Genomic DNA, 57,651 nt, shown 5'->3' with positions numbered 1-57,651 from the left:
ATCTTTTTTTAAAAAAAGGCCTTCAGAAAGTGTTTAGAGTGTTTCAGTTTTCATCTGTAATTAGCTAAATTAATTTAACATTTCATCAGTTGGCCTCAAAGGTTTGTTTTTTTAATAGCAATTAGAACTTCTGTGGGCTGTCAGTTATGGTTCTTATCTGGCTAAGGCTCTACCCTACCAGTTTGGCAATAGCAAAAGACACTCATTTATCATATGCTTTTCTACTTTGAAATTATGGAAGGATGGTTAATTCCATCTTGAGCAGGATATCTTTCCTAGGAATAAATTTATCTTTAATAATAAAGATCTCAAAATTATGTCACCCAATTTTAGTGGAGAGTCTATTGTTTGATTTTGACTAACACAACTCCCATGAATTCATGGTGACTATCAAACCCAATGACTTGAAGACTCCCAGATCAACCAAGTCAAGGTTCTCTCATCTTCACATCATTAAGAAAGTTCTTGAAACTGTGACGTATGTTCATCAGACTTTCAAAATACTTTGCTTCCATGTTCCTACTAGACACAAAAGTGAGGTGTGCCAGCTTGTCCCTCAAAGCAAACTGTTGCTGCTGCAGATCACTGACCTGGCTCTGACCTTGACATTTACTCTGAAGAGCAAATGCATTCAGTTGCTATAGCAGTGATTTCACTTAGTACAATTTTTTTTTAATTTCTAAACTGGTACTTAAAATACACATTTTGAACTAGGGACTACTCTATTTAAACCTGCCATTTTATGGACTGGACATTAGTACTGTATATTCTTTTTAAAGAATAATAATGTTATCAACTGCTATTTTTATGTATTTTCTGACTTTGTAACAAATGCTAATGTAATTGGTATCATCTTGTGGACATTATCCAAAGACATCATAAAATGATAGTAATATGGTATTTTTGTATAGAAGATGCAGCTCACCTTGTTGAAAAATGTTAAAATCTGAAGAGTTATTTATGTTGATGGTAATGTTATATATATTTGTACAGTTCTAATTAATGTCTCAAAGCTAAAAAACTATTTTGTGTTACTGGGAAGCTTTTATACTTCTCAATAGATATTAAAATAAATATGGTTAACTGGTATGTTTTCTTTATACTTTTAAACTTTATACTTAGTCTGAGGGCTATTTGTCATTTTCATTATAGACTTTTGTTTTTCTAGCAGTTTTAGGTTTATGGAAAAATTCTCTGCAAAGTACAGAGTTTCCATATACTCCCCTTCAGGCCCCTCCCCCAATTTTCTCTATTATTAACATCTTGCACTAGTGTGGGACATTTGCTGTAACTGATGAGCCAGTATCAGTACAACTTTAGTACACAGTTGACATTAAGGTTCATGCTTTGTGTTGTATATTCTGTGGGTTTTGACAAAATACATGGCATGTATCCACCATTATAGTATCCTAGAGATTAGTTTCATTGTCCTAAAAATCCCATGTTCCACCTATTCATCCTTCTCTCCCACCCCCCCAAACCTCTAGCAATCCACCAATCTTTTCATCTCCACTGTGCTCCTGTTCCAGAATGTCACATACCTGGAATCACACACCGGCTTCTTTCACTTAGCAAGATGCATTTAAGTTTCTTCCATGTCTTTTCTTAGCTCAACAGCTCATATCTGTTTATTTCTAACTAATAATTCATGGTATATATGCACCACAGTTTGTTTATCCATTCACCTACTGAAGAACATCTTGTTTTCAAGTCTGGGCAATTATGAATAAAGCTGCTCACCCCAGTAGCAATCTAGCATCCAGATCTCGAATTCTAATACCCCCTGTCCAGTAAAAGGAACCAGGGCTTTCTGGAGATGGCCAGTTCGAGTACTGAGCATGAAATACACAAACTGATATTGGACATCTTATAGTGCTAGAAAGTAACAGTTACAAAAAACAAAAATAAAAAATAAAAACAAAAAGCCAACAAGCAGAAGCTGCCCACACTGATGGGCTAGGTGAAAGAGCTCCTAACGAAAGAGCTCCTAATGGCCCAAACTGCAACAACTTGAGAAAGAAAATGAAGAAGTAACTGTATTATAACCCAAAGTGGGAAATACATATCCTGGAGTCCATACTGATATAAGTAAGTAAATAACTGAGTAGGGAAAAGAGACACATCTCCTATGCAGAATCCCAAATAATTTATGTAGACACTCTGCCCTCGAGGAAGAGTACAACTCCCCAGTCCTTAAGTACAGAATGTGCACAGTGACTTCCTTTCAAAGAGTACAGTATGGGAAGGGGGGAAAAGGAATAACTTCACAGTGGGGAAGCCTGACGATACCACCTGAAGCCAGATGATCAAGGTCAACAACAATAATACCACGTTCAAATACGTCACCTTAATATTATGTGATGAAAACAGCATTTTACCTATGTGGTCTTCCTCCTAAATTTCCTAACTCCAGACTAACTATAAGGGAAACACTAGACAAATTCTAACAGAAAAGCATTCTACAAAAGGCTTGGTCTGTACTCCTCAAAACTATCAGAGTCATCAAAAACAAGGTAAATCTGAGAAACAGTCATAGCCAAGAGGACCTTAAGGAGACATGACAACTAACTGTAACACGGGATCCTAGGTGAGATCCCAGAGAAGGAAAATAATATCAGTTTTTAAGAACTTAGAAAATCTGAATAAAATATGGACTTCAATTAATTTACCAATATTGATTCATAAGTTCTAACAATTATTTCATGCTAACCTAAGGTATTAATGATAGGGAAAACTAGGTGTGGGGTATGTGGGAACTCTGTACTGTCTTCTCAAAATGATCCTACAAAGTGTATTTTTAAAAAGAAGATTTGATCAATTTATAAATCCAGCAATATTTACTAAATGCCTACTAAGTACTAAGTATAGTATATATAATAGTGAAAAAATGGTCATTTTCTCTAACCTCATAGAACATATATTCTGGAGATAGACATTAAATAAACACATATGAAATTGTATACTGGCAAACTATGATGGGGTTAAGAAAAAAAAGGACATTAGGGAGACTAAAGAAGACATCTAAATGTTGAGAGACAACTGAATGGTTTTAAGTGTAGGAGTCAAAATATACTTGAAATATGCCCCACCTGCTGGGTAGAGAAAGAACTGTTGAGCCAAACCATGAAAACAAGGAGTCCTACTAGAAAAGTAAAAAATGGTGAGGCTTAGACTGAGGTATTGGCAACAGTATGGAGCAGAGTAAGTACGACTGTTAATAGAAAGCTACTGGGTTTTAGTGTTACTCTTTCTTGCTGCTTTATAGAACTTTCTCATTAGTTCAGTATGCTTTCAACTGCTTGTCTTGGGTTTTCTAGAGAGATAAATATATTAACTGTTTAAAATGTTTAATTTCTTGGTTTTTCCAGCATTTACACTTATTTATTTCTCATGTTTTATTGTTTTGTCTGGTGTCTCTAGAACAATGTTGATCTTGTCAGTAGCAGCAAATATATTATTATTTTTAACTTCAACATAAAGCCACAAGACTAAATAAACGGTAGCTAATAAGAACCTAAGGCACATAATATGCTCAAGTGAGTCCAAAAGTACTTATATTAGTGTCAAATTAATTTTGTTCAGACTGTTATCTAATTTAAAAATACATATGAAAAAGGTTCCATTCATCATAATAACAAAAGCTAAAATATCCTACAATCTTAACAGAAATACAAAAAACTAGATGAATGTAACTCTAAAATAGGAAGACATTAGAAACAAAACTAAATGAACAACCAGAAAACAATGTACAAAATGGTAACAAGTATGTATCAATAATTACTTTAAGTTACTTTAATTGGCCTTAATGCTCCAATCAAAACACACAGGGTGAAAAGACTAGAAAACAAAACAAAACAAAACAAAACAAAAAAACAAAAAAAACACAGGGTGGCTGAATGGATAAAAAAACAAGACCCATCATGCTGTCTACAAGAGACTCACTTCAGATCTAAAGACACATGCAGACTTAAAGTGAAGAGATGGAAAAGATATTCCACACAAATGAAAGAAAAAGCTAGAGTAGCAGTACCTACCAGACAAAACTTTTAAAGCAAAGACTGCACCAAGTGTTATTACATAATGATAAAAGGGTTGATCCAAGAAGAGGATAGAACATTTGTAAATATTTACCTACATAACACAGGAGTACCTAAATATGTAAAGCAAATATTTTAACAGACATAAAAAGGGAAACTAACAATAATACAGTAATAATGGAAGACTTTAATACCCCACTTACATTAATAGATTATCAAAACAAAAAAGTCAAAAGTCAATAAGGAAAAACTGTCCTTAAGTGACAGATCAAACCAAGTACTTATGAGATATACATAGAACATTTAATCTTCAAGCTGCAGAATATGCATTCTTTTCAAATGCACATTAAACATTCTCCAGGATCACAGTAGGATCTCATAAGGCCACAAAATAAGTCTCAATAAATTTAAGACTTAAATCATATCAAACATCTTTTCTAAGCACAATGAAGATAGGCATCAATTATGAAAGTAAAACTGAAAAGAGGGGCGCCTGGGTGGCTCAGTGGGTTAAGCCTCTGCCTTCAGCTCAGGTCATGATCTCAGGGTCCTGGGATGGAGGCCCACACTGGGCTCTCTGCTCCGCAGGGAGACTGCTTCCTCCTCTCTCTCTGCCTGCCTCTCTGCCTACTTGGGATCTCTGTCTGTCAAATAAATAAATAAAATCTTTAAAAAAAAAATAAATAAGGGCGCCTGGGTGGCTCAGTGGGTTAAGCCGCTGCCTTCGGCTCAGGTCATGATCTCAGGGTCCTGGGATCGAGTCCCGCATCGGGCTCTCTGGTCAGCGGGGAGCCTGCTTCCCTCTCGCTCTCTGCCTGCCTCTCTACCTATTTGTGATCTCTCTCTGTCAAATAAATAAATAAAATCTTTAAAAATAAATAAATAAATAAATAAATAATAAAATTGAAAACAAAAAACCCACAACACATGGAGACTAAACAGTATGCTACTAATCAACCAATGGTTCAACAGAAAAAGAGAAAATCAAAAAATACCTTAAGACAATTGAAAATGGAAACAAGACTTTCCAAAATCTACAGGACACAGAAAAAGCAATTTTAGAAGTTTATAAAAATAAGCAAGAAATAAAAATCTCAAATAAATAAATTTACACCCAAAGGAACTAGAAAAAGAACAACAACAAAAAAGCCCAAAGTTAGCAGAAGGAGGGAAATAATAAAGATCAGAATGGAAATAAATGATCTAGGGACAGAGGAAGGAACGAAAGGAGAGAGAGAGAGAGAGAAGAAGGGAAGGGAAGAAGGGAGGGAGGGAGGGAGGCAAAGAGGGAAGGAAGGAGAAAAGAAAAAAAAAAAGAATTATGAAACTAAAAGCTGGTTCTTTGAAAAGATAAACAAAATTGATAAGCCTCTACCCAGGCTCATCAAGAAAAGATGAAATAGAGACCAAATAAATAAAATCAGAAATGGAAAAGAAGTTAAACTGACATTACAGAAATACAAAGGATCATAAGAGACTTCTAAAATTATACACCAACAAACTGGAAAGCCTAGAAGAAAGGAATAAATTCCCAGAAACACACAACCTTCCAAGACTGATAATGAAGAAATAGAAAATATGAATAGACCAATTATAAATAATGGAATCAAAACAATTTGAAAACCACCCAAAACAAAAGTCCAGGACCAGACAGCTTTACAGATGAATCCTACCAAACGTTTAAAGAACAGTTAGTAACTATCCTTCTCAAATTATTCCAAAACATTGAAGAGGAAGGAACACTTCCAAACTCATTTTATGAGGCCAGCATATTACTTAAACCAGACAAAGACATTACAAAAGGAGAAAATTGTAGGCTAAGAGCCCTGATGTACAAGGATGAAAAAATCCTCAAAAATTATCAGGAAACTGAATTCAACAATACAAAGGACCATACACCATGATCAAGTAGCATTTATGCCAGGGATACAAGAATGGTTTCAACATCCTCAAATCAATCAACATGATACATGTTAACAGCAACAAAAAAAAAAGGATAAAAATCGTATGATCATCTCATTAGATGCAGAAAAACCATTTGACAAATTCGACATCCATTCATGATTAAAACTCTCAACAAAGTGAGTATAGAGGGAACAAACCTCAACTAATAAAGTCCATATATGACAACCCACAGCTATCACCACGTTCAACAGCAAAAAACTAAAGGCTTCTCCTCTAAGACAAGGAATGAAACAAGAATGCCCACTCTTACCACTTTTATTCAACATAGTACTGGAAGTCCTAGCCACAGCCATTAGGCAAGAAAAAGAAATCAAAGGCATCCAAATTGGAAAGGAAGAAGTAAAACTATCATTAGTTGTAGATGACACGATAATATACATAGAAAATACCGGACTTCACCAAAAAACTATTAGAACAAATGAATTTCAGTTAAGTTGAATACTAAATTAACAGATAAAAATCAACTGTACTTTTTTACAAACTAGTAACAAGCTATCAGAAAGAAACTTAAAAAACAATCCCATTTATAACTGCATCAAAAAGAATAAAATACCTAGGAATAAAACCAAGGAGGTCAAAAACCTGTACCTATAAGATACTGATGAAAGAAACTGAAAATGACACAAATAAGTAACATATACTGGGCTCATAGATTGGAAGAATTACATTGTTAAAATGTCCTTACTACCGAAAGCAATCTTAGAGATTCAATGCAATCCCCATCAAAATATTAAATGTATAATTCATGGAACTAGAACAAAGAATCCTAAAATTTGTATGGAACTACAAGACCCCAAACAGCCAAAACAGTCTTGAGAAAGAACAAAGTGGAGGTAAGGTCCCTAATTTCAAACTATACCACAAAGCTACACTAACCCAAACAGTATGGTACTAGCACAAAAACAAATACATAAATCAATGGAATAGAGAACCCAGAAACAAACACACACATAGATGGTCAATCTATGACAAATGAGGCAGGAACAGACAATGGGTAAAGGACAGTCTCTTCAAAAAACTGTGCTGGGATATCACTGGATAGCTACATGTGAAAGAATAAAACTGGATTTCTATTTTATACCATATACAAAAATAAATTAAATATAGATTAAAGACAAACATAAGACCTGAAACCATAAAACTCCAAGAAGAACACATAGGCAATAAGCTCTTTGACATCAGTCTTAGCAATATTTTTTAGACCAGTTTCCTATTCAAGAGCAGCAAAAGCTAACACAAATAAATGGGATTACATCAAACTAAAAAAGCCTTTGCAGAGAAGGAAACCAACAAAATGAAAAGGCAATCTAATGATGGAGGAAGATATTTGCAGCAAATCATGTATCTGATTAACACATTAATATCTAAAACACATAAAAACCTTCTACAGCTGAATATCAAAACAACAAATAATCTAATTAAAAAACAAGCAGAACTTGAATAGACATTTTTCCAGACGTACAGATGGCCAACAGACACATGAAAAGACGCTCAACATCAATAATCATCAGGGCCGTCCAAATCGAAATCACAATGAAGTATGATACCAGTCAGGAGGGCTAGTTTTAAAAAGAAAAAAAATAACAAGTGTTGGTGAGAAGGTCAGAATGTAAACTGGTGCAGCCTCTATGAAAAACGGTATGGAGGTTCCTCAAAAATTAAAAATACAACTACCATGCAACCCTGCAATTCCACTTCTGGGTACTTACACAAACACCCCGATCTAAAGAGATTTATGTACCTCTATGTTCACTGCACCATTATTTATAATAGCTAAGATATGCAAGCAACGTAAATGTCAAGAAGATCACGGAAGGGCTAGCTTAGAACCCAAAATGTATCTGATCAATTAATATACGACTATTGCCTTTTTATTTAATTTTTTTCTGTGCCTCTGCTCTTATAGTTCGTATGACTGAAACACCTGGGGAACAAGAAGTAAGAACTAGTGTTCACTTCTACCTGGCCCTCACACAGCAGGGTTTGGCGGTGGGGGGAAGCATAAAGGTTAGCTCCGTGAACAAGGATAATACACAGACTGGTCGTCACTGCTCAAGAGAACACCTGGGCCACCTATGGCATTCTGACCTTTGTAACACTACCTATATCCAGTTATTTTTTTCCCAAACACATGTCCATAAAAATCAGTTTTTAAAAATATCAAAAAGATCATGCAATGTTCTGCCTACTTGATTTTTTGTCCATTTTCCTTTAGACTGTACAGGACTAATGTTTGAGAAGTTCACAATAATCTAATTCACCAGGGCATGAAGTCATACCACAGACCAATTAGCTATTTATAAATGGATCTGTCCTTATAATTTAAACCATGAATTTGGAACAACTACATGATAAAAAGGCGACTACTGACTATGCCAGGAACCATGGAACATTTCTGATTTCATCAAGCATTCACAAGTATATGACATTAAGCACCAACCCTTTCCTATTTAGGAGTAGTTATTATTAATAGTGTGTGCAAGAAAAAGACATGAAGTCTCAGTAGGTCAAAGTTTAATGAGTTATTGCTGTGATGAGGCTACCCAAAAATCTGATTTTGATCCCAGCTATATTAACAGAAATGCATAGTCAAGAATACACTACACAGTCACACCCACCTTGTGCAGAGCTCTGGACATTACCTGTTTAAGAATGGGCCCTAGCAGACATGTCAAAACCACATCACATTAAACGAGGATGAGAAAACCAGGACTCCTTTCAAAAAGAGTTTAAGAAAACATAAACTTGATTAATAAGACCCTAAATTATACTATAAATCCAACCGATACCAGTTAGGGAGGAAGTAAGTAGCAAATATCCCTTTTATTTTGAAACTGGAGAAAACTAAAGCAAGGAGTACCAGAATGAGTTAATGCTCAATGCTGAAAACAAAAGAAAGTGAGGTGGAAATGTGTCAGTGTCCCCTTAATGTTGTAGAGACCAAGCCTGGTAATTCAAGTATCAGGTGTTTTAGTTTCATATTTATAGAATAGCTAGTTAACCACATTTTCATTTTTTCTTCTTCTTTTTTTTTTTTTGTTACACAGTCCTAATCTTAGAAATCTCACTAAGGGATCAGTTCTAAAACGAGCAGCAGTGCAATGTATAATCAAATCGTAACTAACTTTGCTTGGTCCTTATTCAAAACAGGTAATTACTAAATAAAATATTAACAGAACACTTTCACATTCCTATAGTTTCCTGTTATTCAGATCTCATTCTACATCTAGACAGCTCTGGCAACAAAGACACCACAGAAAATATTACTTAAAGTAAACTTTATTTTCATTGATATTTCATTTGACATTAATTCCAAAGTAGGTCTGTGCTCTAGGATGAGCCAAAGAACAAAAGTCCTAAAGCTCTTGAGACTTTTTTCATACTGTTCTGAGTAGGGCATGGGGTTTCAAGGCCCCCAATGTTGATACCTAACATTTTACCTCTTGAGACTTTACCCACAGATACAGAAAGAAGAGATAACACCACGTACAAGAATCAAACTGTATGAGAATATATAAGAAGCTCTTGGGTTACATACCACCCACCTCTTTAAGGTTGTAATGATAATGACTGATTTCTTCTGGAAAGTTCAATATTATTTTTGTTGTTTCGTGAAGTAAAATGTCAGAATACGTTAAAATGCTGCACTTGTTTCTCTTAATACACTAAAAATAGTGGAAGTTTTTAAATTCTTCATGAGGCCAAGCGGGACATGGCTACTACTGATGGGGTCTATTCAAAAAACTAACTCCAAGTTTGGCGACCATCAGCAAACTGTTCAAAAGAAACACATAAACAAAAAACATCAGGTAAAGGACAGAACAGGCACTTGACTATTTTTTTCAAGAACTAAAACTGCAGGTCCTTCAAAACTACATGGTGAAGAGATGCCAAGGCAGAGCAGGCACAGGTGAACCTCCATTCCTGGAAGTACCAAAGGAATAACATGCCAAGGGGCAGTCTTGCACCCCACTTGCCTTAAAAGAGTACATGTGAATCAGGAGTTCCTAATCTAACAGCCAATAATTCAGAGAGATGAGCAAACTGAAGCCTGGGAAGACCAAGGTCTCTCCAGGGTCACAGAGCTGGATCATGGGACACTTCCAGTCTCCCAGTTCACTGCTCTTGACCTTGGTCTACACTGACTATAGAGCATTATGCTTCACAGCATCATCACTATGATCAAAGTCAGGTAAAGTATCTTCTTCCAGATATTTAAAAATTCTGTTCTCAGAGTATCTGTATTATACTTAAGGAATATGTTTTTTTTTAATTATCTGGTTTGAGACAATAGGATTTAATCAAAATTCCCTTACAGGAAATTTTTTTAATAATAACAGATGCCCACACGACTCAGAAACATGGAACTCATGCAGAAAGTCCCAGAAAGAGCTGCGGTCACGGCTTTGCATGAAGCTCCTCCCACTGTAGGCAGGAGCCAGGACAGACCAAAACGTGTACGTGAGAGCAAATTCATGAATGCACTTACTTCATTCTGGCATTAAATCAACTACTGTTTGTAGCCTTCCCTATTTGTGCGTAAATTACATCACTTCAAATGATATCCAGCATCAGGCATAGCAGAACTAGTAAATCTTTGAATGCACAAGTCTTAGGGGGCATGAAACTAAACTCCATACTGGTAATGAACAGCAAGAGAAAAGAAAATACCTGGCACCGGCAATTAAGCCCGCAGGCATAAATTTTCCAGAGTGGTAGAATCTCATTCCCATAATGCCAGCTAAGGTTCCAGATGTAGCTGATGGGAAAGAGAAAAAGAATCAAAGATCATTACATCTTATATGCGGGAGAACGGAATTCCCACCCATCTTTCAAGGGCCAGACCCCATCTCATACTATCATCTCCTTCCCCATGGCCACCCATGCTCTATGGGGCTAAAACAAATACTGGAAAGTAAGGCCCTCACAGGCTGGGCCAAATGGCCTTCTTGGCCTCACCTCCTACCACTCTTCAGCCACAGTTTTCTCCAAATTTGCCACAGATCTTTTTTTCCTATCTTTGCTGATGTATTTATACTGCATGCTCTTCTTTTCAACATTTGTCAAAATAACTATTATATGCCATGCACTGCACTAGGGGCTGGAGGACAAAACTATCATCAAAAAAGGTGTTTTTTTTTTTAAAGATTTTATTTATTTATCTGACAGACAGAGATCACAAGTAGGCAGAGAGGCAGCCAGAGAAACACAGGAGAAAGCAGGCTCCCTGCGGAGCGGAGAGCCCAATGCGGGGCTCAATCCCAGGACCCTGGGATCATGACCCGAGCAGAAAGCAGAGGCTTTAACCCACTGAGCCACCCAGGCGCCCATCAAAAAAGGTACTTAAACAGGGGTGCCTGGGTGGCTCAGGTCATGATCCTGGAGTCCTGGGATGGAGCCCCTCATTGGGCTCCCTGCTCAGTGGGAGTCTGCTTCTCCCTCTGTCCCTCACCCTGCTCATGCTCTATCAAATAAATAAATAAAATCTAAAAAAAAAAAAAAAGGTCTCTAAACAGTGGGTCCAGCCTATACGGGAAGATCAGGAAAGGACTTGCCGAGGAAGTAAAGATCAAGTGAAGATCTAAAAAGTAGGAGTGAATGAACTAAAGGGGGAAGAAAGCACATTCCATGTGGAGGGAATAACACACCCAGGGCCTTGTGGTGAGAGGGAACTGAAGCTAAAATACGGCTAGCGAGGAAGAAGGGCCAGACCACAGAGCCTCGAGAGCCATACCAGGGACTGTGCTCTTCATCCTCAGAGAAATGACAAGTCATTTAAAGATATCAAGCAAAGGGATCCATGAGTAGAAGAGAACTATAAAAACAAAATTCTAGCTGTTCCATTGGGAACTGCAGCGAAATCAGGGCACGTAGGGATACCAATTAAGACACTTCCTCAGGAATGCAGGCAAAATACAGGGATTACTGGGATGGGGACAGTGGCCATGGAGACAGAGGAGACAGTTCAGGATATGTGCTGGAGGTGGTGTCAAGAGGACTTCCTGGTGAATGAGATAGAAAGATGGAGGGCAGGAGAGCAAGACCCAAAAGGATGGAGAACACCAGAAGACCAAGGTTATGTGAGGACAAGAGGTCAGGTTTGGGCAGATGCCTTGAGACAACTAACAAAATATTTCAAGCACATAACTGTATACCTAAGAGTAAAGCTTGGAGGAGAAACCCATTTGTGAATAATGACCTGTTTCAATAGTAATTTAAGGCCTGGGCTCCAATGAGCCAAGCAAGATGGTATAAAGAATACAAAAAGAGCCAGGTCTTGGGGCACTTGGGGTGGCTCAATCAGTTAAGCAGTCAACTCTTGATAATGACTCAGGTCATGATCTCAGGGTCCTGAGACTGAGCACCACATCAGGCTCTGTGCTCAGCAGGGAGTCTGCTTGGGATTCTCTCCCTCCCCTTCTGCCCCTCCCCCTGCTCACTTGAGCTTTCTAGTAAGTAAACAGATCTTAAGGGAAAAAAAAAAAAAAGAGCCAGGTCTTAAGAACTTCAACATTTAATAGCCAAAAGGAAGATGGGTTAACAAAAGAGAACAAGTAAATAAAAAGGAAAACAGAAGAGTGGAAAATGTATTTGGTCTGCTATGCTGAGAAGGCTAACGGGCCACTAGAATGACGATTAAAAACGTGCACTGCAAGGGCATGTGCCTGGTTCAGTCAGTTAAGCATCCAACTTTGATTTCAACTCAGGTCCTGATCTCAGGGTCCTGGGATTGAGCCCCACAAGGGGCTCCTCCGTGCTCAGCGGGGAGTCTGCCCAAGATTCTCTCTCCCTCTGCCCCTCCCCCATCTTGTGCATGCACACGCCCACTCTCTCTCTCAAATAAACATCTTAAAACAACAACAACAACAACAACTGGATTCTGAAAAATTCAGGTCACTGGCACAATCAGGGAAAACTATTTCCATGGACAAAGGAGACAAAAACAAGAGACTGAGTGGGTTGAGGATGTGAAAGGGGAAGAAATAAAAACAAGCAGTATAACAGATTGTTTTAGAGAAGTTTCTGAAGGGGAAGAAAGGCATCAACTGGAGAAGGAAGTGGGGTCACAAGAGGTCCTTTTTTCTTCACTGGGTGAGAGAGGACACACATGAACATAGGCAGGAGGGAGCCATCTGCAGGGTGGAATCAAGTAAGAGATGGCATCTGTGGCAGAATAATACTCCAGAAGGTCAGGGAGAAGAGACCCAAGGGCTGGGTGGAGAGACTGGCCTTGGAGAGAAGAGAAACAGCACAGCGGAAGGTCTGGTTGCTGACGGCACACTGGAGCCCCCTTGTGATGACTGCCGCTCTTCTTTAAGTAGGCAGTGAGTTATTTGCTGAGTGGAGGAGTGGAATCAGAAATGGGAAAAAAGTGAGCCACATGGGTGGCCCAGTCGGTTAAGTGTCTGCCTTCAGCTTAGGTCATGTTCCCAGGGTCCTGGGATCGAGTCCTACATTGGGCTCCTTTATCAGCAGGGAGCCTGCTTCTCCCTCTGCCTGCTCTGCCTGCCATTCCCCCTGCTTGTGTGCTTGCTCGCTCTCTGACAGATAGATAGATAGATCAATAAATTCTTTGAGCGCCTGGGTGGCTCTGTTGGTTAAGCGACTGCCTTTGGCTCAGGTCACGATCCTGGAGTCCCAGGATCGAGTCCCACATCGGGCTCCCGGCTCAACAGGGTGTCTGCTTCTCCCACTGACCTCCCCCATCTCATTCTCTCTCAAATAAATAAAATCTTTAAAAAAAAAAAAAAGGAAAAAAGAAGTCTAAAGTCTTTCAGGAAATTAAGTGAGGGAGCTGTGAGGCAGACTGAGAGCTGGGCACCTCCTCCTTTTGCAGCACACCCCACATTGGCCATTGCTGACCTCTCCTGCCCAGCCCACGGCAACTCGTGCAAACCACTCTGTTAACATGCTTGTTCTCCCCACTATACTTATAGAGGCCAGAATTATAAATTTCCCAACTCTGTGGGTTTGTGGAGACAGTGAGATGCCCACAGTCCTAGTGCAGAGCCTAATGGGTGCAGCTCAATAAAAATGCCCCCAAAGCCACACTGGTAAGTAGTAATCTTCCCTTCCCGGCACTCCTCACTCTCTGTGCAGCTCCAGGGCACGTCGGCAGCCCCGCAGACGGTATCATGTCCGTCAAGGTAAAGGCTCCTTGAAGGCAAGGCCTATGCCATACATTTAGCTCAGTGCTAAAGGGCTAGTATTTTCATATGTGAAAAATTAATATTGACGCAAACCTAAGCCTGACATGTGATCCTCTGTGAATGCTCAAGCATAGTCTTCAGTGGGTCATCATAATGATTAAGAGACATATACTTGCCTTGCATAGCTTTATTATTAATTTCATTGGCTAAATCTAAATTCATGAGGCAAACCTCTCCGTATTCTGTAATTAGAAAACAAACAGAAACCAGCACAACTCCTCCCATCCCCAATTTTAAAACTTCCCCAGAACTTGGCAGAAGTAGTAAAACTGTCCTCATGTGAAGAACCTGCCAAATTCCACCAAACCAGAGCCTCTTGGTAGAGGACTCTGGATACATAATTGCACAAGGGAGACAGTGACACTGACATACCTAGGAACACCCAAATGTTCCTCGGATCCTGAGACAGCTGATAAGCACCCAGGCCTGCTAAGCTACCAAAAAGCAGCCCAGCTGCCAGTGACGGGACACTACCTGTAAGAAAGCAAACAGAGTCCTGTATTACAATGTCAGCCACTCATTTCATTAACAGAATTCACAAGATTTCCTTCCCCCACAAGGAAAACCGCAAAAAAAATTTTTTTTTCTCAACACAGTTCATAACCAAGGAGCTCTCAAGGAGGAAAACTTTGGGGGAGTTTGTTATTTTTACAGAAAGGGCAGGTAACAGCACACTAATCCTCTTTTTAAATAGACAGATACTTCCATGTGGGGTGAAAAGAAGGGGTCCTAACCAGGTCTGACTAACCTGTCAAGGGCTGGAACTGTCTGTAGTTACAACTCAGGCAAATTCCCCCAAAGAAGAGGGAAATAAGGGCAATGAGTTAAAAAAACAAAAAACAAAACGAACAAATAAAAAAACAAAACTGGAGAGTAAGAATTCTGGGGGGTGTGTATGTGTGTTGTGCAGGCTAGAATGGAGGTAGAAACAGCACATTTACTGATAGACCTATGTCTAAAGAGGAGACTTCAAAAAACGAGCAGGGAAAGAAAAGAGGTTTCTTCCTACTTAGCACAGAGATGACACTCTGGGGTCAAGGTTGATGTGTGGTAGTCAACGATAACAACAACCTACTACCATCCGGGCCCAGCAGCTTTAGATAAAAAACCCAAGGACAAGTGAGTAGACAAGAAGCCTGACTTAGGTCAACCAGATAATGGAAAAGCAAGTGCAAGAGCAGCTATACTGATAATAAGCCCGCCCTCAAGCTAGAGGGCTTAAAGTAAACTTGACTCAAACAAGATCGCACTTTGGGGACTCACTCTTTACCAGCAACAATGTGAAAATCTTAGGAGGTTTAAGTGGCTACAAATCATACCCGCTTTTGCATAGCCAATGATCCCACCAGAAGCAACCAGGGCTGCATAGCCGAAGCCAATCCAATGTAAAGGCACTCTGAAAATGAGAGCGTAAGAAATCAGTGCCAATCATGGCTTTAAAAAAAAAAAAAAATTACAGCAACAGTCCTATTCCAGAACAGTCCTATCACTGTACAAATGAACATAAATCCCAGAGGTTAGATGACTTGCTGTTGTCGATGACAGAGTTGGAACTCAAATGCAGGTCCCTGGCCTACATGTCCATCCTCCCACATACCCTGTGCTCCCCAGCAGCCTATTCTTATGGTCCTTTCCAGATGAGGAAGCTAGCTCTGGTTTTGGGGAGTTGCTGGCTATTCCTGTCCCATTCAGTGTACTTACAGTGGGCCAGAGTCCTTCTGCATTGTTCTTTCAACTCTGACCAGACAGAGTACACCAGGCCAGCACCTGCGGAGGTGGGGGCTGGATCAGAGATGGTTAACTGCAGGGCTCTCTAGCGGTCAGAAGGAAAATGGACCCAAGTTCCAGCTCCACCCCTCAGTAGCTAAGAAGTAAGAGTCAAGCTACCAAGCTCTCTCAGCCTCAGCTTCCCTCACTGTAAGTAAGGATAAGAATGGTAGAAATTTCCCATGGCTCCTGTGAGCATTAAACGGGGTAATAGTAAAAGTGCTTAGCACGTAGTAAAATGCTGAGCAGATACCAACCGTTTTGGTAATAACCTCCATTCTAACAACACAGGCCTACAGGAAACGGAACGCAATTCACTGACCAGCTCTGTACAGATGAGTTTACCTTTTCCTCACCTAACCAGCTTATTGCTAAATCAGAAACTAAGTATCCCTTGTGTCCTTAATCCAGCTATTTTAATTGCCCCTTGCTGCCCTTGCCCAAAGAATTCAATTATTGCAATACTCAACAGCTGAAAAACTTTTAGATGGCTACTTACTCTTGCATCCAAATCACAGCTCGTTCGACTGAGCTCGGCGAGGGATTAAAATACTGGAAAGCCCAAGTCCCAGTTAACGTGCGACACTTCGCTCTTGGCGAAGCAGGGTGTAACTCCTACTTTCTTAAAGCAATGCATTTGGTATCCAAGGAGTTTTAAAGCTTGGAAGCAATTCATACCTGTTTTGTTTTAAATTTTTAATTGTGGGGCAGGGGAATGCCAGTAATTAATTCCAAGTAGCGCCGTTATTGAGACTCTCAAGGAGCTGGAGCAATAAAATCTACAGGAAACTAGTCACCACTACGCTACATCGGTAAGCATTTGTCTCAAGAGCACAGGGATTCTGCAAGGTTCACAGTTTTAAAGGAAAGCACAAAAGCACAAAAAGGCAACTGTGACGCAGCCTAACGCTCCTGCCTGGGTTTGAGGGACGAAGAGCGGGCGGGGGCAAAGCCTCTCCTGTAATCCCCCAAAGTCAAAAAGGTACAGAATAATAACAATTCCCAAGTACCGAACCGCTGTGCCGTAGGTCCACACCAGCCTTCTAAAGCGCACAAGCCGCGCGGCGGACAGTACTGGTCCCGCCGGAAGCGACGCCGCGCGCTCTGCGTCCCGGGGGCAAGGCGGAACGAGGGGCGGGGCGAAGCCCAGAGCCGGGCCAGAGGAGGGGTGGAGTCGCGCCGCGCGCAGGCGTCCCGGGAACCGAGGACGCATGGGGCGGGGCTTGAGGGGAGGAGGCGAGGCGTTAGCGCGGCATCCCGGAGGCGGGGCGGGACCTGAGGCGGGGAGTTGTGCTACGCCCCCTGGATCCCAGCGCCGCAGCTCCCACAGGGCAGTCGACTTTTGAAGCTCGCCTCCCCAAAAGCCTGCCTGAAACCCAGGATTTGAGTCGGATCTTGCAAGAGGCATCGCGAGTTGGGCCCGGCCTGAGGTGCGGGGCCATGGATTCGAGAGAAGGGCACCTCAGGATGAACTCTGAAAGACCCTTTTAGTGGAGGGACTTGTGGTTTACCTGGTGTAAGCCGGAGGCGTGCTCTAGCCAGATCACGTTTTTTGCCTACAGTGATAAGTACTTTCTTCCTGCAGAGATGGTGACCGCAAACCAGGGTGTTTACTTGAGCAGCATCTTAAAGGAGGAGAGACGACGAGTTAAATATAATTTCCCGCTACCTCTGTATGCCCTAGTGTCCACGAAACGTAATCTCCATTCAGCTACAGATCTGCTTCTCTTCCTCGCGTTTCCTGCAGGACCACTCGACTGCTGTACAGCAAAATTTGGGTGTTTACCCTTGATGTCTCTCTTTCTCCTTAATGTCCTACAAGAATCAACATAAACAAATCTTATAAATACAATCATGAGTGAAAGAAGGAAACTGCAGCTCATACATACTCGCAAACAAAAACTTTCCAGTTACAGCAGTTCCTGCCTTTGAGATACCAAAACCGAAGCCTGTGTTTACTGTAACTAATTCTAACCAGGGAAATCAGATAAGGACTAAGAAGAACTTGAGCAATTCCAGTATGCCAGATCCTCACTGAGTTACTGGAAGATGCTGAACAACCAACAATGGGACTTAACTTAAAACTAGCTCAGAATGGATTTGGGGATGTGTTCCTCCCTATTCAAATATAAACTTAAACCTTAGTTTTAACCACCGTGATCTTACGCCTGTCCTTTAGACAGATCAAGGATGCTATGCCCTGAGGGTATACTTAAGGGTGTGGTTAAACAAAAGGAAAGAATGGGGGGACCTGTGCTCAAGAAGGTTTCAGGTCACAAAACAGTCATCATGGCGGATTTGTCCAAGATAGAATTAGTCTGGTTCATGAAACATGAAACATTTACCAAAACTTTTGTCCCTTGGGTGGGGATCACACTTTTCCTTCCTAAGGTAGTTCCTGGCACATGGTGAACACAACACACAGCTACGGAATAAACAAAGGAGGGGGGAGGTCTAGGTCACATGGCACAGTCTAAATTGGGAAAGAGTGAATTTGTGATGAGAACTGCTCACAGACAAGTGTCAAAGTAGACAATTCAACATTTAGACGGTGAAGACAATATGCAGACTATACATTTCTACATGGAAAAAAGAAACAGAATGAACATGAATTCCCCCAAATAAATTATAGTTTTTTTAAAAATATTTTTTATTTATTTATTTGATAGACAGAGATTACAAGTAGTCAGAGAGGCAGGCAGGGAGAGAGGAGGAAGCAGGCTCCCCACTGAGCAGAGAACCTGATGTGGGACTCGATCCCAGGACCCTGGGACCATGACCTGAGCAGAAGGCAGAGGCTTTAACCCTCTGAGCCGCCCAGGCGCCCCAATAAATTATAGTTTTATATGACCTGTTGTCAATGCAATGGCTTCCAAGGATACTACCAGGTTAGTTCTGCCAGAGGTCACTGAGCAGCGAGGCTCACAGACTAACCAAAAATGCTTGACTCACATGGTTTATTAAATCAATTTAAAATGTGAGGAGAGAGGTGGTTCAAGATGGTGCCATAGGAAGACCCTGCTTTCACTTTACCCCATGGACACACTGAATCCACACCTACATGCAGAGAATTACTTCTGAAGAACTAATGTTGATTGAATAGCTTCTGCACAATGAATAGAGGGCCTACACAGAGAAGGGCAGAAGAGACAGAGACATGGTAACAGCGAGACGGCACCACCAAAGCAACAACCTGCAGCAGAGAGTAGTATCACTGAGGAACCCACATGTGGATTTCCTCATCCCTGGAGCACGGCAAAAACCCAGTAGTTCGGGCATCTGGGTGGCTCAGTGGGTTAAAGCCTCTGCCTTCCGCTCAGGTCATGATCCCAGGGTCCCAGGATTGAGCCCCACATCAGACTCCCCACTGTGTGTGGGAGCCTGCTTCTCCCACTCCCTCTGCCCTTCCCCCCTCCAAACACTTAAATGTGCACTCTCTTCCACATACTTTCTCAAATAAAATCTTAAAAAAAAAAACAAAAAACCAACAGTTTAAAGGCAACTAAACTATTAAGTAAAAGAAATCCATTTATTAACCCCAGAATGTCTACCAAAGGATGGGAGAACTACTGGAATTCTCTGGGGTAGGAGATGCCAGTGAGAGCCTTGGTTTACATTCCTCTTCCACCTGGAGAGCATGGCAGGGAGCAGGGTCCAGGTGCTCTAGCCCACCTGCTTGGGTTGCTCCAGTGAGTCCTGGACTCCTAACAAACCAACTCTGGCTGTCCACCAAGGTGGCCCTAGCACAGGGTGTTCTGGGACTCAACAGGCCCGCACCTGACTTTAGCATTTTACCAGGAATGCCCCAATATCTCATGCACTGGGACACTCCCAACCAGCACCCATTCCACCTCAGCTATCCCACATCTGATAAAGGATTGCTATCAAAAATACAAAGAACTCTTGGGGCGCCTGGGTGGCTCAGTGTGTTAAAGCCTCTGCCTTCGGCTCAGGTCATGATCCCAGGTTCCTGGGATCAAGGCCCGCATCAGGCTCTCTGCTCCTCAGGGAGCCTGCTTCCCCCTCTCTCTCTCTGCCTGCCTCTCTGCCTACTTGTGATCTCTGTCAAATAAATAAAATATTAAAAAAAAAAAAAGAAAATACAAAGAACTCTTAAAACTCAGTAAGAAAACAGTTTTATTTAAAAAAAAAAAAAAAAAGCCAGATACTTTGACACCTTACCAAAGATATACAGATGGCACATAAGCATATGGAAAGGTGCTCCACATATGTCCTCAGGGAAATGCAAATGAAAATGAGATACCACTACACACGAAACTGGCCAAAATCCAGAAAACCGACAACACCTGATGTTGGTTGAGGATGTGGAGCAACAGGCACCCTCAGACATTGGTGGTAGGAATGAAAAACAGTACAGCCACTTGGGAAGACAGTGTGGTAGCTTCTCACCAAAGTACACATACTCTTGCCATACAGCCCATCAATCACACTACTTAGTATTTACCCAAGGGAGTTGAAAACCTGTCCATCCAAAAACTTAGGCATGGATATTTACCACAACTGCCAAAACATGGAGGCAACCAAGATGTCCCCCAGTAGGTGAAGGGTAAACTGTGGTACACACATACAATGGAATACTATTGAGCATTAAGAAGAAACGACTCATCAAGCCATGAAGACATAGAAGAAACTTAATGCAGGCTACCAAGTGAAAGAAGCTAATATGAAAAGGCTACAATACTCTGATTAACTACATGACATTCTGAAAAAGGCGAAAGTATGGAGGCAATGAAAAGATCAGTGATTATGAGAAGTCGGGTAGGGGAGAGATGAACAGGCAGAAAACAGGAGTTGTTTCAGGGCAGAGGAAGTAGTCTGTGGATCATATTAATACATCATTATGCCTTTCTCCCTACAGTGTACACACCAAGAGTGATGCCTAAGGTAAATTATGAACTTTGGGTGGTTATGATACACCGATGTACGTTCATCCTTGGTAAAAAGTGTACCACTCTTAGGAATGATGTTGATCATGGGGGCGGCTGGGCATGTGTAGAGGCAGGGGGCATACAGGACATCTCTGTGCATTCCTCTCAATTTTATTATAAACCTCAAACTGTTCTAAAAAATTATTAAACAAAAACATAACAAAAAACCCAAAACCATATTCATCTTTGCTGGTAGGCCTGAAGTTAACAAAGAGGTGGACTGACATGTTGGAACACAGCGTTTGGCTCATTGCCTAGGTGATTTCCTTCCTGTGAAGGGAGTGGCAATTCAGTGTCCAAGTGTCAGAGGTCTCATTTTGCAGGAGCAGGAGGGATTCCCTGTTGGCCTCAGGTATTCGGCAGCCGGTCAGCTAGTTCAAATCTACGAATCCTCTATTACTGTGTATTTTCAAACCACCCAAGAATCCACCGGAGGATACAGTAAGAGATGACAAGATTATAATGAACAGGCCGAATTTAAAACTACTTTTGCTAACTAAGTGAATTTTTTTTGTTGGCCTGAAACAGATGAAAAAAAAACCCTGGAAATGTCATTTTCTGACCCTTCAATTATCTTGTCATCCACAGCTTGGAAGCCAAGTAATTTAATGAGGTTTTGGTAATCTCCCTCTTAACTTTGTTATGCGCACAGCTCTAAGTTTAAACATATGCTTTATACATACATGTTTCATGTGTCCGTGATTTTTAAGCTTGTCTTAAATTGCCTCCTGGAATGAAAATTTTTTTATACTGATGTTACCAAAATGAACAAAATCTGCATTGAAATTACTAGAGCCATTTGAACAAGTCAAAGTAAGGCAGTTTTATCATATTTCCCCCATTTAGGAGGAAAACTTCAACTCTTACCCATCTATGGTAAAGAATGTGTTCAAAACTGTGTATATTTTAGGGGCGCCAGGGTGGCTCAGTCTGTTAAGTGTCTGCCTTTGGCTTTGGGTTGTGATCTCAGGGTCCTGGGATCAAGTCCCACGTTGGGCTCCCTGCTCATCGGGAAGCCTGCTTCTCCCTCTCCCTCTCCAGCTCTCCCTACTCGTGCTTGCTTGCTCTTTCTCTCAGGAGCATAAGTAAAATCTTAAAAAAAAAAAAAAAAAAAACCTGTGTATATTTTAAATTACAATATTTTGAAAAGATCTTTATTTGCTTTATACAACAGTAAAAATTAATGTATTACACATTAACATAGTATATATCACCATGATATATAATAAAATGTTGCCTACCAAAAATAGTTTTGCCCCTGTTAAAAATAAACACATAAAAGTGCTTGTTTTTTTTTTTCTTAAGCTGTACATTTTCTCCAAAAGAAGAAATTTCTAGCTTTTATTTGGGGGGTGGGGGAGTACATCTGAAAAAAATGATTCCATCTAAGAAGTTTTTCTCATAGGAGAAATGTGGGATTCACTGTTTCATTCGTATTTTCTTCTTTTTTCTCTTCTGTTTTTCCAACATTTCTACCATTTTCCTCTTCTTGGCTGACACCGGAGTATTTGCTTTTATTGGCTTATTACTGTCACCAGTTAAACCACATTTCTTTGAGTCAGGTATGGACTGCCTTTCTTCTTCCTGCATGACATCGCTGGCTTCCTTTTTGTTGATTTTGGACTGTTTTTTACTTACTAAAACACAAGAGACAGTACATTTAAAGACCACTTTTCCCTTCTTCAAATAAGCAAGGTTGACAATAAAGTGAAGTTACCCGGATATCTCCATTTCAACAATTCAAGAGCTAACAAATTTTCTAAAAATGTTTGACAATAAAGTAAAGTTACCCGGATCTCCTCCATTTCAACAATTCAAGAGCTAACAAATTTTCTAAAAATGTTGACTTTCACTTACCAGGAGAAGGCTCTGCAGCTGAAGGAAGGCTTTCTTGTGTGTCTGTCACTCTGTCTAGCCACACTCCAAGACATGTTAGCCTGGCATTAGTTTTTACTTCACAGAGTAAAGATGGAGGAACTTTCTAAAACAGAAGAAGAATTCATGATAATATAGGGGAATTTTCAATAATTTCTTTTTCCTTTATCAAGTGAACTTATTATTTTCTTGATTTTTTTTTTAAAGTAATTTCTATACCCAATGTGGGGCTTGAACTTACAACCCCAAGATCAAAAGTAGCATACTTTTCTGAGCCGGCCAGTCGGAATTTTAAGTTTTTTATTTAAAAGTTATAGTATTTTCTTGAGAATAAAACATGCTGCTTAGAAGAAATCTATTATCCTGATTCACATTTGGTTTGGCTGTGTCCTTCACAGAGCATGTTTCTGACTATTCAGAAACTGTAAATTCATTAAGGAAAAGGACCATGTCTTGTTCATTTCTAGGTTTTAACGGAGAACCCTGCACAGACACGCAACAAACTGCATTCACAGAATGTGTTTATAGGACAATCAAGAATAATAAGGGACGCCTGGGTGGCTCAGTTGGTTAAGCGGCTGCCTTCGGCTCAGGTCATGATCCCAGCGTCCTGGGATCGAGTCCCACATTGGGCTCCTTGCTCAGCATGGAGCCTGCTTCTCCCTCTGCCTCTGCCTGCCACTCTGTCTGCCTGTGCTCACTCTCTCTGACAAATAAATAAATAAATAAAATCTTAAAAAAAAAAAAAAGAATAATAAACCAAGGGGATCTGTAAGAGTGGACTACTAAAGGGAATTTAATTTTCCAATTACCTAGTTCAAAACTATTGTTAGTTCCATTATCAATAGGTAATTTTCAAATTTTTAGTAATGGTAGTATTTTTAACTAACAAAATCTTACAGAGATTATCGATATACAAACAAAAGAGAAAAAAGTAGCATTTCTCTGCCTACAAAAACAGGAGTTCTAGTACCCCACCAGCTCAGATTCACCAACGCTAACTGCCAAGGTAGCTCTCAAAGCCCAACTTTAAAACTATGACTATCAAATATGCATGGAAGAGACTAAGTTTCTTTAAAGATTTCTGCCCTGAAAATTATTCTGCCTCCCTTAATTCAAAGCAACACTGATAGTAAGACTTGCATTAAAGTGCATTTATACTGATTTATACTGTGTTAAGACACTGACCTTATCCTGCTTAAGCTTCCACATTTTGATGAAACCGTCACTCGAGGCTGTAACAATAACATGATGCTCTGGAACTTCAAAACTGAACATGTCTTTTACCCTAGAATAGAAATATGAACACCATAAAGGCTCCTTTCTCCCAGATAGTATGATATTGTCATAAAGCTTCTATGCACGTCTCTTGATTTTTCAGTATTCCAAGTGCTTCCAAACTGCATAAGGAACAGGACTAAAATCTAACTATGCTTCACATTCCCATGAGTCAGTGAGTCCTTTTCAGGGTCCAAATTCCAAGATAAAATGGACTGTCAACCACTATAACTGCTGCTGTTCAACATAGTAATAGAAGTCCTAGCCTCAGCAATCAGACAACAAAAAGAAATAAAGGCATCCGAATTGGCAAAGAAATCAAATTCTCACTCTTGGCAGAGGACATGATACTCTATGTAGAAAACCCAAAAGACTCCACCCCAAATCACTAGAACACACAGAAATTCAGCAAAGTGGCAGGATATAAAATCAATGCACAGAAATCAGTTGCATTCCTATACACTAACAATGAGACAGAAAAAAAGAGAAATTAAGGAGCCAATCCCATTTACAATTGCACCTAAAACCATAAGACAACTAGGGATGGACCTAACCAGAGGCAAAGGATCTGTACTCAGAAAACTAATGGAAAGAAATAGAGGAAGACGAAGAAATAGAAAAATGTTCCATGCTCAAAGACTGGTACAACAAAACGTTGCTAAAATGTCTATGCAACCTAGAGGCACCTCGGTGGCTCAGTCGGTTAAGTGTCTGCCTTCAGCTCAGGTCATGACCCAGGGTCCTGAGATAGAGCCCCACATCAGGCTCCTTGCTCTGTGGGGAGCCTGCTTCTCCCTCTCCCTCTGCCTACTGTTTACCCTGCTTGTGAGCATTCTGTCAAAGTAAAATCTTAAAAAACAACAACAACAACAACAAAACTCTATGCTACCTAGAGCAATCTATACATTCAGTGCAATCCCTATCAAAATACCATCAGCATTTTTCACAGAGCTGGAATAATCCTAAAATGTGTATGGACCCAGAAAAGACCCCAACTAGCCAAAGGAATGTTGAAAAAGAAAACCAAAGCTGGTACCATCACAATCCTGGACTTTAAGCTCTATTACAAAGCTGTCATCATCAAGACTATATGGTACTCCCATAAAAATAGACATACAGATCAATGGAATACAACACAAAACACCAAATTGGACCCTCAACTCTATGGTCAACTAATCTTTGACAAAGCAGGAAAGAGTATCAATGGAAAAAAGTTTCTTCAACAAATGGTGTTGGGAAAACTGAAGAGCCACATGAAAAATAAAACTGGACCATTTCCTTAACACCATACACAAAAATAGACTCAAAATGGATGGAAGACCTAAATATGAGAAAGGAATCCATAAAATCCTAGAGGAGAACACAGGCAGCAACCTCTTCGACCTTGACGGCAGCAACTTCTTGCTAGATAGGTCTCCAAAGGCAAGGGGAACAAAGGCAAAAATAAACTATTGGGACTTCATCAAGATCAAAAGCTTTAGCACAGCAAAGGAAATAGTCAACAAAACCAAAAGACAACAGACAGAATGGAAAAAGATATTTGTAAATGACAAATCACATAAAGGGCTAGTATCCAAATCTATTAGGAACTTATCAAACTCAACACCAAGGAACAAATAATCCAATCAAGAAATGGGCAGAAGACCTGAACAGACATTTCTCCAAAGACTTCCAAACGGCCAACTGATGCACGAAGAAATGCTCCACATCACTTGTCACCAGGGAAATACAAATCAAAACCACAATGCAGTACCATCTCAAACCAGTCAGAATCGCTAAAATTAACAAGTCAGGAAATGACAGACGTGGGAATGCAAGCTGGTGCAGCCGCTCTGGAAAACATTATGGAGGTTCCTCAAAAAGCTGAAAACAGAGCTACCCTACAATCCAGCAATTGCACTACTGGGTATTTAACCCAAAGATACAAGCGTAGTGATCTGAAGGGGCACGTGCACCCCAATGTTTATAGCAGCAATATCCACAACAGCCAAACTATGGAAAAAGCCCAGATGTCTATCCACAGAGGAATGGATAAAGAACATGTGGTATATATACAATGGCATATTACACGGCCATTAAAAAAAAACCAAAACAATGAAATCTTATCATTTGCAATGACATGGCTGGAACTAGACGATATTTGCTAAGCAAAATAAATCAATCAGAGAAAGACAACTATGATATGATCTCACTCATATGTGGAATTTAAGAAACAAAACAGGATTATAGGGGAAGAGAGGAAAAAATAAAACAAGACGAACCAGAGGGGAAGACAAACCATAAGAGACTCTTATGCATAGGAAACAAATGGGGTAACTATGTAATGGACATTAAGGAGTTTATGTGATGAAATGAGTGCTGGGTATTATATAAGACTGATGAATCACAGGCCTGTACCTCTGAAACCAGTAACACATTGTATGTTGATTAATTGAATTTAAATTTAAAAATGTTTTAAAAAGAGTCAACAGGATGATCATAACTATAATTATGTTATCATAAAGGAAATAAAGATATTTAAGTCCCTAACCTCAAGAGTCTCCAAGTTCAGGATGAAGAGACAAGTAGGACAAGAGAGATGAACATGGCTTCCTCTTACATATCCATTTCTTCCACCTCCAGTGCCATCAACCCTCATCCAAGCTACTGCCATTGTTCTTCTGGACCACTGGGTAGCCTAACTGGCTAAAATCATGAATCAAATCATGTTACTCCCAGGTTTAAAATCCTACAAAACTAGGATCCTTTTAAAAATAACACAGGGCGGGATGCCTGGGTGGCTTAGTCGTTAAGCCTCTGCCCTCGGCTCAGGTCATGATCCCAGGGTCCTGGGATCATTCTCCGCATTGGGCTCCCTGCTCGGTAGGAAGCCTGCTTCTCCCTCTCCCACTCCCCCTGCTTGTGTTCCCTCTCTCACAGTGTCTCTGTCAAATAAATAAAATCTTTAAACAAACAAACAAACAAAAAACACAGGACAGGAGAAAGGGGCTGGGGACATTTATATAAAAAGCAAGTCTGGCCATAAACGGACAACTGCTGAAGCTGGGTGGTGGGTCTATGGGGGTCACTTCCTTAAACTGGTTTGTCTGTCTTTAAATTTTTCCATAGTAAGAAATAAACAAAACAAAATCCACAAAGGCCCTTGGTATAAAATCTAAACTCCTCACCTGTTTACAAGGCCATGCAGCATTTGGCTCACTCTGATCTAGTCACAAAGCTCTTTCATCTGTTGCTACAATACGCCCAGCTCTTTCCCTCCTCAGGCACACCATGCCTTCGGTTCTCTCCTCCCTTGGGAAACAGCTCTCTTCACCTGTGAAGTCCTACCCTCTCCCTTCCCCGATCATACAAATTACTGCTAATATTCTTAAGGCACACCTTTCTGTTTCCTTCCTGTTATAATTATCTGTGTACTTGTTTATCATCTGCTGCTCCACTATAAGAAACAGAAATACAAGCCCTTGTCTTTTTTGTTCATCATTTAAAAACTTAGTTCAGCTCTAAATGGATGCTCACGAATACCTGTTAAATGAACGGACGAACGGCAAAATACGTGAAGGGTTGCCTTAAGTGTTCTAGTGTTAACAGTACATTCGAAATGGCCTTGAATGAACACTTCCCAATGCAGGGAAAAACCAGGGCCTGTACACTGACTGCAGTGTTCAGAGTATTCAAAAAGAGTTATTTAGAAAAATAAAAACTAGAACTTATTTAAGACACAGAAGAACACACAAATGAAACATGTTACATTATGACTGCACATTATCACCTTTTCTAAAACAGTAGAAAAAGCAGAGGCAGACAGAACTGGGTTTGGGTCCCAGGTCCCTCACCTAACAGTGGGGTAATCTTGGCCAAGCCACTTAGCTGTTTACTCTGAGAATCAGTGTCTCCCCCCAGAAATACAGTGAGCAGTAACAGGTTAAGAAAGACCAGCACGAAACAGAAGTCAGTACTGTCACATATTTCTCCTGTGGGAAAAACAACTAGTGTACAAAGGGGGAAGAAATAGACAAGGGGAACAGAGTAAAAGGACAAGAGAGGTCCTGGCAAAGCTCAACTGCTTGATTTCTTTGTTCCTCTTCAGATTTGGTTGATTTCAGGCCCCAAGTTTAATAATATTAGTGGGAAAAGATCTTGCGTGATCAATAGTCCTGGTGCCAACTTCCCCACTTTTGCATTACTTAATACCAAGAAGACATTTCCACCATCCTCTCACACACCAGAAATCATATATATGTAGAAAGTCTATCTCCATATTTGTTCATGAGGAAACATGTACCCTGCTTTATAAAACTACTACACATGTAACATTTATTGAAGACTCTACACATACATACACATAGAGACTAGCAAAAAAAAAAAAAAAAATACCTGTTTTCGTGAGCTTTAAACTCACAGAGGCACATTAGTGAATCACAGTCAAAAAACCTTACGACTTCTTCATCTCCAGCCACTGCAAGGACAGACTCCTAGCAGAGAGAAAAAGAATATCCAGAATGTCATCACCAATTCCAACCATCACCACAAACACGGAGATGCCACCACTGATTTCTGAACACTTACTGAAAGAAACGTAACAGAAGATATCCTCTTTTCATTTGTGATGGTGCCACTAACAGATGCAGTGTCAAGCTGATATACATCTATTTTATTCAGTATGACGACTATGTATTTCTCTCCTCTTGGGGACCATTCCACTATGTGAGCATCTGTAAGTTAAAAACACAAAGCTTTTTGATTTCATAAACAAAAAATGAAATGATCAGAGTAGTAATAAAAAGAGCAAATAGTTGCACTGTGCATTTTCCCGTCCAATATCCTATTTAATCTTCACAATGAACTTCTGGTATATATTTTGCAAGTTAAGTTTTAGAAAATGAGCTGGATTCAAAAGAATCATTAAGTCATAGAACTGGTAGGTGACAGTCATGATAAGAATTCCATCTACAATGGGAAAGGAATGGGGGGGGCACCTGGGTGGCTTAGTTGGTTAAACATCTGCCTTCAGCTCAGGTCATGATCTGGGGGGTCTTGGGATCGAGTCCCATATTGGGCTCCCTGATCAGTGGGGAGCCTGCTTCCCCCGCTCCCTCTGCCTGCCACTCCCCCTGCTTGTGCTCTCTCAAATAAATACATACTCTTAAAATGGGAAAAGAAAATAACCTAAAGCATTGCCCTAGGAGATAACCACCATCATGAAGGGAAATAAAGGTGTATATGAAAATATATATTATCATATTCTATGAAGTTATAAAAAACATTCCAAATTAAAGTACTCACTTTGTTTTATATTTTTTATGAATGCTGATCTGCCTTCCACAAGATTCCACGTTCTGTAAAAAAGGAAGCTCACTTACGGCATGATCACTTTTACTAGGTGTAAAGGGAAACATGATGAAGACCTACTCAAACGACAATTTACTACATAGGCAGCTAGTTAGTTCAGCAACACTGAAATATATACTATCAAGCAAGATTAACTCATCCATTCCCAGACCCCTTTCATATATTTAAAATGTTTAATATATTTTCCAAATATTTCACCTCCTAAAACATTTGTTTTTAGGACCCCTGTCCTCTTCATTTCACAGCTTGCAATGACTGGGATGTACAGTGTACATGTGAACACGGAGCTTGTCATTTTCTCTCTCCCATTGTGAAAAGGTTCACTAGCTTTGCACCTTTTCTTGTACTGCATTACCTTTCAATAGCTTATAGCCATGAGATGAGACAAAAAAATGAGTCTAAGTATTGGACTAAAATATATCCTAATGGTAGCTTCCTGCTGTCCCTGGACAACAAAGACCACAACTTAGAAAAGATGCTCTCGGCATTAACGACTTACCTTAACGTCTTATCCGTACCCACAGACAGGGCCAACTTGCCAGACGGGTGAATAGAAAGGAAGGTCACATGTCCTCTAAAAGGAAACCAACAGTTAGTCCCCAACGTGACTGGCTGCTAGGGACCACCAATGGGAAAGGGCCAGACTCACTTGTGAGCTTTAATGGACTTTAGGCACTCCCACTTCTTTGCATCCCACACACAAATGAGTCCATCTTCTCCCCCACTGATTAAGTGCCTGTTGCCATAGAATTTCAGGCAAGTTATTGTGCCTGTGGAAAAACCAAGAAAGGCAAACTTAATAGTCATTTTGAATGCAAACTCCATTTCTGGTTTGAAAGTAAGTAAACATCTAATGTCTTAGTATTACTGAAATATACCTTAATGTCTTAGGTGAAGAGATCCTTTTTTTTTTTTTTTTAAATATATAAGAACATACAGTTTCAAGGCTATGCAAATATTTTCAGCAGAATTTCTCTAGTTGTAGACACAGCAAATCAGTTCACTTTCTGGCTCTCTATCTCCACAATCATAAATTTAGGAGATGGTTGGCGAGGACTGTTTGATCAGAAGTCAAACAAAACCAACTAGTAAACCAGCTAATCTGGGGATAAAACCAAGATGTACAACCATATGACTTCTACTTTCGAAACAGTGAGTTAGTGACCTAATCATCCACAGTCCAATTACTATCCCTCCAGACCTGCTTTTGATTTGTACATAGTTCTCATTCACTGTCATAAGAATTTATTAGAGGGGCGCTGGCTGGCTCAGTTGGTAGAGCATATGACTCTTGATCTTGGGGTTCTGAGTTTGAGCCCCACATTGGGTGTAGAGATTAGTTAAAAATTTTTAAAAATTTTAATTTAAAAAAATTTTTAATCTTTAAAAAAGAATTTACTAGAACCATTTTATAAACTGTTCCACCATTCAACTATGCCCTCTGTAATCTCCCATATGTGGTTCACAAATTTTCCTTTATCTTTTCAACTTTACAACACACTCCACTCCCCTCTGCCCAGACTAAAGCCTGCATCTCCCATGAATTTCTCCTACAGCCCTTGGAACTGGAAGACATACGTATTCACTGTCCTCAAATATTAACCTCGCTGTAAGGATGAGGTGATAGAAGAAGCCAGCATTCTTTTAACTCCCCAAAGCAATGCACACCATTATACATTTTTCCTCAAGTCAAATTCCCTATCCTCTGAAGCCTGTCACCCAACTTAACTGCCCTATAGCTTAGTGGTCAACAGACTGTTGCCTGTAAGCCACACCTGGCTGGTGGCCTGTTTTCATAAATGCAGTTTTACTGAAACACAGACTCACTTGTTCAGTTCCAAAATGTCTATGGCTCTTTTTACACTGCAAAAGCAGAGCCAAATAATCAAAACTGAAAACACAGACACAAAGCCCAAATATTTACTTTTTTGTCTTTTTCAGAATAAGGGTATGAACCCTGGGGTCACTGTTGTTCATCTGCCACATCCTACTCAACCCTTTATGTTGTCCTTTATATTGAAAGAGTCAAAGATCTCTGATGAATAATTTTGCACCCCTCCACCCCAAAAAGCACTAATAATATATGGGATTACATACAACTTTATCAAAGCGGGAGTCTTTAGCCATCTTTGCCCTTGTTTTCCTCTTTTCTATTATCCTATTTCCTGCTTTGGAAAAGAGCTGTTCTATTACCAACTATTAGAAAAACAGGAGTTGGGGGCGCCTGGGGAGCTCAGTCGGTTAAGCATCTGCCTTCGGCTCAGGTCACGATCTCAGGATCCTGGGATGGAGCCCTGCATTGGGCTCCCCACCCACAGGGGAGTCTGTTTCTCCCTTTCCCTCTGCCTCTCCCCCACCTCATGTGCTAATAAATAAATAAAAATATTTGAAAAATCCAAACAAACAGGAGTTACGCAAAGAATGAAAGAAATCAGGAACCATACTTCATCCCCATCCAAACACCTTCTCAGTCACTCCTTTTCCTGTTGGGGAACACCTGAACCAGTGCCTTTAGGCAGACCAGACTTACTTTACTTATTTCTTCCATGCCCAAGGGACAGAGAAACTTTTTGTGTGAACTGGGATCAGGAGACAGAATGGAAAAGGAACGTATGTTGAATTCACTCAAAGCCTAGCTTCTGTTGAAAAGGAGAATGCGGGTGCCTGGGTGGCTCAGTGCGTTAAGCCTCTGCCATCAGCTCAGGTCATGATCTCAGGGTGCTGGGATCAAGGCCTGCATCGGGCTCTCTGCTCAGCAGGGAGACTGCTTCCCACTCTCTCTCTGCCTGCCTCTCTGCCTACTTGTGACCTCTCTCTCTCTGTCCAAAAAAAAAAAATCTTCAAAAAGGAGAATGCTTGTCAAAGTTGCAAAGGCCCTAAAAAAAGACACTGACCACTCCAAATATACTGCTAGAACCAATGCATGGTGGCCTCATCTGCCTTTAATTGCAGGAAACCAACATCCTTAGCAGAGTATCCCTAGTAAAATACAATAAAAACACCATAATGTTCAATACTGGAAAAAAAAAAAACAAAGAACACACACACACCTATTCAGTCTCCCTACTCACTGATCTACCACCAACCTGAACAACTTCACCATCACTGTGGAAAACCCAGGCATGACTCGAACTTGAAAATCAATCCCTAACCTCTTCTCAAGGACCACCCAGGACCTGGCCAGTCTACTTCTCCAGTCATCCCTCCCTCTGTTTTAACCTTCTCATAATATTGATTTGCTTACAGTTCCCCAGGCACACAGCGGTTAAAAACATGGGCTCTAGACCTAGGTGTGAGTTCTTGTTCCCTTGTTTTATAACCATGGGCAAGTCAAGTCAACATCCTTGAATCTCGGTTTTCTCTTCTATGAACAGAAGGTACAACTGTAGCTTCTTGGCGCATTGCTGGGCACGTGATACTCTCTCAATAAAGTCAGCTATGAACACCAGTCTGCTTTCGCGCTCCTCATGCTTCTGCTCTGTCTGGAACGCCCTTTCTCCTGCCTGGCTAACTGGTACTTCTCTTTTAAGACAATTCAGTCAGATGTCATTTTGGGGAAGTTTTCAGTGAAAAGTTGCTTCCTCCCACTTCCCCCAGTGTGAGCGAAGTGCCTCCCCTCTGTCTCCCAATATGGACTGTGAGAATTTAAGGATTAAAAAAAACCACCTTTTTCTCATTTCTGTATTTCCTAGCACAGAACCTGCTACAAAATAGACACCTAATGAGTTCTTCAACTGAAGTCAAACTGTAAAGTAATGATACCTTAACATATTAGAGGATATAATTTTCTCACCATTGTGATGCACCAGAGCCCCATGGTCTATCTTCTTCTTCATGTCATATATGTGAATTGTTTCATCTTTGCTCCCAGTGACTACAAAACGACTATTTACAGCCACTGCTGACAAGGAGGCAGTGTGGGCATGGTGAGTGAAGTCAGCCACAGAAGTCCATTTTTGCTGGAGAGTTAAATACACAACGTTACAATCGTATCATAGTTCTCTAGAAACACGTAACAATCGTATCATAGTTCTCTAGAAACACGTAAGTGGTTCCACAATTCATGAAAACTACCAGTAGATACTTATGAACAGGGAAAAAATATGCAATGATAGTAGATTAAGAAAAACAAAGAACCTGAGAAATAAAGCAGGCAGCAGGAAATGGGAGGGCAATGATGGGTATCATGACTCCAAGGCAATTATGGAGACCAGACTACTTTAGGTCCTATCCAAATCCTTAACTGCTTATATATTTACTTAAATGTGAGACTTGCATACCATTCATTCATTCAAATACTAAAAGATTACTGTGTGCTTGGCATCAGTGTAGACAGTTGATATAGAGCAGTGAAAAAAGAAAGTCCTTACTCTAATAGAACTGCCTTCCCGGTGGGAGAGACAAACAGTAAACAAATATGACGTCGCATGGGAATGAGTATAATGACAAGTCTTATAAAGAAAAATAAACAGGGGGGCGCCTGGGTGGCTCAGTGGGTTAAAGCCTCTGCCTTCGGCTCAGGTCGTGATCCCAGCGTCCTGGGATCGAGCCCCGCATCGGGCTCTCTGCTCAGCAGGGAGCCTGCTTCCTCCCTTCTCTCTCTGCCTGCCTCTCTGCCTACTTGTGATCTGTCTGTCAAATAAATAAATAAAGTCTTTAAAAAAAAAAAAAGAAAGAAAAATAAACAGGATAAAGAGTATGTTTCCTTCCATTAGTACCAATATAAGTGATTAGCATGACCAATGATTAGGTCTCAAGAACGCTATGCTTATTGAAGTGCAAATTTTGGATTGAATAAGTGAGACTGGTTGAGTGCAAAGAATGACTGACAGCTGAATGCACATATACACTTCAAACTGAAGGAGATGCATCAAAAGTATTAGCAAAGCAAACCAAAGAAGAAGAAAAAAACCCATCAGACCTCTCTAAACACACTTAAGAAGGGTTACTACAAAGTAATTTCTAAAGAACTACAGCAACAGACATTGCTTCCATCAACTAGGATCAAGGGAGCCTCCTTGAGTAATGGCACAATATTCCTGTGGGGGTGCTACAGCCATAAATCAAAAACAACCTTTGCTTGTGCATATTATAGAAGGAATGTTGATTATCTGAGCTATTGTCTGTCTAGGTTTAGCAGCAGTAGTGGACAGTGTAAGAGCTTTGTGTTTCAGAGACACCTGGGGACTTGAGTCCCAGGTCTCCCGATTATTAGCTGTGTGGCCTTGAGCAGGTCACACAACAGATCTCAACTTCAGGTTCCTCATCTATAAAACAGGGATAACTCAGGAGGTTGCTGTGCAGACTACTATGTGTCTGAAACAAAGGAGCAACTTTTTTACAACGAGTAACACAATAGCATCATCTTTAAGCACACAAGAGATGTCACCTTTCAGCCAAAAGCAGATTAATAACCAGGTAGAAACAAAATAAATGAAAGTAATTAGTCAAGTTATATACTTCCAGTTTTCTGGTTCATTCAAGACTGACACCTTGACTTCATAAATTAGTATTGTCTAATAAATACTTAGATTTGCTTAGGAAAAATATTACTGGCTTAAAAGTTAAAAGATCTTATTTCTAGTCCTGGATATGTCCTAACTGCTTGTTTCACTAATGACAATTTACTTGACCTTTTTTCTCACACATCTACTGAAAATACTTATATTTTGTTGTCATTTTCTCCATGCATTTGTCTCCTCTGCTCTTATGTTTGCAAGCTGGATCCATTCCTTTGGCTTCTTTGTACCTCCACTGCCCATTAATGGCGCCATGGTAAAAGGTCCAAAAGTACTGAATGAATCGGGACACTTTTTTTTTTTTTTTTAATCAATGAAGGGTTTATCCTGACCTGCTCTAATATTTAGTAAAATTCCAAGACAAAACTCAGCAAAAGGGCGAACTGTTCTTCCATTAAATCCTGAGCACCTAAAACTGGCTGTCAACTCACGGGAGCGAGGCTTAAATCCATAACCTATGACTCATTGGCCTGTTGGCTGGAATGCCAGCTTCCTTCTTGTACCATGCTCAGAATGTCTACTAAAACCAACAGACATGATCTCGTTTTATGAAACCCCTACTCGATGTTTTAAAAACTAGATTACACACTTGAGTTTGATTCATCCATTAATCCCTAAGAGATCAATGCGTTTACTTACCTCTGATGATGTGCCTACCTCCACCGTGAGGGAACCCTACCAGACTTACCCGCGCACCTTCTTACCTCTTCGGGGTCGCCGCCTGTATCCGGCTCCGGGTGTACTGCGAACCCAAAAAGGACCTGTTCGTAGCAACCAGCCACCAGCTCCATTCGGCAGCGCACGTGCCTCTTCCAGGAGCCCCGCTCAGCTGAGAGTGACGAAAGCGGATGCCATGGGCAGTAGGGTCCTTCCTGAGTCGGCGCTCAAATTACGTCACGATCTCAGGCTGCCTTTGGGGCGCCTGCCTCCCTGGAAACGGTTTCAGCGCTTGAAAATCACGCGGAGCTTCCAGGAGGAGAATAAAGAAGGACGCCACATGAGGAAGTTCTCGTGACGAGGAGAAAAAAAGTTAGGGACAAGCAGGCATATCCTAGGTGGCTGCGAGCTAGGCAAGTCTCAGGGGAGTAGGGCGGGACATCCTCTGCGGAAGCCCCTCATTTCCGTAACGTCACGGAGGAGGCGGGGTCTCTTCCAGTCTGGGCGGGGCTTCTCGCTGTGGCCCGGTGTTAGTGTGGAGGCGCCTCACGTGTGGGTTGTGAGACCCGGGTCAGGAACTGGGTTTCCTTTTTTCGCCGGAAGCACAAACGAGCCTTTCTCACGTTCTCTCGTAATAGGGCAAAGAGGGGGTGGCGTTCAGGGCTAGCGGTTTCTAGAGCAGACCGCGAAGTCAGCCCTGGAGCTCCGCTTGGTGCGCTTCTGTCTGCGCGCCGGGATAATCCCGCCTTGCGCCCCTTTCCTTCCCGCTGGATTCGCCAGTCTGATTTTGGGGTCCCAGCGGCCAGCGTTGCCGCACACCCCTGCCTGGGAGGGAGGAGGACGCTTTACCTGAAAGGTGCAAAGACGGACTGATGGAGGAAGCGCGCAGTCAATCCTACGTGAACTTTCCAGAAGAAAATCTCCCATTTCACTTTCCATCACCTCCCGGTTCAGGCGCAAAAGCAAACATTCGTGAAACCAAAGACTGCCTTGATTGACATTTTAGGTTTTCATAAAGTGTGGAGATTCGGAGTCTGTTAGAAATGGCAGCTTTGCACAAACCTAATGGGAAAAAATCTGACGTCATAATTTGTCCCTTAAATGCCACAGCAGGTGAATTTGACAAGCCGGAGGTAGATGGCATCTGTCAGTGTCAGTTCCTCAACCCCCGTTTGGCGCTGATCTGTAGCACTTTGACCCTTTTGTCTTTCAAGAATATTTGTTCTCGGGGCGCCTGGGTGGCTCAGTGGGTTAAAGCCTCTGCCTTCGGCTCAGGTCATGATCCCAGGGTCCTGGGAACTAGTCCCAGATCGGGCTCCCTGCTCGGCGGGGAACCTGCTTCCCTTCCTCTCTCTGCCTGCCTCTCTGCCTACTTGTGATCTCTGTCAAATAAATAAATAAGATCTTAAAAAAAAAAAAAAACATGAAACATTTGTTCTCTGGAATTGTGAATTGCCACTACATATATAACTCGGGTTTATTTTCATTGACTGGTCTGAGTGTTGCAGAAATTATTTTGCGTGCTTTGGTTGTCCTTGAAGCGCAGGGAAGGCCGTCTTCTGCACACTTTGGCGACTTTGGTGATATTCTCTCATCCAAAAAGAAGACAATCTTTGAACAAACCTGCTTCAAGGGGCGCCTGCCTTCGGCTCACATTATGATCCCAGGGTCCTGGGATGGAGTACAGCGTGGGGTTCCCTACTCAGTGGGGAGTCTGCTGCTTCTGCCTGCCCGCTCCCCTTGCTTGTGCATGCTCGCATGTGGTCTCTCTGAGAAATAAATAATGTTTTTTTGATCTTTCGTTTTGTCTCTGGAAAGACCCTGGGGCTCTGCCTCTTTACCTCTAGGGAAATCTCAACTACTGTTTGATAAGAATTAGTACTCATTCAGTGCATTTTTTTGAAATTAATTTTAGCACTGTAACAGGATAACTATATTCAGCATCTATTACCAGATTGTCACACTTTTGCCTGCTTGTCACATTTTAAAGAATACTATGGCTAGAAAAAGTCTTTTGCTCCAACTAGGAATCTTTTAGAATATCGCTGATTCTAGAATGAAAGTCATAGTGTAAAAAACATAAACATAACTCAAAGTGCTGTACTTTTTTTTTTTTTTAACTGTTAGAAATTACTGGAACCAGGTACAGAGCTCGGAAGACCTTAAAGAGCTTTTATCCAGGTGATCCCCACCTAAGGGAGTTTATGGAAGTTTTGGAGGCTTTGAATCCCCTGAAATTATATGTAAAATTGTGTATGTATATTTTTGGAGGAGAGCACTGATAAAAGTACATTTTCAGAAGGATTAATCCCTCTACAGTTAAAATGCACTTTATCCAGTATGAGGTTATAAATGTGAAATTGGTCTAGAAAAATAACTTTCAGAACCGCACAGCAAAGTAACAGGCCTATTGCCGCTGCTTTATATATATCTATTTAAAGATTTAATTATTTGACAGAGGCACAGTGAGAGAGGGATCACAAGGGGAGGGTGGGGGGCAAGGGAGAAGCAGGTTTCCTGTGGAGCAGGGAAATCAAGCCCATGCAGGGCTTGATTATGACCTAAACCAAAGGCAGCCACTTAATGACTGAGCCACCCAGGTGTCCCTGCTTTTTACATTTCCTTGGGCTCAAACTTTCTCTTTAACAAAGAAGGAAAAAGCAGTTTTTCACTGTCTAAAGAGAAACAGTACAGAATTACATACTTGCTCGACTGGATTCAAACTGAGCGTACTTCCTGAAAATGTCCTGTTCTCTTTCCAAACGCAGGAGGCAAAAAGCCATTTAATCTCATTCTTGGGAAAACTACAGTTGCCAAGAAACAGCCCACTGTTAAGAGTTCATTAACTCTAAAGCACAACAGGATTTTTTGTTGTTGTTGTTTTGCTTTTAAATTATTGATTGAAAAGCTTTCTACACTTGAGCCATGCATTGATTTATTCATTCATTCAACAAATATTTATTGAGAGCCTGGCTTTATTTGGTTGGCTAAAGGAAAAACAGCCAGTTTGTTTTGGGGGAGGGTGCAGGCAGCAGTTGGTAAGGCAGATATACTGGGCTAAAAGCTGGGTATAGCAGGGAAAAATCAGGCTTGTTAGAAAGATGAGAGTCTAGGGGCACCTGGGTGGCTCATTGGGTTAAAGCCTCTGCCTTCGGCTCAGGTCATGATCTAGGGGTCCTGGGATCGAGCCCCGCATTGGGATCTCTGCTCGGCGGGGTGCCTGCTTCCCCCTCTCTCTCTGCCTGCCTCTCTGCCTGCTTGTGATCTGTCTGTCAAATAAACAAAATATTAAAAAAAAAGATGAGAGTCTAATATTCCTGCTCAATCACCCTCCTTTTTCCTGTGGCAGGCAGCAAGTGTCAATGTGTAGGACGACAGAGGTGCTTGTGCATCTTGCCGGAGCCTTTTGGTCTCCTTTGCACATACAGCTAAGGGAAGCTGAGTGTGGGTTACCTCCCCCGGACACTGGCCAATGGTCTGCCCTGGCATAAATTTGCTTCACCTGCTTCTTGGGAATAATGCAGGTGACATATGAGAAGTCATCATTTAGGGCTTTTAAGAGAAGAAAACAATACGAATCCTTCCTTGTCACTGTCGTCAACAAAGCCCCTGAATGTTCCATCTTCTCTGGAACTCCGCTCAGGGTCCTCTGTACCCAGCTCCCGTCATCCTGCTGAGTGATTTCAACATGCAACACTCACCTCCCTTCCTCAGCCTCCTTACCACCTTCTTACCAATGTCTAGCTTCTCCTTTCCTTTCTAACTACGGCTTCATCTCTCACCCATTCAGAGCAAAAATTCTGATTTTCCTTTTATGAAATACAGCTCTAAAATAAGAGAAGGAACAGAAAACTCATTAAAGTTTTACAAAAAGAATACTTAACTGGTATGTTTTATTTGATGGCCAAGCTGCTATAGGAGTTAGGAACTGTGTTTAACTACACATAGCAACCTAAAACAACTGTGGCTTCAACAAGACATTGATCTCTTGAGTAAGAGAAGTCTGAGGTACTGCTGGTACCAAGAGCCCACAGTCATCAGGGACCCAGACCTGTTTTCTCTTTCAGATCCTATATTCTTGCGGATGACTTCCTACATGATGTCACCTCATAGGCCAAAATACTTGCAGAGTTTGGGTTCCAGCCATCGTATGTATGATCTCAGCACTCTGCCTGGGGAAACGGCAGGGAACAAGAGGTCTCCTTCCAGCTAGACAAACCCCCACACAGCTTTCCTCAATCCCCTTATCATCATTCTATTTACATCTTACTAGCTAGACTTTGGCCAGTCAGCGCATGGGCAGTTACCTGTGCAGGGAGAGCTAGGAAATGTCTCCTAGTGAAGCCTATCTCTGCGTCCAAATAAAGTCAGGGTTCTGTTATTAAGGAAGAAAAACTTGAATAGTGGGTGGCCCTAGCAATATAGCCCCCAGCTGTCCATCAATACCATCTCCCAGGAAACATGGGGAGATCTAGAGACACAACCCGGCTTTGTGTAAGGAGGGGTCCAGGAAATAACGGGTGAATGAATGATTTGAATTCACGATGATGATTTTTTACAATCTGGGTGAATATAGACTACATCAAGCACTTATTAATAAGCTGCAGGGAAATGGCCAGACCCGAAGTGCCTCTATGTGTACTCGAAAGTTACCTTCTTAACATTTTGATGCTTCGTATAGGCTTGCTACTTAGAAAAGCAGAATCTGACCGAGGTCTAATCCCAATCTACTAAATTGGGACCTACATTGTAAACAACACGCCGAAGTAACTCCTACAGCACACTGAAATTTGGGAAGGCATACTTTACTGTGGTTTTTTGTTTGTTTGTTTTTACTTTACTGTGTTTTTAAAAATAATGCTGAACCACAGAAATAGTCTTTAAAATGTTTCCTTGTACCGGCTTTAAGGGGGTGGGTGTGACATGTGTGTGTGTGTGTGTGTGAGTGTGTTTTCCTTCTACACATTCTTTCCACCAGCTGGTCAGCGTAATGATTTCAACCTGTAGGGGCTATAAAAAAAAGTCCACTAATTGCTGATTTGAAAGCAGATAGCGGAGCCGAGGAAGGAAACATCAATTTGTGGTTTTTGTTTTAAGGTTTTAGTTATTACAAATGACTAATTATTATAGGGAGTGGCATGGAAACTTCAGGTGGTCCCTCAAACACACCCTCCTCTCTGTCCCCGCTGCCTTCTGTCCCTCCCAGGTGACCCCTATGGAAGCCTGCCCCAGCCACACTTTAACCCCATTGTAGTGAAAGTCAAGCCATTCATTGCCTAGCAGGAATTGTCACTAAGTGTGATTACTGTTCTCAGGCATCCGTGAGAGGTATTTGCAGGCAGGAGAGGGGTTAGTCCCCTGACCTGGAATTACTAACGCAGGAATAAAAACCGTGGAGACCTGGTCTCATTTGGTCAAGTGTCTGGATAAATGGCGGGACAGGAGAGTTTTGCAGCTTTTGGCATAGCTCAACAAAATCATTATTACTGGTACTGGCAAAGGTAAGCTGCTTTCTCCCGACTCTGAACAATGAAAAGGAAGGCCATCCGTGCTTGATTTCTGACGATGTTTGGCAATTTACAAACTATCGCTTTGGAAATAGGTGTTCCGAAACAGTTAATGCAGAAATCATCCTTACTCTTACCCCTTAGCCCCTGGGAAAGAAGAAAGAGACCTGGGGTTCTGAATGAGTCTGCCTCGGTTGGTGATGTCATTTCTGTTGTCTCTCCTCCACTATTAGGGGGAAGCCAGTGCTCCAGCCCTGCCAGGCTTACCACTCCGGCAACTGGTTTGAGCAACAGCACAGTGGTTACTCCCTTTCTGTCTATAGCTGTGGCTGTGCAGCACAAGGAAATGAACTTGACCTTTCTGTGCGGGAGACCTCTGGACCCCCAGCTGGAACTCTGGTCACGCCTAAGGTATCCCTCCCTGAAATGATTCCTAGATCATCCACATGCCCAACCTAGAAGCATCTTTTTCCTAACTTCACGCCCCCAGATGCTCTCATTCGAATTCCCACAGCCATGGCTTTCGCTCCCCATTTTGATACCAGAGAGTAAAAGCTGATGACTAGAGAAATTTGGCAATTTAAGTCATGACTGTCTTCCCGAAGCAAAAATCCTAGGCTGGCGACGTGTGTGCCCAAATTCTTACTACCAAATTTTAGATTATCATTCAATTTTACTCAAAATAGGAGTGGAGGTAGTTTTGTTTTGCAATAGCAGAAAACATTAACATGCTTTTCAAAGATATTCTGATAATTTGGTTACTAAAGCAAGCAATTTCTAAAATCGCACGGGAGTGCTAGAGTAAGGAAGGGGAAACTTCCCCCAGCCCTCTCCCCATCCTTTCCCTCTTCCCCATCTCCTGCCCACTTAGAAGAAAGTCTTGTTCAAGTGCATCTGTGTTCTCTACATTTTTCTCTTCTATTCTTAAATCAGCACAATTGGGCTTTATTTTTGTTTAGGGAGATGGGGGAGACGAACAAGAACAGACTGAGTAGTACATCCTGGTTTACTCTTTGCTTGCTCCTACTACAGGTTGCCTTAGGAGGGGTCCCTTCCCCACCCCACCCCCAAAGATGGCCTTTTTAATAAGGAGCTTTCTTTAAAAGTTGCCCATTTGGAGGTGCTGTGATATTAGCTCATCCCTTATTGACTAACACTTTGAATGTTCTCAGTGCTTTAACAAACTTCTACCTATCTCCGAGTATTTAAATGTTTTTTGGCTAAGAATAAATTTCTAGAGGGGCACCTGGGTGGTTCAGTCGGTTAAGGGTCCCAACTCTTGATTTTGGCTCAGGTCATGATCTCAGGGTTGTGAGACTAAGCCCCCCATTGGGCTCTGGGCTCAGTGAAGAGTCTGCTTGAGGTTCTCTCTCCCTCTCCCCTCCCCCTACTTGCACACTTGCGCATGCGTGCTCTCTCTCTCTTTCACGCACACCACACACTCTCTCTCTCTCTCTCCCTCCCCCTCCCTCCCTCCCTCCCTCCCTCCAATAAATCTTTAAAAAATTCTGGAAGTGGAAGGTCTGGATCAAAGATAGAACATTTAGAATTTCAGACAGCAAATTATACACCAAAAAGCTTTCCTAAGTTTACACTTTTCATGGCTGCTGTGGGTATGCTTGCCTCTTTACGTTTCTGTGTGTGATTAACCTATGTGACAGGGGAGGAAGGCGTTTGCCTATTATTTTTTTTTAAAGATTTTATTTATTTGACAGAGATCACAAGTAGGCAGAGAGGCAGGCAGAGAGAGAGAGGAAGGGAAGCAGGCTCCCCGCTGAGCAGAGAGCCCGATGCAGGGCTCGATCCCAGGACCCTGAGACCATGACCCAAGCCGAAGGCAGAGGCTTTAACCCACTGAGCCACCCAGGCGCCCCCCGTTTGCCTATTATTGAGAGCAAAGACCTTTTAAACTGTTTCTTGGTATCTGTGTTCAGTGACCTCCTCGATGTCCTTTGTGCATCTTTTTCCATTTAGGTGCCCCTTTCTTCTGACTGTGTAGATACTTACATATTATGGAAATTAGCATGTAGCAGTCGAAGCATTAGCTTTGTCTCCAATCTGTTTGGTAATGTCCTCCTTGTGGGATGGCCTGTGCCTTAAACCCAGAGTTAAATTTAACAGTTAAGCCCTCAGTTTTTAACACTTGGATTTGTTTGCGGTTTGTTTTCTTCCAAACTTTTCATTTTCAGTTTTTCAAGCCTGTTTTAGGTGTGCCTTCTTCTATAGAAAATACCTTGTTAGATTTCTTGGCTTTTTTTCTTTTTAAACCCAAATCAGGTTTTACCCTTTTAGCAGACGTTTGATATTGCATCACTTACAAAAGAAAACAAAACAAACAAAAAAAACCCAAAAACTTTTGCTACATTGCCTGAGGTTTTAGCACATTTTTTTTTTCCTTCCACACCTTCAGTTCTTTTGACCTTTTGGGAAATGGTCTATGTGTCTTCTGGTGGTTAACTTTATCTTAAATAGAAAAGTGTAGGTTTGAGTATATCGGCAACTTCGGAAACAAAAGTATTTCCTGATTTCTGTGAACTCTGAGAAAATGAAGAAATTAACACCAGACAGAAATAAAAGACAGAAACAGCAGCAACAACAATTAAAGAACAAAGAAACATAAGTAACATTTTAAAAAGAAATTAACTCCTCTTTTTCTCTTCTTGTCCACCCCGCCCCCGACTTTCTTCTCTCCATTTTTGTTGACAGCTTCTGGGATTTTCAGCCCACTCTCCATGCAAATTACTAGTATGACATGCAATATCAAGAATTATAAATATATTCTCTTTGGTGGCTGTGGTGAGCACCCTCGTGCCACCTGCCTGCTTTCTTGGCGAGGTTTTGGTTAGGAGCAGATCGTCAAGATTCCAGATGGTAAGGCTGTGTGCCGTGGGCCTCTTTCGATCACATGCCCTTGCTTTAGTCTTGCCTAAGGAAGAGTGACCTCTGCCAGATGTCACAGTTTATTGCCTGTTTCCCCTACTATATAGCACACCTGTGTTCTTAGCTCTTCTTTCTCCAAGAGCTCAGCCTCCCAAGAGCCCCTTGCCTTTTGACTGTGTCTTAAGATCAGAGGAAGTGGATATCTTCAAAATGATTCTCAGGTCTTTGGGCTTCATCAGTGCATCTGTCCCAAACTCGCGCTAGCAGAGGAGGAAGGGTACTTGAGATGCCCTTCTTCAAGGACACTGGGTACTGCCCAGGTGCCCCTCATGCAGAGAGAAACTGTGTTTAGAGAGCATCCGTTCCCCACACCCTGGTGGTGTAGGATCCACATTTACCAGAACACGTATTGAAAAAGGAAGTGTGAAGTTATTTGGAAATATTGTATCATAAGAAGGGCCTCATTCAAGCACAGATTCTGGCTGTCTTTGCCCTTTCTGAATAGGAAAAATATGCCAATGGTGAGATTAAACATACGGTAACCATATAATTTATTTTCCAAACCGGGATCTATTTCTGAGGGGAAGGGAGGCATACTTTTGGACAGATTGAAAAGAAGAGCTAGGGGGTCTTTGGCTTTCAGTATAATCTCATCCGTCTTAGCAAGGGAGGCTTAATTGAGTTCTTTGGTGCCAGGAGCTACCAGGGCTCTTACTGGGTGGGCTGGTTCCTTGGAACAGCTGTACATCCTTGACAAAGACAGTTCTCAACAGGTGTCTGTGGAGAGGAATCATAAAAACTTTACTGTCCCAGGAGGGCCAATAGGCTCTGGGTTAACCAACCGAGATTCATCTGGGGAGTGCTTCTGGAATTTATTTCTCTGATTTATTGGTTTGCTTTTCTATGGCCTCTTTATCTGCTTAAGCACGGACCGTCCTGGTCCTTAGCTGAGCTGTGGGCTTGGGGTGTGATTAGAAGGCTACAAGGAGAATATGCTCATGAAGATTTTACAGATTGTCATCTGGAAGGAAGGGCAGAGCCCCGGGGAGAGTTGAGCATTTAGTGCAGGGACTGTGGAGTCTGGATGCCTGAGTCCCCGGTGTCCAGTTCATGTGAGGCCCTGGAAGACCAGTTAGTTCCCAGAAGCTTCAGAGATCCCTGATGTCTTTGCCAGGCATGCTCCTCCTTGATGATTTTTTTTCTTCCTTTGACTTCGTTCACCTATTTCATAAGTATAGTCCTTCATAATTTTTTTCGAAGATTTTATTTATTTGACAGAGAGAGAGACAGCAAGAGCAGGAACACAAGCAGGGGGAGGGGGAGTGGGAGAAGCAGGCTTCCTGCTGAGCAGGGAGCCCGATGTGGGGCTCGATCCCAGGAACCTGGGATCATGACCTGAGCCGAAGACAGAGGCTTAATGACCGAGCCACCCAGGTGCCCCTCGTCGTTCATAATTTTGACAGCTAATGTTTTCTTTAAAAGCATGTGTTGATAGTAAACCTTTAAGAAAAAATGATTTTTTTTTTTTTTTCTCAACATCCTGATTTCCTTGTAGGGAAGCACAGCACCGGCAGAGAGGCAAGATGAGGAGCCACTGGAAGGTAACAGAAACCCTGTGTGCCACGGTCGAAAAGAAAGCTAACCCGTTTCCAGGTTACTCATTACTCAGCTGGCTAGAAGCTGAGAGATTCTACTGGAAAATTCCCACGTAGGTCCCGTAAGCTATTTTCTTCAGCAGTTTGTCTGGTCTTGGGAAACTGCTTCTGTGGGAAGCTGGAGTAAAGCCACCGATTTGGGTCTTTCTGAGGGACTAGGAAATGGGGACATTTCCAAATGGTAAGATAGTAAGGTGTTTTTAAGAACTGTTCCCTCCATAAATGTAAACTTTGGGATTAATTCTGCTTTATTTTAAAAAATATTTTATTTATTTACTGATTTATTTGAAACACACACACACACACACACACACACACACACTCAGGGGGCCAACACACAAGCAGGGGGAGCGGCAGAGGGAGAGGGAGAAGCAGTCTCCACACTGAGCAGAGCAGGGAGTCTGATGTGGGCCTCGATCCTTGAACCCTGAGCTGAAGGCAGAGGCTTAACTGACTGGGCCACCCAGGTACCCCTTAATTCTGCTTTAATTTTGATTGCTAAGGGGAGAAGTATGAGGTGCTCACTGTGACCTGGCTTCCTAGCTTCCCTCGGGGTTACTGGTTCCTGAAGGACCTCACAGGCCCTGTCTGTGGCATCAGGAAGTGCTCCTTGTAGTTCTTGATCTGTATGAACACAAAGTGCATTTGCCCAGAGCAGGAGCTGTTTCTGACCCGTCTTCTTCAAGGAAGGGAAGAAAATGTCTGGCTTATTTTGCTTAAGTTATGGGAAAGAGAAGTGGAAAAGACAGGCAGAGATAAGACCTTTGTCTACTTCTTATCCCTTCTCCCACCCCCAGGGCACCCCCACCAGACCAAACCCACCCACAGGTTAGCAGTGCTTAATGTTCAAAGGAAATGCAACTGTTGTTCCAATCTTTAAATGCTATGGGGCAGTTCTAGTTTTATTGAGATATATTTGATCAACGCTTGAGCGTAAGTCAAATCTCCCTGCTTGCATCAGTCCTGCAGACAGTGTAAAGATTAAAGGAAAACCTACAAAGAGTTGTGCTTTCTGGGTGCAGACTTCCAGGGTTCGAATATCGCTTAAGAGCGCTGTAATACCAGACAAACTCATCTCCAGGCGTCAGCATCCCCATCTGTAAAATGGGATGTTAAAATCGACGTCCTTAGAAAGTGTGAGGACAAGAGCTCTGAAGTGCTTGAAGTGTTTTAACAGCATCTGGCAGGGAATAGCCCCTTCAGTGGTTAGTGTAAGCTCTTGGGAGAGCTGGAGCAGCTCTGTCCAGGGGAAATGACTTGATACACCAATCCACCCATGTACACAGGTTTAAATTTTCCAATTTAAATTAAAAAACAAAAGCTAAAATGAGACAGACAGATGAAATTAATTTCAATACTTATAACCTAACATACCCCAAATACTTCGTTAAAATTGTAATGAATATAAAAATGAATGAGATTTAAAAAAAAAATCTTAATACCAAGTTTTCAAAATGCAGTGTATATTACATCACATCTCTGTGAGGACTAGTCTCCTTTCAAGTGCTCAGTAACCACAGGTGATGAGTGTCTGCTGTGTTGGACCGCTTGGTCTCGAGGGCCCACGAGTTTAGGGAAGCTGTAATGAGCTTGTCTTTTGTAGGTTTCTTTACCACTAGGGCCAATGTCACTGGAAGGGCCTAGATCATTAGTCTGGGGTTCATAGCTGACCACACCCCATCTGTTTTCTAGGCCACATACACTGCGTAGTCACGAATGACTCCAGCGAAGAAAGTGGAAAGTGGCTCATGAAACATACATGATGCATTAGAGTTACTTGATGATCTTGGTTCTAAAATAAGTATAGAAGGACATTAGTCAGCTGGGGCTGCTCTCACAAAATGCCACAGACTGGGTGGCTTGAATAACAAAGTTATTTCTCATAGTTCTGGATACTGAGAAGTCCAAGATTAAGGTGCCAGTTGATTCAGTGCCTGCCGGAGCTCTCTTCCCGGCTTGCAGATGGCCACCTTCTCATTATATCGTCACCAGGCAGGGGGAGAGAGAGTGCACCAGCACTGGTGTCCTTTCTTGTAAGGGCACTAATCCTATCAGACTAGGGCCCAACCCTCAGAGCTCAACGAACCCTAATTATCTCCCAAAGGCCCCATCTTCAAACACCATCATGTAGGAAATGTTTCAACATATGAATGTGAGGGGGACACAAACATTTAGCCCATAACACATATAAATACAAATGGGTATCATGATCCCATGTGAGTATTTGGAAGTAGAAGAATTACGGTCCTGAATGAGCTAAGGCTTGCAAAAATTAGAAAGGAACACGAGAGGGCTTCTTTGGTTATGTTCAGTACAAAACCTTGGAAACCTGGCAACTTTGGAGGAAGATCTAGGTCTGATGCTTTCACGATAAACTTAACACCACCTTATCATAGAGTTCCAGGTTTTATTTTTTTATTTTTATTTATTTTTTTAAAGATTTTATTCATTTATTTGACAGAGATCACAAGCAGGCAGAGAGGCAGGCGGGGGAGGGGAGCAGGCCCCCCGCCGAGCAGAGTGCCCGACATGGGGCTCGATTCCAGGACCCCGAGATCATGACCTGAGCTGAAGGCAGAGACCCAACCCACGGAGCCACCCAGGCGCCCTGAGTTCCAGGTTTTAAAGAAGGAAGGCCAGGCCTCCCTCTGTTTCTGAATTAGTTGCTTTATCTAGTTTGCATCACTTACATCAATCTGTTAGTTAAGCAAATAAAGCAGCACGTTTATTGTTTCAAAGCCCCGTCCTATGGATTTGGTCCGGGCTCCCTGGCTCTGTGTCCCGCCCCCCCCCCCCCCCCCCGCCGGGTGCTCATGCTAGAAGCTCCAGGCTCATCCTTGACCCTCCTTTTCTCTTTGGCCCCAATGTGAGTCCATTTCCAAATCCTGTCCCCTCCTTTTCCAAACCTCGCTCGATTCCATCCCTCCCCTCCATCTCTCCCACCACGCAGATCCCCTTTGAGTCTGGCAGTGGTGATTTTCCAGCTTTAATTTCTACTTTCAAATCTTACTGAAAGAAAGCATGCAATCTAAAAATTCTAACATGAAATGTCTGCAATATTTTCCTGCTCATTTTTTGAGAAACTCTGATTTTTAAGCCCTTGCCAATATGTGTTCTGTAAAACTTGTTTTTATTGCCTTCGCAGATCCAAACCTTCATGTGAATATTGAGGAATTAAACAAGGAGTTTATGGTGAAAAGTGAGGAGCTCTATGACTCTCTCATGAGTTGCCACTGGCAGCCTTTGGATACAGTTCACTCTGAAATCCCACATGAGCCCCCAGAGAAGCATGATGGTCACTAAGCTTACCCCACTATTGTATTGATTGCCTCCTGTTTTGTTTGTGTTTTTGCAAAAAAAAAAAAAAAAAAAAAAAAAAAAAAATCTTCCAGGAAGGTACTGGACGCTTTATGTAAATGCAGATTTCTAGGACTTGAATATGACTGACGTGATAAAACGTGATGTAAATAAACTTTACCAGCACATCCATTTCTGGAAGCGTGTTATATTAAGTCAGTGCCAAAAGACATCCCATAACTATCCTGGTAGACCAAGCTGAACTCTAAGACATTTAAAAATAGGTCTAATAGGAAAATGGGCCTGACCTGAACTGGTTGGGGCATGAATGGATAGACATATCAATATATAAAGAGTATGGTATCACATAATCTGGCTTGATGGGAATTAATAGCCACAAGTTAACAAGTGAACGATGATGCTTTAAAGTTTGGGGCAGTTTTGTAATTGAAACTCAGTTTGGTGGGGCAATATATATCCTGCCCCATGCAGAAATTGAGACTATTTGATTAAGAAGGTCTAGATTTAGAATAAGAGAAGTAAGTGAAAGATAGAATGAACGCATCAGCATAAATGTATATGTTGGTAAGACTCCTGCCCTGTTGCTGGAAGAGTCCGGTAGCCTCTGATCTCCTTCTGCTTCTTGTTATTAGTTGTAAGAAAGGGTAAACATCAGCTTAAGCATGAGAATGTCTTGACATTGTCTATTATCAGATGGGACAAGGGTAACATGGAGGTAGCAAATGCTGGGTTGTGGAGCACAGAAAGCGAGAATGACCAGCTATCTCCTTGGAGATCAACGATTCCTCAGAATTTTCAGGGTAGTGATGATAGCGTCAAAGTCAAGTGAGAGCAGAGGACTCCTCTCCTGATAGTAACCAGACTGTGGCAAACGCGGTATGAAAAGCAATGATTGCGGCCAGCTGGAATGAGTGATAACTGCAAAAGGGGTAGGAGCTCTCAATTCTAAACGGGAGAAAAATGGACAAAAACACAGATGTTTACTCTGTCAACACTGTATATAAATACTAGGGGCTGGTGTAGTTGGATGCCTCTAGGAAAGTTCTGGGTAACAGTGGTCATCGGTCACTGGTTGGTGTGGCCCCATGAAGGCCTCAGACCTATTCAAGTCCTTCTGTTGAGAGTTAACAGTGACCCAATTGTTGTGATAACCCTCACTGGGACCCTATGTTGGGTCCTAGATAATCAACAGTGACTTTGCAGTTCTGCTTGTGGTTCTTGTGTCCATGCAGATGAGTACCTAAGAGCGAGGAGGGGCAGTATTTCTGTGCTGCAAGCAGAGGGCTAAGAAAACCAAAGATGGAGCCTTGTGCTCACCTAGTAATGACCGCTGCTTGGAAAAACGCTTTAATTTCTGGTACAGCTATGTTTTGCCAAAGAACAAGAAAACCATCACGCCAACGGGAGGGCTCTCCAGTGTCTGATGAGGCAACTTTAGAATTGTGTGGACCTATGGACCCTTGCTTCTGATCGAGTAGCCTTCTTGGAGATGGGGGTTGGGGGGATGGGGCTCTTCCTTGTGATGGAAGAGGGAGGAAATGCTGCGAGCTGACCGTGGTGTGGGCCCATGGTGGTGTCCGTGGATTGTTCTAGGGTGTTTTAAGACCTCATGGTGAGCTTCAGTTTTCCCTGAGTGAACTCCACTGGGGTTTCAACAGGAGTCTGCATGCCAGCAGGAGTCCTAGAGTCACCGAGATGTGACCTGTCCAGAGGGAGAGGGGACGTGGCTGGCATCATGGCTTCCTTTATCCACTGTACCTTTGGTAAGCAGGCCCTGTCTCAACAGTCTGTGTTGTGTACTGGACATTTGGTTTTGTCTGTCAGTCTGTCTTTTCTAGGAAATGTTTTTCTGACTCAAATCTTGGGATTCTCCTTCTTCTTCTTCTCCTCCTTCTCCTCCTCCTTCTTCTTTTAAGGTTTATTTATTTCAGAGAAAGAGAGTAAAAGAGAGAGTGTGTGCATGAGTGGGAGGGGCAGAGGGAGAAGGAGAGAGAATCTCAAGCAAACTCCACACTGAGCTCAGAGCCCATGCGAGGCCAACCCCATGACCCTGAGATCATCACCTGAGCTGAAACCAAGAGTCAGGTGCTCCTCAATCTTGGGATTCTGATGAGGTCTTTCCTATCCTCAATGACCCTTCTTCTTCTTTTTCTTTTTTTTTAAATTATTAACATATAACGTATTGTTTCAGGGGTACAGTTCTGTGATTCATGAGTCTCACACAATACACAGCACTTCCTACAACATATACCCCCTCCAAAGTCCATCACTCAGACACCCCATCCCTCTCATCTCCCTTCCCCTCCAGCAGTCCTCAGTTTGTTTCCTGAGATTAAGAGTCTCTTATGATTTGTCTCCCTCTCTGGTTTCATCTTGTTTCATTTTTTCCTCTCTTCCCCTATGAATCTCTGCCTGGTTTCTTAAATTCTGCATATCAGTTAGATCATATGGTAATTGTCTTTGCCTGATTGACTTATTTCGCTTAGCATAATACCTTCTAGTTCTATCCACGCAAATGGTAAGATTTCCCTTTTTGATGGCTGCATAATATTCCATTGTATCTATACAATATATCTATACATAATATCTATGCATATATGCATATATAGATACATATGTATCTATACAATATATCTATACATAATATCTATGCATAATATTCCATTGTATCTATACAATATATCTGTACAATATCTATAAATGTTCTATCCCTGGGCTCCAACACAGCCTAAGCCAGAGTGATCTCATAACCTAGTTGAACCCATCAAATCTTCACTCAAATTTTTGAAGACACTCAGTCCTCTGATGGTAAAGCTGGGAGAGATGGGGTCCAGGAGCTACTGTAGCAATGTCTCCAATTCCAGGATAAAGCTAATTTACGGAGAGAAGCAGGTAGTCATGCTAATGGGAGAGTTGGATGGTGTGTACTCTCCAGTTTTTTATTTTTGTACCCTTTCCTTTATAGGAATCATTCAGTTTCTAACACAATTCCTTTCTTCCTTCAGTTTCCCTCATTGCAACCAAAAGTGTCTAAATTTAGTCAGGTTCTTAATTTGGCCATCCCATACGAGCAGGCTAGAAAGACTTGGGAGGTAGTTTCCCTTTTAAGTCTGCTAGTTAACAACCTCCTAGCGCTGCAGATTTTCTCAGGGTGAGCTCATCCACTCCCATTCTACTCTATGCATCCTGGGCAAGAGGCCCACATTTATGTTTGCAGCACAGACCTTTCTTTGGAGCTCCACATTACGTGTATCTTTATCTTACTGCTTACTTGATTATTCACCTTGCATGTCAAATAGGTGTTCCGAAATTACCAAATTTGTAATGGACTCTTCTTAGTCTTACTACTATTAATAAATGCCACATTCTATCAAGCAATGCTTGAGCCCCACGCACTTCTGCTGGAGGGATTTAGACATGGGAGAGGGGAGATGGACAACTTTATGAATCTACTGCTATTACTGGAGGGTAAGTTTTGGGCCTTTGACTGTAGAGAAAGGTAGAGATTGCGGTTGCAGGAGGGCAAAGCAACCCCCCCACTCTAGTGAAGATCTGGCCCAGGTGGGGAGGTGGGAATTGACCCCCGCTGCAGTGGCTGCCCTCACGGGTGCTGGAACAGAACACTTTTGCAGCAGGGTTAAAAAAATTATTATTATTTTTGCTGGTGAAACATATATAACGTTAAAATTGACCATCCATTTTTTTTTAAGATTTTATTTATTTATTTGACAGAGAGAGAGATCACAAGTAGGCAGAGAGCGAGAGGGGGAAGCAGGCTCCCCGCTGAGCAGAGAGCCCGATGCGGGGCTCGATCCCAGGACCCTGAGATCATGACCTGAGCTGAAGGCAGAGGCTTAACCCACTGAGCCACCCAGGCGCCCCTGACTATCCATTTTTCAGTGTACAGTTGAGTGGTATTAGATAATTCATACTGATGTGCTGCCATCACCACCATCTCTCTCCAGAACACTTTTCAATCTGCAAAACTGACATTCTATACCCAATGAACAATAGCTCCACATTTTCTACTCCTCCTAGCTCCCAGCAACCACCGTTCTACTTTCTGTCTCTATTTGCCTCTTCTGGGTATTTTCTAGAAAGGGAATCATAATAAGATGTGATCTTTCGTGTCTGGCTATTTCCCTTAGCAGAATGCCCTCAAGGTCCATCCCTGTTGTTGCAAATGGCAAGATCTCATTCTTCTTTATGGCTGAGAAATAGTCCATTGTTACGTACACACCAGAGTTTGCTTATCTCTTCATCCATCAATGGACACTTGGGTTGTTTCCATGTTTTGTCCATTGCAAATAATGCTGATATGGACGCAGCAGGTCCTGAAGGCAAAGCAGTGTCTGGGGGTTACATTCTGTTACTAGGGCATCTTGCACAAAGAGGCCTGAGCTCCAAGTAATAGGGCTTTTGGCCATCAGTGTTCTCAGCTCACTAGCCCATTCCCCAAGGTGCCATCTAGTCATGGAGGACATAGACCACGGCCACCTCAGGAGTCAGTTCCACTGTCTTTCTTCTGGTGACCGATGCTTCCACTAAGAAGTGAGACCGATTTTTACAAAGCTCTTGAAATTCAAGGGGTTTGGTTGCACCTTTCTCCTAGGATAACAATGCTCTTATTACTTCCATGCATGTTTAATCCTTTAATGATGTTTGGCACAACAAGAAGAATCTGCTTTGCTTTACAGGGACTTTCTATGTATGAGATAGTTGGGCCCTCCTCTCATGAAGATGGGGAAAGGCACCTAGTTTTATCTCCTTCTTTGGGGCAACCCACAAAATCGTAAGGACTTTGATTAAATGGGTTAGATTGGTAGTTAAACACTGGGGAACAGCCATTGGTGACGAGGTGCCAAGTGCAGAAGACTGAACTTTCTTCCAATGTCATCTGCCTTCAGAGTGACCTGAGGATATTCTTACTGCAAGTTCACGGATAGGTCACAGGTCTGCAATGGGTTCTAAGCAAGATCTGTGATGAAAATAGGGCATGTATTCCAAAATGAGCGTTATTGGTCTTCTTATTGCCCTATATCCATATACTGTAGTATATTCTTCTTTGTAGGATATTCCTTAAAGTAGCTCATAATTTAGGAGCAAATACTGATCTGGTTCCACTGGGACTTCAATATGATTTAGGGCTCTCTCATCAATTCTCACTTCTAGGCATTCCTATAGCTATGACTCCAGCTCAAACTTGTTAACAAACATGTTAGAAGATTTATAGACCCTGTAAGTCACCAGGTCCACAGATACTCATATATTAACAGTGACCGCAAATGAATAAGACATCAAGAAACACAGAGGGGGCACCTGGGTGGCTCAGTGGGTTAAAGCTTCTGCCTTCAGCTCAGGTCATGATCTCAGGGTCCTGGGATCGAGCCCCGCATCGGGCTCTCTGCTCAGCGGGGACCCTGCTTCCTCCTCTCTCTCTCTCTCTGCCTGCTTCTCTGCCTTTGTGATCTCTATCTGTCAAATAAATGAATTAAATCTTAAAAAAACAAAAAACAAATACAGAGTAAGGGATGCCTGGCTGGCTCAGTTGGTTAAGCATCTTCCTTCAGCTCCCACACCAGGCTCTCAGCAGGGAGCCTGCTTCTCCCTCTACCTGCTGCTCTCCCTGCTTGTGCGATGACTCACTCTCTCTCTCTCTCTGACAAATAAATAAAATACTAAAAAAAAAGAACAAAACATCTTACATCCCTGAGAAGTAAACCATTTTAGGTTCTTTGGACTCCCTAAAATGAGCGCTTATGTAAGATATGCTTTTTCCTCACTTTGTAATGTACAGGTCATTGCAAGGGAATCTATCAACTGCCTTTGTTTGTATGAGCAACAGAGGTGAATCTGAAATAGAATTTTGTGGGAAAGTGCAAGTTTCAAACTGAGAAGTTATAGCAGTAAATTCTTCAATAAACAAATATTAGACATCCCACTTCAGATTTGCAAGGTGAATCAGGCATCTGGTCACACCTGGAGAGGCTCATGAGCTTAAAGAAACTTCCCAAACTGCTAAAATACAAGGTAAAATAGAACGCATGCCCCAGGGATGTACAGAGTACTGTGGAAGTTATGATGAGATTGGGATGTAGAAATAATTCTCTATTGGAGGTGGTGGATTTTACTTAAATTTTTATGGTCTCAAATTGGACCTTAGTCCCACCTAATCATCTTTGTATAGTCAAGAAGCAAGGGTTTGGGTGACTCAGTTCACTGTGAGGGGATTTCCTTAAAGTTGTCCGTGGCTTCATAGCCGCCGTGACCATGCTTCTGGATCTCACTACAGTTCTGCTGTGTGTGTTGTTGGAAGTTCTGGAAGGGAAGGATTTCCCTTCTCCCAGTGGATCTGCGGTCATTACATCCTTCCCAAGGAGCTGACTCCTCTTCTCATCCCTTCTTGCTGAGTTCCTCCTCTGTCCAAGCTGGAACTTTAGAAGCCACACGTTCCTGTCTTCCTCCCCACAACCCTTCACCTGGACAGAAACCTAAGGTACCCTGTGGGTCATGCTGCCAGTCCCTTGAGAAGCCTGATCTCACAATGTCCTGTTCTCCTCTAGCCTTTTTTCATCTCTCTCCCTCCTTTCCCTGCCATCCTACCCTGTGAGGAAACATGCTGGAAGGGCTCCGGGGTTCTGAGCACACAATGGCTGTGGGGCGTGGTTCAGGGTTGGGAGGCACAAGGCTGGGATGCTCTCGTCCCTTGTCACAGGACGCTACTGAGAAGGTAGGGAAGAGCTGTAAGCAGAGCTGTGGCGTGCTTGGATTTGTGGCTCTGAAAGAAAGCTCTGGCAACAGCGTAAAGGAGGAATTTAAAGGATAAAGATGGCTTTACCTGAGAACCAAGTGGTGAATTCATGGGCACAACAGGAAAGGCGGAGGGAAAATGGCTAATGGTGGAGCTTATTAGAGAAGGGCGAAAAGTATCAAGGCGCAGGAGTCTCATTAGAGCAGCAGGTGGAGGGAATAGAAATGAGGCAAGGTCCAGAAGTGGTATCAGTTGGCACAGGGAGAGGAAAACTCTGGATTAATTGTGCTTCGTAATGAAGTGTGAGCACACCAGCACATCCACACATTTCTAGTATGGCTCATTTCGAAGTTCCAAACGGAGAGTTAGCACGCTGAAGGTGACATCGGTGGTTTCCTCCAAATCACAGGCATATGCTGTGTTTCCAAGCACTGTTTCCCAAACTGTGATCTATAGAACACCAGAGTTCAGAAAAGGACATTAAAAAGATAGCTGGGGCGCCTCAGTGGCTCAGTTGGTTTAGCTTCCGACTTCAGCTCGGGTGGTGATCCCGGGGTCCTGGGATCGAGGCTGCATCGGGCTCCCCGCTCAGCCAGGAGTCTGCTCCTCCCTCGGCCAGCTGCTCCCCCTGCTTGTGCTCTCTCTCTCTCTTTCTCTCTATGACAAATAAATAAATAAAACCTGAAAAAAAATGAAAAAAAAAAGAAAGAAAGAAATACTGCAATATTATTCCCCATATAACCAGATGAAAGACACTGCACTTCTCCTGAATGGGTTGGACCACAGAACCCCTTTTCCCATCATACCTCTGCACGGCCTGGTGTTGGAAAGAGTGTAATGTTGCCAATGAAACATTGAATGTACTGAGCACGTGCTCTGCAGGCCAGAGCTGGTGTACCAATGCTTCACCAGCCTGCGGCAAGGTTCACACAGAAACTGAGCCTCGGTGGAAACTTGTATAGCAATCTGATTATCACGGCAGCATCCAAGGACCATTTTATTTTTCTAATAATTTATGTCATTGTCTTTTACAAAGACATCGCTCCACACCTGGTTGGAGAGAAAAAACTGGCTTTTCATCACAGGTGATGAACAAGCACTTTTTTGTAAGATTGACTGATTTAGAGTGGGAACATTGAAGGGGGCCATGGAGGAGCAGAGGGAGAGGGAGAGAGTGTCCTATGCAGACTCCACGCTGAGCACAGAACCTAAAGTGGGGCTTGAACCCACGACCCTGAGGTCACGCCCTGAACTGAAAGGAAACCAAGAGTCTGACCCTCAACTGACTTTGCCACCCAGGCTCCCCATGAGCACTTTTTTTTTTTTTAAGATTTTATTTATTTGACAGTTCGCAAGTAGGCAGAGAGAGAGGGGGAAGCAGGCTCTCTGCGAAGCAGAGAGCCCGATGCGGAGCTCGATCCCAGGACCCTGGGATCATGACCTGAGCGGAAGGCAGAGGCTTTAACCCACTGAGCCACCCAGGCGCCCCCCCCCCTCAGTGAGCACTTTTAAAAAGAGCATTGGCCTAGAGATATGGTTCTCATACACATTTTGATTTCATGGATTAAAAAAATTTTTTTTGAAGTGAAATCTATGTATAATGGCCAACTTTTTGTTTTATTATCTGCTTGCTTGTTTTATTATTTTTGGATTTCCATCATCTGTTCCCATCACTTCATTTTTAAGGGGGGCATCTTAATATAAAAACAAAAGAGGAAGAACTTAATTTCAAAGAAAGGATAGTACTTCATAGCTAAGAAAGCTAGCTTTATGAAAAAGTTGCTACACTTTCTTTCCTTCTCATTTTGTCAAGGACCAGTGAGACCTTGTCACACAGTGGCATTCTCCGGAGCCTAAGCTGTGAAAACCACTGACAGACGTTCAGGCACAGAGAGGAAGAGGGAGGGGGAGGGAGGAAGGGCTTTCCACGAACT

The 57,651-nt window shown here is 42.1% G+C and overlaps 3 protein-coding genes across 5 annotated transcripts; 1 reads left to right on the top strand and 2 right to left on the bottom strand.

The window, feature by feature from the left end:
- Nucleotides 1-9,265: 9,265 nt before the first annotated feature.
- On the bottom strand, nucleotides 9,266-17,097 carry TMEM14C (transmembrane protein 14C). 3 transcript variants are annotated; one of them, XM_080807077.1, is made up of 6 exons: nucleotides 16,990-17,097; nucleotides 15,914-15,979; nucleotides 15,532-15,608; nucleotides 14,585-14,686; nucleotides 10,674-10,761; nucleotides 9,266-9,776 (listed from the first exon to the last, which is right to left on the bottom strand). In XM_080807077.1, exons 2-6 carry the CDS (start codon nucleotides 15,934-15,936, stop codon nucleotides 9,722-9,724), a joined length of 345 nt encoding a protein of 114 aa, XP_080663203.1. In that variant the 5' UTR covers nucleotides 15,937-15,979; nucleotides 16,990-17,097; the 3' UTR covers nucleotides 9,266-9,721. The 3 variants fall into 3 exon arrangements, with proteins under 3 accessions (XP_080663203.1, XP_080663204.1, XP_080663205.1); XM_080807078.1 differs by having other exon boundaries at nucleotides 15,914-15,994; nucleotides 16,990-17,079; XM_080807079.1 differs by having other exon boundaries at nucleotides 16,995-17,012.
- Nucleotides 17,098-22,057: 4,960 nt separating this feature from the next.
- Nucleotides 22,058-35,931, bottom strand: PAK1IP1 (PAK1 interacting protein 1). The gene is made up of 10 exons (XM_080807098.1): nucleotides 35,654-35,931; nucleotides 33,224-33,389; nucleotides 30,080-30,200; nucleotides 29,930-30,004; nucleotides 29,365-29,417; nucleotides 28,648-28,793; nucleotides 28,456-28,553; nucleotides 23,992-24,091; nucleotides 22,786-22,909; nucleotides 22,058-22,565 (listed from the first exon to the last, which is right to left on the bottom strand). Exons 1-10 carry the CDS (start codon nucleotides 35,738-35,740, stop codon nucleotides 22,348-22,350), a joined length of 1,188 nt encoding a protein of 395 aa, XP_080663224.1. The 5' UTR covers nucleotides 35,741-35,931; the 3' UTR covers nucleotides 22,058-22,347.
- A 5,105-nt stretch (nucleotides 35,932-41,036) lies between these two features.
- On the top strand, nucleotides 41,037-48,951 carry LOC308344414 (uncharacterized protein C6orf52; the record flags this gene model as incomplete). The annotated part of the gene is made up of 4 exons (XM_080805962.1): nucleotides 41,037-41,107; nucleotides 41,347-41,524; nucleotides 44,499-44,514; nucleotides 48,794-48,951. 4 exons carry the CDS (start codon nucleotides 41,037-41,039, stop codon nucleotides 48,949-48,951), a joined length of 423 nt encoding a protein of 140 aa, XP_080662088.1.
- Nucleotides 48,952-57,651: the final 8,700 nt, after the last annotated feature.

This window comes from Martes martes (assembly GCF_963455335.1).
Source record: "Martes martes genome assembly, chromosome: 6".
Taxonomy (NCBI): domain Eukaryota; kingdom Metazoa; phylum Chordata; class Mammalia; order Carnivora; family Mustelidae; genus Martes; species Martes martes.
Note: the sequence above shows the minus strand (reverse complement) of the source record. Positions and strands in the feature narration are given on the sequence as shown.

Coding starts and splice junctions, on each gene's coding strand:
- TMEM14C (XM_080807077.1), bottom strand. CDS start 15,936: ATGCAGAAGGACTCTGGCCCACT. Junction 15,609..15,913: donor CAGAAGGACTCTGGCCCACT/GTAAGTACACTG, acceptor TCTCATTTTCAG/AGTGCCTTTACATTGGATTG. Junction 14,687..15,531: donor CATTGGCTATGCAAAAGCGG/GTATGATTTGTA, acceptor GCTTTCTTACAG/GTAGTGTCCCGTCACTGGCA.
- PAK1IP1 (XM_080807098.1), bottom strand. CDS start 35,740: ATGGAGCTGGTGGCTGGTTGCTACGAACAGGTCCTTTTTGGGTTCGCA. Junction 24,092..28,455: donor TTTAAAGCTCACGAAAACAG/GTATTTTTTTTT, acceptor TTTCTATTCTAG/GGTAAAAGACATGTTCAGTT. Junction 22,566..22,785: donor AGCTGCAGAGCCTTCTCCTG/GTAAGTGAAAGT, acceptor CTTGTGTTTTAG/TAAGTAAAAAACAGTCCAAA.